Raw genomic sequence first — 72089 nt, 5'->3', positions numbered from 1 at the left:
TAATGGCTGAGTTTCCCAACAAAGAAGCTTCTTAAGAGTTAAGAAGCTTCTTAAGGAGTTAAGAAGGCTCCAAAGAAGTGTTTCCCAAACGCCTTCTTAACAGTCTTCTTAACACATCGCTAAAGAAGGCTCTTAAGAAGCATCTTAACTGGAGCTGTCCACCATCTTGATGTGAGAGGTCCTCTGCGGCCCACTAGATGGCACTCTGAGCCCACCAGTGGGCCACGACCCAGTGGTTGAGAAACACTTTTGTAGAATCACCTAATCGTGGTCATGTTAAACAAGAACTTCTATTAAACATGATTTATTTCAGACATGGACTGCAGTTCAAATTGCTTTATATACACAGCATACAACAAAATTGCGAGAAACACTACAGAATTTAAGCAACCTTGGGTTCTGTGAAAGGTGCTATATAAATCCATAACATTCTTATTATAAAAGGAATCCATTCTGATTAGAGGAATATAGCCTACGGTAAAACATTTAAAACACAAGTAACCATACATACAGGGGAGATTTTCAAGTGTTCCCCAATTGTAAACACTAAAGGGTGCATGAAAGAAAGGAAAAAGGGAAAAACACAAGAGGAACAGTGGACACAAGTATCTCCTTTTGCCTGACGCGGCTGGATCTGCCAGTGTTTCGTCATTAAGGTGTTAAGAATGCCCCAGACCCTTCTTACAAAACCTTCTTAACGAAAGATCATCTTGGCGCTAAGAAGCTTTTGGGAAACGCATGCCTTCGTAACGAAAGATCATCTTAGGCTAAGAAGCAATTGGGAAACGTGTTTGCTTCTTAAGGGGGCCGCAGGAAACGCAGCCAATGAGGGTTTCCAACTTTCAATCCATTTGGGTCTTCCAGTGCCGGGTCCATAATTAAAGTCTTGCTTGCACCTGTGTTACTTCCTGCCTTTTAGACACAAAATGGGTGAATTGGGTGGGAGGTGAAATGAATAGAGTAATGGACAAGATACTTGTGAAATGAAACACAAAATCCACTCCTATGATATATACACTGTATTATAAAATGATGCTTCTTTTTTACTCAGCCTTAAATTGGGTCCTCGTAGAATACATTCCCTTATGAATCATGATTCATAATGTTTATTACTTGTGTTTGATAGGCGGGGTCGGCGATTCCTACGGTGAAACTCTTTGTTGTTGATACGACAGATCCGCCACGCAGCACACTGGTGCCGACCCCCAGCTCCATCGCATCAGGGTCTGTACCCCTCATCATCACCTAAAAAATATGCTACAGTCACAGCAGAGGCAAACATGGTCGGCCGTAACACGACACGTCCGTTTAAAAAAACGTGTCACTCTCTTGTTCTGACTCAGCGATCACTTCTTGAGCTCGGTGACCTGGGTGACAGATGAGCGTGTGGCTGTGCAGTGGCTCACCAGGAAACAGAACCGTGTGCTCGCACAGATCTATGACTTTGATGGAAGCAGCTGGAAGGAAAAGCAGGTACGGGAGCTGTGACTTCTCTGCTTCAGACATTGTGATTGGTGGGCAGAGACCCGGGTTCAATTCCCGGCAGAGGCACTTCCGGGGCTTGGTCAGACGCTCCTACAGACACAATTGGCCGTGTCTGCGGGTGGGAAGCCGGTGGGGTATCTGTTCGCTCCACTGACTAGCGCCTCCTCTGGTCAGTCAGGGCGGGGAGGGGAACTAGGGGGAATAGCGCAGTCCTCCCACACAATGCGTCCGGGCTGGTTAAACACCTCACTATCAGGTGAAAAGAAGCGTCTGGCACATGTATCGGAGGAAGCATGTGCTGGTCTAGTCTACAGCAGGGGAAATTGGCCAAGTACAATTGGGGAGAAAATGGGAGAGAAATTTGAGAAAAAAATTATGAAAAATCAAAAAGAAATCGTGATTGGAAATCAAATAGTTTGAGCTTTGCTTACTGTATGAACAATCCAATGACGATTAATGCTACTTAATGACAATAAATGTCTCTTTATAGAAATTTGAGCAAACGAGCAAGACAGGCTGGGTCGGCCGTGTAAGTTCTACTAATCTACTACATTAAGACCACCTTCAACATGATTCATCATTATTCTACATTTCTAAATAACATATTCATATTTGTTTTAGTTTGCTCCCTTACCCCTGTTCTTTGCTGAGGATAAACTCAGCTTCTACAAAGTCATGAGTGACATTCATGGCTACAAACATATTCATTATGTGAAAGATGTAAGTATTTCCAAGCATCTTTATGTCAAATATCAAATCTATATAGGTCAAATACATGCATACAATACTCACAGCGGGTCTTTTCTCAAGGGCAAGGCAACACCTATCACCTCAGGCAAGTGGGAAGTGATCTACATATCCCAATTAACAAAAGATTGCTTGTAAGTAATGATTCAGTTCATCTGAGAGAATTGCTTGTTACATATCATATCCGTTAAAGAATATTAAAAAAAACTCTATCAAGTAAAGCTCTTGTAATTCATTTGTCACACAGATATTATATAAGTAATGAGCACCAAGGAAGTCCCGGACAGAGACATCTTTACAAGTAAGGAGGGCTTCTAATCTGTTTTATGTCTCAACATGGAGCAAAGAACTCAAATGTGCAGTACATGGAGAGGTGAATATTTTTGTCGAAATGATGCCAGCTGACATGATGTGCTGGTTGTTTGTTTATCAGGCTTATGATTGGAAGCAGCTCCTCTGCCCCCCAGTGTCTCACCTGTGGCCAGTATGAGGACAGGTGTCAGTACAACAGAGCTTCCTTCAGCTATGATACCTCCTACTACCGGATGAGCTGCTATGGTCCGTTAGTTACTCCTCCACCGACCACCACACCACATCTCCTCTTGACCAAATAACTCGTACATGGCCAATGTTGTTTTTTTTATTTTTATTTATTTAACCTTTATTTACCCAGGCACGCAATTAAGAACAGATTCTATTCGTATATACAAAAGCAGCCTGTCAAAAAGCAAAAGGCCTTTTGAGGGAAGGGGGTGGGAGGCTGAAATAAAAACAAGGTTATATACATACGAGTAAAAATGACAGTAATAAAGGAGAGCATGCAAAGCACAAATTACAGCAATAATAAGAGAGAGGGAAAGAGGGAGGGAGAAAGAGAGAGAGAGAGACAGAAGGAGAGAGAGAGAAGGAGGGGGGAGAGAGAAGGGGCATGGCGGGGAGGAGAGAGGGGGCTGGAGGGTATGTGTGCGAGTGAGAGGCAGTCAACAGGTGCAACAGTCGACTACGATCTGTTGCAGGTTTTGTTTGAAAGCAGTGAGTGATGAGAGGACAGTGAGTTTGAGCGTGTTTTGTAAAGTGTTCCAGTAGCATGCTGCAGCAAATCAGAAGGCGGAAGGAATGTACAGTATAGCGTTTGTGTGATGGGGAGGGTGTGATGTGAATGATCAATCCTGTGTCCAAACAGATCTGACCCCAGGTCAGTCACTGTTAGCCATACAAATAGCTTTCTGTGTAATAAACATTTGATACATTTTCTATTTGTGCTTTTACCAGGACCTGGATTGCCCCTCTTTACACTCCGCGACAACAGGGGCTCAGGTGCAGGTATATTCTCAGGTTTCACTTAACTGTACTGTGCACTTACCTTATCTTACTGTAAGGTGCACTTACCTTATCTTACTGTACTGTGCACTTACCTTATCTTACTGTACTGTGCACTTACCTTATCTTACTGTACTGTGCACTTACCTTATCTTACTGTACTGTGCACTTACCTTATCTTACTGTACTGTGCACTTACCTTATCTTACTGTACTGTGCACTTACCCTATCTTACTGTACTGTGCACTTACCCTATCTTACTGTACTGTGCACTTACCTTATCTTACTGTATTGTGCACTTACCTTATCTTACTGTACTGTGCACTTACCCTATCTTACTGTACTGTGCACTTACCTTATCTTACTGTACTGTGCACTTACCTTATCTTACTGTACTGTGCACTTACCTTATCTTACTGTACTGTGCACTTAACTTATCTTACTGTACTGTGCACTTACCTTATATTACTGTACTGTGCACTTACCTTATCTTACTGTACTGTGCACTTACCTTATCTTACTGTACTGTGCACTTACCTTATCTTACTGTACTGTGCACTTACGTTATCTTGCTGTACTGTGCACTTACCTTATCTTACTGTACTGTGCACTTACCTTATCTTACTGTACTGTGCACTTAACTTATCTTACTGTACTGTGCACTTACCTTATCTTACTGTACTGTGCACTTAACTTATCTTACTGTACTGTGCACTTACCTTATCTTACTGTACTGTGCACTTACCTTATCTTACTGTACTGTGCACTTAACTTATCTTACTGTACTGTGCACTTACCTTATCTTACTGTACTGTGCACTTACCTTATCTTACTGTACTGTGCACTTACCTTATCTTACTGTACTGTGCACTTAACTTATCTTACTGTACTGTGCACTTAACTTATCTTACTGTACTGTGCACTTACCTTATCTTGCTGTACTGTGCACTTACCTTATCTTACTGTACTGTGCACTTAACTTATCTTACTGTACTGTGCACTTACCTTATCTTACTGTACTGTGCACTTAACTTATCTTACTGTACTGTGCACTTACCTTATCTTACTGTACTGTGCACTTACCTTATCTTACTGTACTGTGCACTTACCTTATCTTACTGTACTGTGCACTTACCTTATCTTACTGTACTGTGCACTTACATTATCTTACTGTACTGTGCACTTACCTTATCTTACTGTACTGTGCACTTACCTTATCTTACTGTACTGTGCACTTACCTTATATTACTGTACTGTGCACTTACCTTATCTTACTGTACTGTGCACTTACCTTATCTTACTGTACTGTGCACTTACCTTATCTTACTGTATTGTGCACTTAACTTATCTTACTGTACTGTGCACTTACCTTATCTTACTGTACTGTGCACTTACCTTATCTTACTGTATTGTGCACTTACCTTAACTTACTGTACTGTGCACTTACCTTATCTTACTGTACTGTGCACTTACCTTATCTTACTGTACTGTGCACTTACGTTATCTTGCTGTACTGTGCACTTACCTTATCTTGCTGTACTGTGCACTTACCTTATCTTACTGTACTGTGCACTTAACTTATCTTACTGTACTGTGCACTTACCTTATCTTACTGTACTGTGCACTTAACTTATCTTACTGTACTGTGCACTTACCTTATCTTACTGTACTGTGCACTTACCTTATATTACTGTACTGTGCACTTACCTTATCTTACTGTACTGTGCACTTACCTTATCTTACTGTACTGTGCACTTACCTTATCTTACTGTACTGTGCACTTACATTATCTTACTGTACTGTGCACTTAACTTATCTTACTGTACTGTGCACTTAACCTATCTTACTGTACTGTGCACTTACCTTATCTTACTGTACTATGTGCTCTTACATGATCTTACAAAGTGCTCAATCAGTTCAATAATACATTGTATGAAAATAACAAGCTGCAATTATGTAAAAAAAATAATTTATTGCAATGTATTTTATACATTCACCATATTTGCTACACTATTATCTTTTTCAGAGCTCACCATTCTTGAAGACAACAAGGAGCTAGAAAATATTTTAACGCAATTCCATATGCCAACGATGCAGCGCGGCACCATCAGGGTTGCCGGTCTTGGTGAGGAAATGTGTCAAATGAGACTTTTTTGCTTTTAGTCATTTGTGTGTTTTACATGTCGTCCCTTTTATTTTTGCCAACAGATCTTTGGTATCAAATGATGTTACCACCAAATTTCAAGAAATCTAAGAAATATCCTCTTCTTATTGATGTGTAAGTAAACAACAGAGCATCTTGCTCCATCTCATCCCAACACAATGCAATTCAATAGAGAGCCAAAATCACGCCCCCCTTTTAGGCCAAGGCATTTCATCCGCCATTCTTTTTTCCATAGACATTTCGTAAAGCTGCTTATGAAAAAAAAAATTACAAACCAAGTGATTCAGCTATATTTAGAATCAGGAAAGATCATAGAACAGTTCACCCAGACCAAAAATAAAAACAAAACATCTAAATAATAATAATAAATATAGCCGCAAGCGGCGATGCGGGGTCCAAGCTTCCGGTGACTTGGGGGGTGTATGTCTCAGATACAATAGGGATCCACGCACTTCGTGCTTGGACCCCTAGATTTAAGCTGTGGTGATGGGGGCTTTATATAGTACCAGGAGAAGGGCATTTATGATGTCATTTATGATGTAATTTATGATGTCATTTATGATGTCATTTATGATGTCATAACTGACGTCGTCATAGAGAAGGTGACAGTCTTGTGACATCACTGATGATGTCATCTATGATGTCATCTATGATGTCATCTATGATGTCATCTATGATGACATAGTGTCAAAGTTTAAACATTTATCATTTCAAGACGGTTTCACGTATCCAAATTCTTTATACAACTTTAGATCAGGGAAGTCCAGAGATGACACAGAAAAAGTTTGGGCTCATTCGGGCAAATGGCCTAGGACGAGTTCGTTTTTTTTTTTGGAAAATCTAGCAGGCTTAAATGGGTGTGAGTTATGGGTCAATACGCAAAAGGGTCTGTTATAGCGCCACCATCTGGCCAATATGGCTAATTTTTTGTCTCTGAGCAGTGGGGCACATTTCCAACCTATGTGCAAGGTCTGGCTACTGTAGCCCTTACGGTTTTTGACGTGCATGCTGTTTTAGGGCAGAATAATAATAATAATAAATATAGCCGCAAGCGGCGATGCGGGGTCCAAGCTTCTGCTTCAAAGCTTCAAGCTTTATATAGTACCAGGAGAAGGGCATTTATGATGTCATTTATGATGTCATTTATGATGTCATTTATGATGTCATAACTGGCGTCGTCATAGAGAAGGTGACAGTCTTGTGACATCACTGATGATGTCATCTATGATGTCATCTATGATGTCATAACTGACGTCGTCATAGAGAAGGTGACAGTCTTGTGACATCACTGATGATGTCATCTATGATGTCATCTATGATGTCATCTATGATGTCATCTATGATGACATAGTGTCAAAGTTTAAACATTTATCATTTCAAGACGGTTTCACGTATCCAAATTCTTTATACAACTTTAGATCAGGGAAGTCCAGAGATGACACAGAAAAAGTTTGGGCTCATTCGGGCAAATGGCCTAGGACGAGTTCGTTTTTTTTTTTGGAAAATCTAGCAGGCTTAAATGGGTGTGAGTTATGGGTCAATACGCAAAAGGGTCTGTTATAGCGCCACCATCTGGCCAATATGGCTAATTTTTTGTCTCTGAGCAGTGGGGCACATTTCCAACCTATCTGCAAGGTCTGGCTACTGTAGCCCTTACGGTTTTTGACGTGCATGCTGTTTTAGGGCAGAATAATAATAATAATAATAATAAACGGAACAGATACAATAGGGATCCACGCACTTCGTGCTTGGACCCCTAATAAACGGAACAGATACAATAGGGATCCACGCACTTCGTGCTTGGACCCCTAATAATACAAAATTCTTTAAGTTTTTGTGTGAGTATATGGTCTCTCCTGATTCTAAATATAGCTAAATCGCTTGATTTGACCAAATAAATCTATTTTTATGATAGATAGATAGATAGATACTTTATTAGTACTAGTAGTATTAGTACTTTATTAATCCCCTGGGGGAAATTCTTGTGTTACAGCATGTCAGTACATATTTTCAGTAAAAAATAAATAAATAAAGCATTTTACAAATGTCTATGGAAAAAAGAATGGCAGATGACATCCCTTGGTTCGTATGCCTAAGGGGGTGTGACTTCATATATATATGTATACATATATATGTATATATATATATATATATTTATATATATATATAATATATATATATATATATACATATACACACACACACACACACACACACACATACTTACATACACTGCTGTCCTGTGTAGGTATGGTGGACCCGGCAGTCAGCAGACAGACTATCGTTTCCGACTGAACACCTGGGGGACCTACCTCTGCAGCTCACTCAACATCATTTATGCCAGTTTTGACGGAAGGGGAAGCGGTTACCAAGGTGACACAATCATGCACGCAATCTACAAGCGCCTGGGCACGTATGAAGTGGAAGATCAAATCACAGCGGTGAGGTAAAGTGCGTGTTTGAACTCCAATGCCGATCACCTGTGTGTCATAAGATGTGTAAGATTTAATACAATGTGTAGGCTGCATCATGTGATAAGCAAACTTGATGTCATATTGGTGTCAAATAAAATAACTCATAATTAAGGTATCTATCAAATGTTTCTGAGGTTTTCATAGGAAATTAAAAGTCCTTTGTTGTTTTGTTTTTGCTAGGAAATTCATTGACATGGGTTTTATAGACAAAGACAGAATCGCCATATGGGGCTGGGTAAGTTTGTTTTCATCTTATTTCATTACTTTATATTTATCATACACTACCAGGAAAAAGTTTGGACAGAAGTGTTTTTCTTTATGTTTATTTTTCACATTGTAGAAGAATAGTAAAGACATCAAAGCTATGAATATATATATATATATATATATATATATATATATATATATATATATATATATATATATATATATATATATATATAATTATATAACTTTTGTGGTAGTGTATGCGTTTCTTTTTAGCACATAAAAATATATTATTTTTGTGTTCACTAAAATTCTATTATGTAATATGTACACTGTATCTACTCATGGTTTTCAGTCATATGGTGGTTATGTCGCCTCAATGGCCTTGGGTGCTGGAACCGGTCTCTTCAAGTGTGGGATAGCAGTTGCTCCTGTATCCAAGTGGGAATATTATGGTAGGTGCACATGCATGCCACATCTATCTATCTAAAAGGGAGCATGTGGGCAATGTTTGTTTCAATTTTTGTCCCACTGTTGATGTCATAGGAGGCATTGTGACATCACTGTCAGTGATGTCATAAGACTCAGTGATGATGTCATAGGCACTGATGTAAACCTAAGGAACACACACACACCCATAAACTTGTGAGTAACACACACATACACACACCTGCGAGCGCGCGCCGAGCAGGTGAGGCCACGCAGCAGCCGAGCTGTGGGCGGGGCCAAGCTGTGGGCGGGGCCGCGCAGCACCTGAGCTGCGTAAGCAAGCTGCAGGGCTCGACGAGCTACAATGTGGGCTCGCCCAAAGGAATCAACCTAGTTTTTCTGTTTACTTTTCATACAGTGCTATCAGCCACAAATACTTAAAGGGACAGCTCACAGTAAAATCCAAAATACATATTTTTCCTCTCGCCTGTAGTGCTATTTATCCATCTATAATGTTTTGAGATAGTTGCCTGAGTTTTGGAGATATCAGCCACAGAGATGTCTGCCTTCTCTTGAATACAATGGAACTGGATGGCACTCGGCTTGCAGTGCTCGAAGCACCAAAAAAATACATTTGAAAAACTCAACAGCATTGTCTCTCTTTCCGCCGGTTACTCAAGATAATGCACAGACTTTGTTGTGAGCAGTTTCATGTAGGAACTAGCTAGCAGCTAGCGGGTGTAGTTCGGTCAAAAGGAAATAGTTCCGCCACACTTTTTTCTTGGACCTGAAGCCGAAAATGTTGTCATTTCATGTTGAGATAGGGCAAATGGAATACAAAAAAACAGTGACCTAAGCAAAACAAAAAGAATCGCCGTTTATAGCCCACTCCTATGTAGTATCAGGGGAAAAGAAGCGGCTGGTGACTGCACATGTATCGGAGGAAGCATGTGCTAGTCTAGGGCTCTCCTGACTTTTTTGATTTTTTTTGAGAAAAACGACCAGTAAAAAATAAATAAATCTTAAAACATTTTCTTTCCACATGTTGAATAATTGTGACTCATTTTAATGGTGTTTTGCAGATGCCGTGTACACTGAACGCTACATGGACAAGCCCACAGAGAATTCTGACTCTTATAAGGTAAACATGAGGAGACACTTGGTTCCAACACAAAGAAGATGCAGAAAAAATAAATAAGACAGCTCTATTAAAATATACTTTTCAAACTACGATGCATTTATGGATTGACACAATTGTTCTAACAGTGAGAATGCTCTTTTACTCAATAGAATTCCACTGTGACACGCAGAGCCAAAAACTTCAAATCAGTGAAGTATCTGTTGATTCATGGCACAGCTGATGGTATGTTATGTCATTTCATTCAAATATTCAAGTCAGTCTTTGATATGCATTGAACATGTGGTAGTCCTATTCAAAATGGCAGGCAACACAGTCACAGTCACACCCTGTGCAAATGAACTGTTGGCTGGCTTCTTGGAAACCTTTGATGCTCACTCAGGTAGTAAAAACACCTTTTCTTTCCTGTAGACAATGTTCATTTCCAGCAAGCAGCGCAACTTTCCAGAGCTCTGGTTGACGAGCAAGTGGACTTCGAGGCGATGGTAAATATTAGTTCAGGGAAGAGGCCTAATATTGACCTTGATGGGGTTGATTGAATGAGGGGTGCAAATAGATCCTGTTAAAAAGCACCTTGTATTTCCCCCCATAACTGTTCTTAATCTAAAATATGCATAATATGGTAATTGGATGCTAACCTTTCAACGGTCATCTTACCTACACGTTTTCCTCTTCCGCATTACAAACCATAAAGCAGGGATGGGCAACTTTGATGATAGAGAGGGCCACAAAAAAATGTGCTCGCTACCAGAGGGTCAGATGTTGCTGAGGGCCGGGGGCCGAACGGTGCCGGCGCGGAAAATTTTGGGGCATTTGAAGTCAGGTTTAGAGGAATAACTCGTTTTAAATTAACAGTTGTGATGTCATTATTCAGTCTTAACCACCAATATTTGATCCTTTTCTCACTCACTCCTATGTCACCACCTGCTCTCCCTGCACGGCTTGAAATTAACGTTTTTGACCACCTGTCAGACAATTAGAATTTCCACTAGCCAAAATGTTTTTCTTGAAATAAACCAGAATATGAGTGGGTTAATTTAAGCATAAGTATCAGTAAGTGGCCCAGGATTCTCAACGCCTGTGTTGAGGGTCACACAAGAACAAAAATGCACTCTTGAAGCTAAATAAATCCCCCCAAAAAGAATTAATTATTTAAATTTGTACTTCAATGTAGAACAGTCATTTCTTACACATGAGATTACTTTTAGCCTTTTAGTCATAAAGATTATTGAAAGATATTCCATATTCCAGACTGAAATGTTATAACAGAAGTGGAGTATTAGTCCAGAATGACATAAACATTTGGACACTTATTCAGCAGGTATCTTGCATGTTGCGTTCAGGTGCACTGTAAAAAAAAAATTGTGTTGCAATTCCAGCGCGGGCCACATCGCCGCATCGCGGGCCGCCAGTTGCCGACCCCTGCCATAAAGATATCACTGGGAAAGGATTGTGGAGTGTTTGGACACTAATCTGATTTATTGGGTTCATTTCAGTGGTACACCGACAAGGACCACGGTCTGGGAGGGTCAGCCTACCGACATCTTTACACCTACATGAGTCGCTTTCTACACAAATGCCTCGTCAAACCCGAATAGATGTGAATATGACAGCATTTATACTGTATACTGCCACTATACAAACTTTGTTTATGTCGTGTACTCTCATCTCGTTGATATTCTGCAGGACTGGTTCAGGTTGAAGTCTGTACATTTTGTGGATCGCTCGTACAAGTGAGCATTTGTATGTTATGTGAAATAAACAATGGAACTTTTGGTCAAATATGTGACATTTAAAAGCTAGTAAAAGCCATTGCATGCAATGCATGTATGCTGGAACACGTGTGAACAATACAACTGATACGGTACATAGTATTCCACTGAATTGGTTGTGAAATGTTATAATTCGTGGTGCAAACATAGTATAATGAAATTACAATATAGATTGTTTTGAAATGTTTACAAATACTTTTTATTGTCATTATGTGTTCCTTTTTTGTACAGGTACCATCACATTGTGTTACTAGTCAAATAAATGGGATCTTTTTTGTGTGCAAATGAGTTTCCACATGTGCTTTCTGTATAATACACATTACAGTAGTATTGATTAGGCTACATAACATATTCCCTTTATTTATTTATTTTATTTTTATTTTTTTAGTACAGGGGGAGTCTCACTGAGAGCAATGCTCTCTTTTTCAGGAGTGCCCTGTTCACATTCATACCTGGAAGCTGACCAGTACAACCACGGTCTGATCTGCTGGCCACTGATCAGCTCCACTGGAGCGGTTGGGGTTAAGGGCCTTGCTCAAGGGCAAGTGCTGCCTTTTCACTTTCCCCACCCAGATTTATCCTGCCAGTCCCGGGGATTGAACCGACGACCTTCTGGTCACAAGCTCGCTTCTCTAACCGTTGGGCCCCCACTGCCCCCCTTAAAAAAAAGACTATGAAACATTCACATTCCAATGTGTTTTGTCAGTGCTAGTTGTATGATAAAAGTGGTTAAATCAGGAGTAACAGTCTCATCATAAACCTTGCTCATACTGAGCGTAGAGTGTAACCCCTAGCTAAAAGCCACTTCCATCACTGTGAGAAAGTACTATGAATATACGCTGTGTTTCAGTTATAGGTTGATTCATGATTTACATGATCGTAAAGTTCAAACTCAAGTGCAACATACAAATACAAGCACATTGGTCAGAGGTGCAGTGAATATCATCCTTTTAGGGATGTGAAGGGATGGCCTTTAAATTACATACCATTAATGACACAGTGATGACCGAAAATAACCAAGCAATAGTAAAATAGGTGTAATAACGAGGCTATCCTGGCCAGCTCATCTCTCCATTCTTTGAATCCAGTTGTATGTTTGGACTTCCGGTGCCGTAGCACTATGGTGCTTCCGTTATGAGAGCTCATTTCACCCAAGAGCCCTCTTGTGAGGAGAAGTTGGGTCTCTCCATTGTAATTTGGTAGAATACCCAATATGCATAATGCTGGCTCTTCAATTAACTCCCATGTCAGTATGTTATTGATACAGGGAACAATAGATATCCAAAGGTCATGTACAGTAGGGTTGTCAAATGTATTGATAGTATCGAAGGTATCAATACTGAAAATTTGAATCGGATACAATACTCATTTGCAACAGGTATCGATAGTATCAATAAGTATCAATACAAAAGAATGTAAACGGATACAATACTTATTTGCAACAGTTTTGATACATCAGTGCTTTATTTGAATGAAAAATCACTGATTCTCCCCTCCCTATCATTGGTGGTCCCCATCTGTTGCTTCAACAAGCTAAACGTGTTCTGATGGCTAGAGCAGCAGGGCTAATCTGCTGTCTAAATTCAAAGTTTGATCAGGTCTAGATTATGGAGAAGTGTGCGTCTGTCCGTCCATCTGTCTAACTTTATTTTTATGCCTCTTGATGCCCCCTTCCCGTGGTATCGAAAATGGTATTGACTATGGACATTTTCCTGGGTATCGGTATCGAAGTAGAAATGATAGTATCATCTCTAATGTACAGTACCATTTTATAGTGCCTTTTTCTTTGTTGCATCTGCAAAAGCTATCTTCCTCTCTGCGCCCCAGTCCAAACCTGTTTGCTGGAGCCCAGTAGCTCCTGTTCATTATTTGAAATGAAATTCAACGTGTGTCTCGGGCTATGAAATACCATGACTGTATCGTTTCCTTCCATGCTTCTGAATAGAGGTTGCAGTCTTTTTCCCATAGTTTGGAGATTGATGTTTTCTAAGCATGTTATACAACCTGGATGGCCCCCCCTTCTAAAGTCTCCAATCACCAGTCATTCTAAGGTGTTGCATCTCTTTTACTTGGAGATGATTTAGTTACTTCAAGTCATTACTATGAAAATAATGGCCTGTAAATTAAACGGTTACCCTATTCTCTACTGCTCCACATGGGTAGTTTAACATTTAAATAGATGTAACCACCTATCCAGAAAGACAGACGCACGCAGTCTGTTCATCTCAACGCAGATGGGAGCGAGTATTTGGACGTGTTTGTCAGGGTCGAGGTCATGTTTGTTTTCGACACCTAAAGTAACAGCTTTTACACTACACACACATACATAGGATTTGTTCCCCCTCGCCAAGACAAATAGATCCAGTGGACTGAGATGGAAGCTGACTAATGGATTGAGAGTAAGAGAGGGTATACAGGTCTCTGGGGGGAGGAGGAGGGGGGGGGGGGTTGACATCTGGGAGACTGCCACCAAGCTCAACTATATAAGACTCAGCAGACCAAGAAGGGACCGTGAAACAGCTCCAGAAAGCCAGAGAGGAGACGCACCGCACAACAAGAACCCCTCGCACTTTACCATCCCTCTCACAGACGCTCGCCAGAAAGGAGCACAGGTGAGAATCTTATCTGACCATCTTCCTTACAAACATCCACACATTCTGGCTAAGATTTCATTCACCTGAGAGTGACACTTAAGGGAAACTGTCTCACTTTGTTCATTTTTCAGAAGCCCAAACAATGAAAGTCGCCCACTCTTTGGCTGGACTCCTGCTCCTGATCATCATTCAAAGCAGTTGGCAGGTTCCTGACCAGGGCACAGAGGGAAACCCTATGTAAGATCTCCTCTCGGGCCATTCACATGCAGCCTTCTCATCTGTGTAAACGGCATCTTCTGAACGATCAAACTGTGTGTCTGTGTAGCTTATTGACAGAAAACCCCGTGTTCAACGAAGCCAGCGAGCTCCCAAACATGAAGAGACATTCGGAGGGAACGTTCTCCAACGACTACAGTAAATACCTGGAGACGAGGAGAGCACAAGATTTTGTCCAGTGGCTAAAGAACTCGAAAAGAAACGGGTGAGTGTCACTTTTCTGACTGAATCTCTTGAATTTATTCGATGAATTATTTCTAATATGACTCAACTCTGTAAATATAGTGAACGGATTGCTCGTGAAACGACAATGAAAATGCTTTTTATTTAATTGAGTTGCTATAACATGCAGCTACTGGATCATCAGAACAATCATTCTGACTACTGTATTTCAGAATAATGTGGATTTCAGTGTTACTTTACCATGCCACAGGAAATGTATACAGGTATTTGTAAAGTTGCCTATACTTCTGAAAATCGTTGCTTCCTGTTCAAGTGGACAGTTGTTGTTTTTTTTAACTTATATCATCTGTCTGACTTCACAGCAGTCCCATTAGGCGACATGCGGACGGGACCTACACCAGTGATGTGAGCTCCTACCTGCAGGACCAGGCAGCCAGGGAGTTTGTGTCCTGGCTGAAGAATGGCCGAGGCAGGAGAGAGTAGACAGAACCTGAGGGCCACCGTCTCTCGACACTCCGGGAAATAACACAACATCATCGTCATCAGACTTTACACTGACTCTGTGCCTTTATATGTTTTACAACCTGTACTACCCTTCTCCTTGGTCACGCTATTAAATTCCCCTCATACAAAGCTCTTTGTTGCTCCTCAATGGTTTAAGAAAGTTCTGTTGTCCTTGTTTGAAATGTGTATCCCCTATCACTTATTATCAAGCATGGGCGTTATGACTCCATTTTGAGTTTGTGTTTTTACATTTCTTGCCATTTTCATCTTCCTTTTCACATTAATATGCAACTCACCATAATGATCTGTATCTGAATTGCAACTAATCACTTCGGTAGATTGTCCTAATATATTTCTTATTATTCATATAAAGTCAGATTTAGTTTTCACTAAAGAAATGTGTACAATCTATGAGTTCTTAAAACTTATTAAATATTGGTTTACACTGGGATGTTGGCAACAAAGCATCAGCCCAATCAACCTCATGAATTGAGGTTGATCCACATAAGAAGCACCACTCAATATACACTCCAATTGTGTTACATTACAAATCAAATATAACAGCTAGAGAGAGAACATGGCCATTTTCATTTAAATCAATATCAGTTTCAAAAACGAAAGTGTGTGTGTGTGTGTGTGTGCGTGCGTGCGTGCGCGCGCGTGCGTTTAAGAACCCATTTCTAAATCAGGATATAAAATCAAATGTCTCATCATGAAAGTTGATTGTTTTGTTTTTTTATCCTATACTGATCCTACGATCAGAGTCTGAGCTGAGAAACAGCTGGGCCCCTAATTGTGTGCCACTGGTTTGTTTGATCTGCCATCTATCTGTCTATGTATCATGCCTTGTCACAATCGCTCTGTTCATAGAGGCGGAGCACAAATCAATAAACATGTCACTCTCCACGGGAAAATACTCGTTGGGATTTCTATCAGGCAACAGAATGGTGTCTCTCACCTGTCAGGTGTACACTGGAAAAAGATTTCCCAATGAAGCTCTGACAGCGCGCCGAGCGGAGAGCTACGCTAAATGAAAGAAGGGAGAAATCAGGGTTCAGCGATTGGGTCAACACTGTTCAGTTGTTCCCTGGCATGGAGACAAAACAATCATTCACATGAGCCAGCCACTTGACATGCTTTGGGATGTGCTGCCTCTCTTAGCTGTCATTCATAGCCACTCAAACCATCTGTTGATTACAACAAAAAAAACCTGCCCACTCAAATCTATTTATAGGCCAAATCTCTGAGGGTCATATGTTGGGCATCTATCCTGAGCAAGTCTAGTATCTACAGTAGGCTGATATCCTTTGAGCAGCTGCTGTTATGACCATGTACGTATGATCCAACGAGGGAAACAGAAGTGCTTGTCGAAATTTATTAGGGTAAATTCACATTCGCAAGTTATACGTACAGTTCATAATGTTTAAAAAGAGGTTTGAAACACACACACACACCCCACCCGCCTTCTTTTAAACCCCCACTAAACGTCCATTGCACATCTCAAAGATCAGCAACAACAGAAATATGTTTGTTTTGGTCAAATGTATTTAGAACGGAACTTCTTAAATGTTTATGACTTACTAAAGTCACGTTCGGTACGTTCGTACCGACATTAAAAAAAGTATGAGACCATAAAACTTATAATTTAACATTAACAAGTGATTTTACAAGCGTTACAATGACATCCAAAATAAGTACCTCTTATAGACTACAAGGCATCCTGTAGAAAATAAAATCTGAGGAACATTTATTTATTTATTTTATTTAACAACATAGCTAAATAATTTCTCATATAAACAAACTATTGACATTCTAGTAAAAAGTGCTACTGCATTTGGTTCTTAAGCAAAAGGGCCCAAATTCTTTCCTATGAAGGGCCAAAAATAATTACTGGATAGAGGGCCGTGGGCCAAAGATAAATGTTGATAATGTGTGAAATTACATCACATTACATTTTATAGACAATTTCCATTCTAAATCTAAAATAAATGATGATGTTGATTTGGTAGAGTTCTTTTTCAGCACAATCCATGCTGCTCCTCATAGTAGCTCTGGAAAGTTGGGCAAAAATGAATGCAGGGTCACTGGGGTCACGCTCCTGTAGGTACCAGCTGACTGAAGCTCACTGACATGTACTTTGTGTGACTGTGTGTGTGTGTGTGTGTGTGTGTGTGTGTGTGTGTGTGTGTGTGTGACTGTGGATGAAACTTTAGTGAGCCTCTGTCAGCTTGTACAGTACATGCAGGAGGAGCGTGACCCCATTGACTTTGCATTAGTTTTTGGCTCTCTCGTTTTAGACTTTAAAAAAATGTGAACTATCCCTTTAACGATAACAAGTTGTCAGTATCAACACAATCATTTGTAAAAGCACGATACATGTAGGTTTCATTGGTTCATGTAGAGACAGAATATTTCATCACATCAAATAATCAAATAATTATGGTTATGCACTTGTGCACGTAGATTTACAAGACTAAACTTGAAGGGGTTGACAAATTGCAGGATGCAATATTGGTTTATGAACACAATGAAAGGGACAATGACAAAGACTCACTACCCTGTCCATACTGTCCTCCATCTTATCCGCCTGGCTTCTCATCCTGCACTTCAGTGCTGTTGGGGAAAACGGTGGATATGAAAGCCGATTGTCAGTATCAAGACAGAATGTCATGTACTGTAAATCATGTCGATTTACATACTGTGCATGTTATACAACTGTGTGAAGTAGCCCTGCTCGCACACATGGCTGTGTTCCGATCAGCTAGTAGTTCCCCTTTGAAGTGGACTGCACAGGGTATTTAGCCATGTTAAGTAATAAGGGCCTGTGTCCACCTAGCGTCTTTTCCTCAGGTCCAGCGTTTTTTTCCAGTTGTTTCCAATGGGGGGAGAGCATATGCGGGGCAGCTTTAGCTCAGGAGGTAGAGCGGGTCGGCCAATGACGCAAGGGTTGGCGATTCGATCCCCGCTCCCTCCCAGCTGCTGTCGCTGTGTCCTTGGGCAAGACACTTAACCCTCCTTGCTCCCGATGGTGTGTAGGTACCCTGCGTGGCAGCCTGCCGCCATCGGTGTATGAATGGGTGAATGTAGACTATCTACTGATTGTAAAGCGCTTTGGATAAAAGCGCTATATAAATGCAGGCCATTTACCATTTACGTATGCGGGCGCACACGGACGTCTAGAGAAAGTGCGCTGCGCCCAGCGTCTATTTTCAGAGCGCTCCGGCGTTTTTGTGCGCCCAACTCCCAGCGCTTCCAGCTGAAAATATTTTAACTTTTCAGAAAGACGCATGGTGTCGGGTGCTCCTTTTCTGGCAACTAATCATATGGAGAAACTATCGCAACAGAGACAGAAAGGCTCAATTGTGCGATCGGATTGGCTAGACACTTAAAGTCCCTGGAAACCAAAATCCACAAAAACCTTCTAACTACTAGCCGATCGGAATGCAGCCCATGTTTTCTAGAGTGGGAATCATGTCGCATTTCATGTTCTGACAGCGAAGTGGTGTTCCAGGTCATGATGGGTCAAGAATGATACAGTAGTTGCGCATTATAACTCTGGTTCTAGTTGCTCAAAGTAACTTGGGCGAGAGGCAGAAGCCGGCGGGTCTTTATACCCTCAGCTTTGTGTAGGCTCCTCCTGATTGGCTGAGGTGCATGCTAATTTAATGTGCGAATCCCTTTGTGTGAGCAGCATAGGAACCCTGCCAAGGGGCTCCGCTTGTGATCATAGAACTAGAGTTACAATCCATAACTATTGATTTAAGTGGGTATATTTTCAGTGTTGGTGAATAAAGGCTTCAAAGCAGACTAGCTGGGGAGCTATCAGCACGCACACTCACCGGATAAAAAGTTTTAGGTGCAAGGCACAGGAGTTTCCATAGAGCAGTAGAGAAGGAGCCAGCACTCAAAAATGTCCTTTTGAGGGTTTTTATTCCTGTTTCAAACAACAACGTACGCGTTTCAGCAAGAAGCCTCACAACGCTGACGAAGGCTTCTTGCTGAAACGCGTACGTTGTTGTTTGAAACAGGAACAAAAACCCTCAAAAGGACATTTTTGAGTGCTGAATAAAGGCTTACCATCATTTTGTAGGACTTGTTTTTGTCTTAGCCATTAGCGTTCCAAGTATTCCCAAAAGAACCTTTGAGCATTTCATCTGTGATGTTGATGCTGGGCGTCACTCCTCTGTGGAAAGAGCAGGAAGTAACAAGCCGCACTTTCATCCTAATGTGACAAATGAGTATAGACAGGAAATATCACTTGTAACATTTCACAAGTATAATAACACTGTATAACATAACTTACTTGTAACCTTCTAATGGCACTTGCACTACTCCCTCATCTTCTGCCAGCATACTCTGCTCCTCCTCCTGATGATTGTATGATAAACAGTTGAATTGCGTGAGGAAAACGTGTGCCGATTGACAAGAACATCAGCCGACATGCGCATCTCACTACTGCTTTCCAGAATGTGTCCCTTTTTCTAGAGTTAACGTGACCTCTTCAGTGGTATCCAAGTTCCTTCTTATGATGTTATTCAACTTGATACATGAATGAGACGACTAAATACCTCTTCAACAGAATCCTCCAGCTTCTTCTTCCTGCTTTCTGGCATGAGGTCATCCAGCCAGCTCATCTCTCTCTTGGTGAAGATACAGTCCATTAACTTCCTGATGAACACCAGAGCCAACACCTGCAGGGTTGACACGCTGCATTTGATTCTGCACCATATTCACACCATGCGCTTGGCGTTATACTATTAGAGACACACACTATAACAGTGTGACTTCACTATTAGAGACACACACTATAACAGTGTGACTTCACTATTAGAAACACACACTATAACAGTGTGACTTCAACCTGCTCTCAACACTTCACTATCAAGCTACTGGTAACAACAACAGTGGATTAATGGAATGTCTGACCTTGCTTACATAATTGTACCAATAGCTGAGTACCCACTCCTGCAACCATATCTATGACAGGTATATATACATACATACATACATACATAGGGCTTCAAATTTGCAGCGGGATTGCGAGAATCGCGCATATTTTTGCCAATTCCCGCAGATTTGTTCGGCAAAGCCTTCCTTTAAGATTAATCTGTGTCTTAATCTCACAAAAATGTCCCAACACAACACCTCAAATGGTGGTGATGATGGCCCTATACATGGCTGTTCACATACCATCATGGGAAACACAACAGCAGCCTTGGAAGTCTTGATGACCAAACAGCTGAGCTGGATGATGGTGAAGAGGTGGACCTTCCTCAGGGGCACGTGACGCAGGTAGATGAAGTCTGGCTGGTGCTTGCCGGGCATAGCAAACAGCTTCAGACGGTCAAAGAACTGGAGAGGAAAAACGATCAACTCTGCTTTACAGTTTTGGTCCAAAAATGATATTTCAACTATGTGAGGAAAGACACATCGCCTACTCTTACAGAATTATTAATAGCAGTAAGCTTCTGGAAGAATGCTAAGTGTGGTAGAAAAATCAATGCATGTCTACCACGACGTTATGTTGTGTCTGTGCTAACTCCAAGTCAAGACATAATAATAGGTGTGTAGGCTGTTCCCACAGGGACGTTATCGTGTCTGCACTTCCTATGTCCTTGGAAGACACTGTAAATGCCTTGTTCAGTGAATACCTCTCTGAAGAAGTGTATGTAGCCATGCTGTGTGCATCTCTTCCTCTTACAAGAATCTCCTTTAATAACTATATACTCAAATAAGACGGACCTCTCACTCCATCAACTTGTATTCAACTTTACGTATGGTCAGTGTTTGACAAAATTACAGCACTTCAATAGACTGGATCACCTATCATTTATAGTATGATGAATCCAGAGCCGTATAATAGAAGAGTTCCGACATCTCCATTCACTCCAATGCACCAGTTTTTTTCCAGGAAGTAGAAAGTGGAACTCTTGAGTAAAAGAAGCAGCACTGTCGAGTTGCAGCAAAATAGACAGTTTGTGTTGTACTTTGAAAGGGTTTTTCATCCCTTGAATCAAATAGTACATTATCAGCTTTATTTTACCATGCAAAAGTAGCGCGAGACCCATTCCTGGCTGTTCATTGGCTAATGAGTCTCACATTTTGGTCCTCCGCTGACGCCACTCTCTCTCTAGAGGACACTAGATGAATCCATTGTTTTGTGTGTGATGCAATGGTTAGGACTTTGAAAGTCTTCTAGTCTGTGTCCTCAGGCTGAGACAGAAAGACTGACAACTGCAGAGCGTAATCACATCAAAGGATAAATGAGACCAGTGCATACTCATACACTGAATGTAATGTCAGCTAAAGGAAGTGGCTGAAAAACAAGGACGCTGAATCAGAGTTTACCTGTATGCCTCTGAGGGAAGATGCTCCCATGTAAAGGAATACTCCATACAGCACAGGCATGGGGATGAACTAAAGGACGATGGAAACATCATTCAGTCACACTTCACATTTTTGGAGACAAAAACCAGTAGAAAACATTTGCAATATTATTGCAAATGTTATGTATGTGTCATATAATAATATGTAATATAAGACTACAATTAAAACCTACTGTACTCAAAACTCAACTTCAGAACAGCAGATTGAGAAATGTATGATATGTTAGGATATCATTACAGAGTTGCATACACTGTTTATAACATAATTACAAAGGGACACTGAATGTTGCATACACTGTTTATAACAAAATTACAGAGGGCACTGAACGTTTCATACACGGTTCATAACATTGTCTTAAAATATGGGAGGGAGAGAAAGCTGCACAAAGATCAGAACGGACAAATGAGCAAACATACCTTAAGTACAGACGTCATGAAGACAGAACAGCCCATGAGGGTGAAGATCATGAGGCCAGTGAAGCGCTGCTCTCTGATGCCGAGGAACCTGGGCTGCTCCCCGGGAGCCGAGCACTCTGACTCCAGCTTCAGGCTGTTGACGTGGGAGATGGAGAGGACGGTGGCTGCTACGAACCAGGGCAGGCCCATCACAGAGCACACACCCAGCATCACCGCCACCATGAACAGATCCAGGTGGTACCCACAGCCTTTCTGAAGGGGGAGACAAAAGTTGAATAATCTTGATCTTTTCCCCCCGGATTTTCTCATGTTTTTCGTGCTTTTTTGTACTTGGCCTTGCTGTCCCGGTTGTTGCCCCCCCCCCTCCTTCCTGATCTGGGGAGAGACTAGCACATGCTTCTTCCAATACATGTGCAGTCGCCAACTGCTTCTTTTCACCGGCAGGACGCAGTGTGTGGCAGGATCAAGCTATTCCCCCCAGTTCCCCTCCCCCCCAAACAGTCACCCCGATGGACTAGTGCAGCGACCAGGACTCATAACCCCCAGCTTCCCACCTGCAGACACGGCTAATCGTGTTTGTAGGAACGTCTGACCAAGCTGGAAGTACCGCTGCTGGAAATTTAACCCGGGTCTCCGCGGTAGTAGGCGAGTGATTTTGACCTCTACACACTACCCAGATGCCCAAAGTGGAATAATTTTGATCATGACTTGAAATCAAGATGCTTCCATGATGCAGTACAAGCCATCTAATAATGGAGTCAGACCCAACCCATTCCAACTTGGGCCTGGAAAACTACCTTCAGTTTGTGCTCCTTCCTGTTGATGATGACAGCAGTGATCTGCTGGTCCATGAAGATGAGGATGGTGCAAAGCAGAGCCGGGACGAGCGATATGACTGCTGTCCACCAGGGGTTGGGGCCCAACGGGTTGATGAACCAACCACGGTCATCTCTGGTTGGCTGATAAAGAGATGATTGTTGTTGCTTGTTTGTTGAAAAAATGTTGAATACATTATTTTGCAGGCTGTTGATAATTTGTTGAATAATTTAATTTGCAGCCACTCACCTTAAATACACTGGGAACCTGTAGTTTTGGAGATGGGACCCCTAAGGCATAGTCTATCATGACCATGGTAAAGATGGTGATGAAAACGGCAAAAGCACTGATGAGGGACCTCACCTGAGAGAGAGGAGGACTTGTAAAAAAATAATTCTAAATAACCTTGAATCATTCGGTTTTATTAAAATAATAATTATCCGATGCAAATACACAAAAACAAAGATTATTGGAAAAATTACTTTAAGTTCTCCAATCCTCCCCCCCTACATTCACACAGTACCTACATATGACCACTAGAGTGCCCCACTGCACTATGCTATGTGTAACAGAGACAGTAGTTATGATGCATGATGTGTAATACCTTTGTAGGAAAGTAATTGCTGAACTTGAACTCCTTGAGGAACGCAGACATGAAGACAGTTGAGAAGAAGAGAATGACACACCAGAAGAGAACATCAGGAACGTAGGGTCCATGAGGGCCACAAGCGCTGCCCACAAACTCCCCTCGCTTCTCAATGCAAGCCTGCAACGACAGGTAGAGAGGGCAGAGCTAAGTGCACCAAACTCACCACTGACTACCACCGGTGCCAAGTTGCCAACAGACTATAGCAGGGGTGCCCAACGTTTTCTTCCGCTCAAGATCTACTTTTACATTTTTCAACAGCACAAGATCTACCTGTCTGCCAGACACTGACAATACAAAGTTACACCCATTATCCAAAAATGATTTTGGAATCTACCGGTAAGCACCCTGGGATCTGCCAGTAGATGCTGATCTACTGGTTGGGCACCACTGGACTATAGTGTGCGACAGACAGGGTTTAAGAGCATCCCTGTCCAGAGACATCTAATGTAATCCAGCCCACATGTCCTTAATCTCTTCCCTTGGGCCTACTCAATCTGGGAGAGCATGCCACTTTCAGGAGAACAACCCAAGTATCAATTCAGTCTGTCTGCCTTTGCGCTGTGATGTGCATAGGAAGCTTTTGTGTTGGTACCTTGACCTCCAGTGCCTCCCAGTAGATCTCTGAGGCAGTCACATTGTTGATTTCCCAATACCTCAGGGTGCCATTGGTGGGCTCAGAAGGCTCAATACACGAACATCTGTGGGAGCACATGAACATCTTGGCCACTAACTAATCGCTCATCTGTCAAGGATTTTCCTCCAACAAATGTATTAATAAATAATTTATAATTTCTTTCATTATTTTATAGTTTCCTTTGCGAAAATGAGCAAACGCATCTTGTCATAATTTGTTTGTGAAGATAAGTGTCCACACATACGAGTAGAGGGAGATCTTCTCCAGGTTGTTGTTCTTGTTGAAGGGATAATGTTCCCCCAAGTGGATGAGCTTCTCCAAGGCCTCGTAGATGAAGATGATGCAGATGAGTGAAGCGAAGGCCTCCTCTGTAAAACGTGTGATGTAACAAACCAGGGAACTGGCATCTGTGGCCACCAGTGTAATGCAAAGGAATGCTGTCCACAGCCCAATACATGCTCTCAGTGAGAGGTAGGACAAGCCATACTCCCTATGTGAGGAAGAGCAAAAACATAGCCATATTCAATATGAAAGCACATCACGTGTGGATTATTTACAATTTGTAATGCTGTGGATTGGAAGAAGTCATTATCACAATGAAATGCTATTCCCCCCCCCCCCCGTCCATATATTCAGAACATTAAATAGTCTATATAGGAAGCCGGATGTTGGAGAGACGATACACACACACTTCCACAGAGCTTCTCCCAGAGCTCAAGCCGATAAGTATCAGACAATGTAATCACAATTACAAATACAGATGAAATGCATTGCATGCCCGTAGCAGTCTGGCCTACATGCCATGTGTTTTAATGAGCTGTATGCCATGTGGCATTGGAATTCATAAAGCCTGTGCCTGTGCTCAGTATACATAAATATATACATATACTTATACAGTGATACATATACATATATATATATATATATATATATATATATATATACAGTGTGACCAAAGAAAGAAAACATACTTGCAGAATTTGAACAATATCTTTTCAAATACAAGCACTGGCCCTGTGCTGCCCAGAATGGTAAGGGGCTGCCCAGCAAACAGGGAATAGGCGATTCCTGTCATTGAGGCTCCAAACAGCGACTCTATTGCACTCTGGGGGATGAGAAAGGAGACAGACATAAATATTGATTATTGAAGGTTACTCCAAGAGCTAGCATTGTCTGGTTGCAAGTACTGAATAGTAGGGCATTCAGGACTACTCTCCCCAAAAGGTAGTCGAATAGTCGAATATCTTTTTTTCCCCAGCTAATAAAAATGATCAATTCTTGTAAAAAAAAAAAAAAAAGGTCTCAAAAACAGCTAGTAATGGGTTAACTAATGTAGGTTGGACCAACTTGGGGGTATGTGAAATAGCAGAGTCCCGATTGGCTCTGAGAGGCTGTTAATACCGACTTAGTGTCCTCTAGAGAGCGAGTGGCGTCAGCGCGAGGACCAAAATGCGAGACTCATTAGCCAATGAACAGCCAGGAATGGGTCTCGCGCTACTTTTGCATGCTAAAATAAAGCTGATAATGTACAATTTGATTCAAGGGGGGAAAAACCCTTTCAGAGTACAACAACACAAGCTGTCTATTTTGCTGCAACTCGACAGTGCTGCTTAATCCAGGACCTTACTTCCTGGAACTCTTGAGAGTAAAAAAAACTGGTCCATTGGAGTGAATGGAGCTGTCGCGACTCTTCTATCTACACAGCTCTGTACCGACTGTTTGACTGCAGTAACAACATAGACGGGAGTCTTTCCCTCTCTAAATACCTTCAAAAAATGTTGATTTGACATGACATCATACAGAAAATGATTGTTCAAACAAAGCTGTTCAATTTATTGATATGGTTTATTCCTAAAAGTCGACTATGAAGCACAGTGTCGACTAGTGATTTTGAGAGTGAACGGTTGATACAGTCTTGAGGCAAATTACATGTCTGAGGGGCAAAAAAAACAGTGTAAAATAGTATTGGCAGCATTGTGAACAGTGAGAGGAAAGGACTGGTGCCTTACTATGCGTCCTTCCGTTGCCTCGCCCAGTAGTCCTCCAAAGGTGATGACAGGGGACATGCAGGCGCAGTAGAGGAACAAGAACGAGGCCAGACACTGTAAACTAAAACCATCGAGGAAGTCGGACAGGTAGTTTATTGTTGTTGTTTATTGTTTAAAAGGATCCCCATTAGCTGCCGCCAAAGTGACAAGCTAGTCTTCCTGGGGTCCACAGAGAAAGACAACACAAAATACAAAACATAGCAATACTCGAGATACATATGAAAAACACAATTCACTTAACAATGATAATCTAAGAGCAGTAAAACATTATAGACATCATTATATACATCATCAGAAATTTTTCAGAAAAAGTGGTAGGGGTAGGTATTCATTATTACATTCATACATTAGGTTTTTCCACTCACAAACGTGAACAGTATTTGCTCACATATTTAAGTAGTGTGTTCTTAGATGGTACTTGAAAGATACCTTGCTATTTAAATTACGTATATTCTGGGGACAATTATTCCAGTGATTGATGGCACGATAAACAACTGTCCTCTTTAAAGCATTTGATTTTGGGTGTGGTAACATAATCTGTCCATCATCTGCTGACCTGGTGAAATGAGAATGAACCTGACTGCATTTGACAATTTGTCTGTATAAGAAAACAGGTTGAGAAGAAAAGACAGTGTTCCTGAAAAATTTAACCGTGTTGAAAACCAGCCTATTCTCTACCGTTAACCATGAGAGTTGACAGTGCATACTGATAATGTTTGTTCTTATGGAACAATGTAAGACTAACCTGGCAGCTCTGTTCTGGGCAGTTTGCAATTTCTTTAGTTGACCTTTGGATGCAGAAGCCCATACAGGTGCACAATAATCCAGGTGACATAAAATTAAGGATTTAGCCACCTGTCCCACAATGTATGTAGGGACATAAGAAAGACATTTCCTCACCATGGAGATACCACTACCCATCTTCTTCACCATGGTGTCAATGTGTTCTGCCCATGACAGCTGGCTATCAATTATTGTGCCCAGTAATTTTACTTTGTTTACCTGTTCTATAGGTTCCCCAGACAAGTTCAAACTCATTTTTGGTGCAGGTGACAGTCTATGACTCGATCCAAAGATAATTGATTTGGTTTTAGAGATGTTCAGTACCAACTTATTCCTTTTTATCCAGTCAGAAACCATATTTAACTCAGCTGATAAAACATTGTCCAGTTCACTGACAGTTTTTGCAGCATAATACAGTGTGGAATCATCGGCATACATTTGTACAGTTGCTTTACACAAAACTGATGGTAAGTCATTTGTGAAAATGGCGTATAGGAGTGGCCCAAGGCAACTCCCTTGCGGGACCCCGCAGTCCAAGACCTTAGAGTGAGACCAGCTGCCAGTGTAATATACCTTTTGTGTCCTACTTGTGAGATAACTCTTCATAAATACGATAGCGGTTGGACTAAATCCATAGCATTTTAGTTTACCGATCAGCAGTTCATGATCTATGACATCGAATGCTGCACTAAAATCAAGTAATACCGCACCAGTCATCTTTGAGTTATCCATTTCCTTGAGCCAGTCATCTGTCATTACTGTAAGGGCGGAGCAAGTTGAATGGTTAAGTCTGTAAGCATGTTGAAAACTTGTGTTTAAGCCATTACAGTCAAAGTATTCCTGTATTTGTGAGTGGACTATTCTCTCCATCAATTTACTGAGAACTGGGAGAATAGTGATAGGTCTACTGTTCTTCCCAGTGAGTGCTAGTCTGCCATCTTTAGGTAAGGGAATAATTTTACCCTCTTTCCATATAGTGGGATAAACACCTTTCATTAAGCATGCATTTAATATATGACATATCGGACCATAAACATAGTCAGCTGCCAGACCAAGTACCTTACTGTCCAGCAAGTCAGTGCCTACTGAGCTGTGTTCAGGGAGAGACTTCAACAGCTTCCTTACTTCCCGCTCATCTACACTGTTAAACTGAAAAGTGCAACTCTTATCTAACATCACATGATTTTTTATGAGCTTTAGATAATCAGAATCAGTATTGTCCATATTCTGTCTTAGTGCATAGACCTTATTTATGAAGAAATCATTAAAATAATTCGCTATATCAGATGGTTTGGTCAGAAACATGCCTTCTGACTCCACAAAGGAAGCCCCGCCAGTTTTTCTTCTCCCCATTATTTCATTGAGGGTTTTCCAGAGCTCTCTACCATCTTGCTTTACAGTGTTTATTCTTTGCATGTAATATTCCTTCTTCATTGATCTATTCAGTTTTGTAACCTGGTTTCTCAGTTGACAATACTTGAATTTATCCTCCACTAATCCAGACTTTACTAATGTAGATTTGGCGTCGTCTCTTTCCTTCATGAGGCTCTTTAGAGTCTCATTCAGCCATGGAGCTGGTCTAGCTTTCACAATACACTTTCTCATAGGGGCATGCTTATCAACAATCTTCATGAAGCTGTCCATAAAGATATTTAAGGAGACCTCAGGCTCATCAGCAGCATACACATCAGTCCAGTCAATATCACCAACATCTGCCAAAAAACAGTCAGGAATGAATTTCTTGAACATCCTTTTATGTATTATATTGACCTTGCATTTAGGAATTTTAGTTTTCCTGGTAATTGCTATAATATTATGGTCACTAAAACCCACAGATCGAGAAACTGGTTTAGTGCAGCATTCAGGAATATTTGTGTAAATATGGTCTATGCAAGTGGCAGAAATATGGCCAGCACTGTTAGTAAAGACTCTGGTTGGTTGAGAGATCATCTGAGACATATTACAAGCATTGATTAATGATACCATCTTTTGTTTCATTGGACAGTGATTCGCGAACCAGTCTATGTTCATATCCCCAAGTAAAAAAATATCACCACTCACATCTGTAACTCTGTCAATTAACACACATAAATCATGCAGGTATTGCATATCAGCCCCAGGAGGTCTATAGCAGCAGCCGATTAGCACCGGCTTTAGGTGAGGAAGATGCACTTTGACCCATAGACATTCTAAACTATCTGACATGAACTCAGAGCACAGTGTTGCCGGAAAGTGATTTCTGATATATAATGCTATGCCACCCCCATGTTTATTCCTGTCCCTTCTAAAAAGATTATAGCCATCAATGGAAACCTCTATGTCAAAAACAGTAGCATCCAGATGGGTCTCTGATACGGCCAAGATATGAATGGAGTTTTCTGTAATCAGAGAGTTAAGTTCATGTACCTTATTTCTGATGCTGCAGACATTCAAATGGGCCATAACAAGACCCTTTGAAAAAGGAAGAAGATGCATATCATCAGTGGGCCTACTATCCATAAAAAAAATAAAAATGCAGTTCAGTTCAGTCCAATGAGCTCAAGTTAAGGAAACCAGAGAGCTAGTCTCTAGCTCCTGCTCCTGGCTTTTGGAAAGGGGGATGGACAATAAGCTTGTCATGTCGGATGTAGGCAATGTCGCCTCGTTCTCTGGCAGCTTTCATGGCTGGAATGAGCTCTCTACGCTTTTGCCTGACAGCTTCAGTGTAGTCCTCATTTATGAAGATTTTTGTACCTTTGAGGTTCTTAGCCCTCTGGAGTACAGCAGCTCTGTCTTTATATCTTGCAAACTTCACCAGAATGGGTCTGAGTCTTTCACCCACTGCAGGTCCTCCTGTGCGGGGACCTCCTGTGCGATGGGCCCTCTCCACTTCTATCTCTCTCTGCAGCTGCAGTTTCTCCACAAAGATCCTTTTCACCTTCTCCTCTGAATCAGCCCAGGTTTCCCCGGGAGATTCCGCTATACCCTCTATAACTAAATTATTTCTCCTTGATTGACCTTCTAGGTATTCCAGTTTATCTGTCATAGCAAGTAAACTGTCACATATTTTCAAAATATCTGACTGCATGGCTGCACCATGGTCAGATTGCTTCGTGTAATTGATTTTAATTTCGTCCACTTCCTTCTGGGTAAACTGAATACTGGTTTTAATTTCTTGGACTTCTCTTGTTATCAAGTCATGTCTGTTATTGGTGGATTCCATGATCACTTTAACAAAACTTTGAAAGTTTTCCTGCTGCTGTTGCAGTAGAGCTGTAAACATTTCTTTCTGTTTAGACAGTAGATCATTTACCTGCTCGAGTGAGACATACTCATCTTCAGCTTTAGGCTCGGGTGGATTTTTCTTTGGAGGCATTATCTGGCTGCTATAGCCTGGAGCTGGCCTGGTGGTAGCTGGGCTGCTGTAGCCTGGGGCCGGCCTGGAGGTAACTGGGCTGCTGTAGCCTGGAGCTGGCCTGGAGGTAGCTGGGCTGCTGTAGCCTGGGGCTGGCCTGGAGGTAGCTGGGCTGCTGTAGCCTGGAGCTGGCCTGGTGGTATCTGGGCTGCTGTAGCCTGGGGCTGGCCTGGAGGTAGCTGGGCTGCTGTAGCCTGGAGCTGGCCTGGTGGTAGCTGGGCTGCTGTAGCCTAGAGCTGGCCTGGTGGTAGCTGAGCTGCTGTAGCCTGGGGCTGGCCTGGAGGTAGCTGGGCTGCTGTAGCCTGGGGCCGGTCTGGAGGTAGCTGGGCTGCTGTAGCCTGGGGCCGGCCTGGTGGTAACTGGGCTGCTGTAGCCTGGAGCCGGCCTGGTGGTAGCTGGGCTGCTGTAGCCTGGGGCTGGCCTGGAGGTAGCTGGGCTGCTGTAGCCTGGAGCCGGCCTGGTGGTAGCTGGGCTGCTGTAGCCTGGGGCTGGCCTGGAGGTAGCTGGGCTGCTGTAGCCTGGAGCTGGCCTGGTGGTAGCTTGGCTGCTGTATCCTGGGGCCGGCCTGGTGGTAGCTGGGCTGCTGTAGCCTGGAGCTGGCCTGGTGGTAGCTGGGCTGCTGTAGCCTGGGGCTGGCCTGGAGGTAGCTGGGCTGCTGTAGCCTGGAGCTGGCCTGATGGTAGCTGGGCTGCTGGAGCCTGGGGCCGGCCTGGAGGTAGCTGGGCTACTGTAGCCTGGAGCTGGCCTGATGTTAGCTGGGCTGCTGGAGCCAGGGGCCGGCCTGGTGTTAGCTGGGTTGCTGTAGCCTGGCCTGGCAATGAGTTGGAATTTCTGGAGCGTAGATCTGGTTTTACTCACAGATATTACTTCAGTGTGGTAAAAAGAGACTTTAAACCACTCGTGGAGCTTTTGCTGGGAGAAATATTTGAGGATTAAGATGATTTTCGGCAGATTGATCTCAAGAGGTTTCACAGTGCAGCAGCACTGGCATCCATTTTGAGTAGTGAGGGGTCTTGCGCTTGATGTCTCGGAAGAGACCACCAAACAGCCTGGGAATCAGGGGGGAAAAAATCATACTCGTCATACAAAGTCAGCCATTCAGGCTCAAACTAAATCAACCATTGCAGTCATTTTCAGAAAATTAACGATACTGCGTATACAATATACTGTACAAGACATTTTGAGATGGTAGATTTCAAAGTGAAGGCATGGCGTTTCCAAAAACAGTTCACACATTTTACTAATGCGGTTACAGATTTCAGTCTGACAGATTCATTATTTTTTTATATATATATTTTATTTTCAGTTTTTCAGTTTTGTGTTCATACATGGACAGTGTGAGACAAAGAAGAAAAGGGAAAAAAAAAAAAATTACACATGGAAATGAAACAACAATAACAACCAGATCAATCAAAACAAAAATAAAAGGGGAGGCTACCAGACATGTGTATGGGTTTTTTTCTCCTTCAAATAAACAAAGATGATATCGTACATATTTATGGCTTCTACAGGGATATATATCATTGTTTCACAAGGGGGGTCTATCGGAGACCAGCCGGTACGAGTCACCCATCGCCCCTAACCTCGTGGAGGTGGGCGAGAAACGGGTCCCAAACAACTAAAAATCTCCCGAGTGAGTTGGTCCTCAGGAACCTGAGTCTCTCCATCCATATAACAGATGCCATGTCCGCCAGCCACAGCTGAAAAGAGGGTGGAGAGGGGGACTTCCACTCCTGCAGGATGAGTTTCTTGGCAACGATCGTCCCCTGAGTCAGAGACTGTTGCACAGCCGTAGGGAAGTCCAAAGAGGACTCCGAGCAGCCGAAGATAGCGAGTCCTGCCTCCGGCTGAAGCGTTATTTTGTAGGCCTTAGAGCAGGGGTTCCCAACCTTTTTTGTGCCAAGGACCGGTAGATAGATGGGGACAAAAGTCGCGGACCGGTTGTCAAATTTAATAATATACTATTAAACCACTGCCTTAGAGTAGCAGTCAAATACCCTGGCCCAGAATGTGGTCAGTGAGGGACAGCAGCAAAAAGCATGAGACAAGAGTGCTCTCTGACACATGACACCCGGCACATAGTGGAGAGACTGATGGAAAAATCCCAAGCAAGCAATGACAGATTCATTCTTGAAGACTTTGCAGGACTACCTGTCCGACTTCCTTGATGGTTTTAGTTTACAGTGTCTGGCCTCGTTCCTGTTCCTCTACAGGATTTAACTTGACTTCCTCGATGGTTTTAGTTTACAGTGTCTGGCCTCGTTCCTGTTCCTCTACAGGATTTAACTTGACTTCCTCGATGGTTTTAGTTTACAGTGTCTGGCCTCGTTCCTGTTCCTCTACAGGATTTAACTTGACTTCCTCGATGGTTTTAGTTTACAGTGTCTGGCCTGGTTCCTGTTCCTCTACAGGATTTAACTTGACTTCCTCGATGGTTTTAGTTTACAGTGTCTGGCCTGGTTCCTGTTCCTCTACAGGATTTAACTGGAGTTCCTCGATGGTTTTAGTTTAGTGTCTGGCCTGGTTCCTGTTCCTCTACAGCATACATGGGCAACATACGGCCCGCGGGCCGTATGCGGCCCGCGGGCGCCCCCTGTGTGGCCCGCGATAGAATTGCAAAAAAAAAGTTTTTTTTTTTTTTTTTTTTTTTTTTTTTTTTTACACTGCACCTGAACGCAACATGCAAGATACCCGCTGAATAAGTGTCCAAATGTTCATGTCATTCTGGCCAATACTCTTCTGTTATAGCATTTCAGTTGGAATATGGAATATCTTTCAATAATATTTATGACTAAAAGGCTAAAAGTAATCTCATGTGTAAGAAATGACTGTTCTACATTGAAGTAGAAATTTAAATAATTAACTTGTTGGTTTTGGATTTATTTAGCTTCAAGAGTGCATTTTTGTTTTGTTTTGTTTGAGAATCCCGGGCCACTTACTGATACTTAAATGCTTAAATTAACCCACTCATATTCTGGTTTATTTCAAGAAAAACATTTCGGCTAGTGGAAATTCGAATTGGCTGGTAACTTTAAAATCTAGCAGCCATATTGGCAGGTGGTGAAAAAGTTAATTTCAAGCCCTGCAGGGAGAGCAGGTGGTGACATAGGAGTGAGTGAGAAAAGGATCAAATATTGGTGGTTAAGACTGAATAATGACATGACAACTGTTGATTTAAAATTAGTTATTCCTCTAAACCTGGCTTCAAATGCCAAAAAAAATTCGCGCTGGCGCCGTTCAGCCCTCAGCAAAAACTGGTAGCGAGGACATTTTTTTGTGGCCCTCTCTATCATCAAAGTTGCCCTCATGTGGCCCCCCATGAAAAATAGTTGCCCACCCCTGCTCTACAGGATTTAACTTGACTTCCTCGATGGTTTTAGTTTACAGTGTCTGGCCTGGTTCCTGTTCCTCTACAGGATTTAACTGGAGTTCCTCGATGGTTTTAGTTTACAGTGTCTGGCCTGGTTCCTGTTCCTCTACAGGATTTAACTTGACTTCCTCGATGGTTTTATGCTGCCTTCCAGACACCTGGGACGTGGGTGTTTCCCAGTGGAAAAGTCCCACCCCCCACCTTCAAAGCATTCCAGAGCACAAAGGCAAAACGCAACCAAGAAACATGGCGGACCGTGACAAACTTTTTTTTGTTTAGCAAATAGCAAGACAGCTTAACAACGAGTAGAGCACCATCCTTACATATTTAAATGAAAATGAGGAGCAGCAATGACACATAATGTAACAGACTCTATTAGACATTTTATTAAGGCACTTAATACTTTGGACTACATACTCCATGTTGCGGCCATTGTTGTGTGACGTCAGACAACTGGTTCCCAGCCTAGTGGGGGTAGATTTTTTTCTCCCAGTTTTCAAGTGGGAGCTCCCACTTTGAGTGCCGTTCCAGCGCACTTTTCCTAATAGGAGGCCAGAAAATCTGAAGGTCCCAGTTGTCTGGAAGGCAGCATTAGTTTACAGTGTCTGGCCTGGTTCCTGTTCCTCTACAGGATTTAACTGGAGTTCCTCGATGGTTTTAGTTTACAGTGTCTGGCCTGGTTCCTGTTCCTCTACAGGATTTAACTTGACTTCCTCGATGGTTTTAGTTTACAGTGTCTGGCCTCGTTCCTGTTCCTCTACAGGATTTAACTTGACTTCCTCGATGGTTTTAGTTTACAGTGTCTGGCCTGGTTCCTGTTCCTCTACAGGATTTAACTTGACTTCCTCGATGGTTTTAGTTTACAGTGTCTGGCCTGGTTCCTGTTCCTCTACAGGATTTAACTTGACTTCCTCGATGGTTTTAGTTTACAGTGTCTGGCCTGGTTCCTGTTCCTCTACAGGATTTAACTGGAGTTCCTCGATGGTTTTAGTTTACAGTGTCTGGCCTGGTTCCTGTTCCTCTACAGGATTTAACTTGACTTCCTCGATGGTTTTAGTTTACAGTGTCTGGCCTGGTTCCTGTTCCTCTACAGGATTTAACTGGAGTTCCTCGATGGTTTTAGTTTACAGTGTCTGGCCTGGTTCCTGTTCCTCTACAGGATTTAACTGGAGTATGACAGAGTGAGATATCCCTGTGATCGAAAAGGCCGGCTACAAAATGCAAAGAGAGAGCTCACTGGAGTGGGTTGCCGTGGAAACCACTTTATGGCTACTTACCAGGGCTGAAACAGACTAAGTTGAACCAGAAATAGACGGGGCACATTATTATTCTTTTGAAGTATACATTTTTCGAATCACTTTTTTTTGTTGAGAATTTTTTTTCCCCCATTTTAGAACACTAGTATTTTGGCATCAATTGGTGTCTAAGAAATGTAATGTATTTTCTCAAATGCAATCTTAAAGGATTCTCATGGTAACAGCGATTTTTATTTGAACCTACAGTACCGGTCCGGTACATTATGTCTGTGAGCTGTATTTCAAGGCTTTTAGCTCACAATTGGAGCCAATTACTGTATTTCAAGATTGACAGCTAAGAACGGTATGTGGGAATTCAGAAAAGCAACAGGAGCAGAGCAAACGCAGTGTTGATTTTGTTATTTTCATAGGATTAGTTGAGGTTAAGCGATCCATTCTAAACACCAGCCTTGTCCTTTAAAAGACTGTTTTCATTGAATACTCAAACACTACTGATTTACTTCTCATAATTCATCCACATGGCCTGTATCTTCCCTATACAGTATAATGCTGTCCTGTGCTGTGCTTTAATTATTCCCTCCACAAACAAACAACGTTTTGCCCAGCAGGTTTACAGGATGTTGCTCCAATCTCTCTGGCTCCTGCAGTCTATGGGATGGAGAGTATTAGATCATAATCCTGTATTAAAATACCACATATTATTTTAAAGAAAAAACAAGATACACCCAAAAAAGAAAACAAATATATAGCATTAAAGTTAAAAATATCAATCTTTGATATTAGACCTTTTCTCTAAATAAATATAGTGCCTCGTAAAAATATTCAGATTATCATAGGCTACATATATATCTGTATATTTCTATGCTATTACCGTTCTGATGTTTCGTGTCCCTGAAAATGATTGATATTTTTAACTTTAATACTTAAGCAATATCACACGAGAGGGAGTGCGGTTGTTGGCTAATATCGGCACTGCTGTGATTCGGTGCGGCCTCGTGCCGAAGATAATCACAGCAGTGCCGATATTAGACAACAACAGCACGACCTCGAGTGTGATATTGCTTTTATACAACAGTTCTATTAAACAAAGCTGATTAAAAAAATGACAAAAAGCTGAGAAAATATATGATTTCTCTATTTATTCCTCCGCCAACAAAAATAGTTCCCTCAGCTTTCTGCTTTGCCGAAAATGTAGCCTAATCAGCCTAATTAACTGCAGGCTGTCTACTTTACTACTGTCTACTCTACAGCTGTGAAGCATTTTGTTGATTAGAGCAGCTGTGAAGCGGAGTGATCTACACACAGTGAAGCGCCAGTGCGTTATCATGAAATATTGGCACTGGTAGGATCCCTCTTGTCCAATCAAATTGCCCGGCCGGAACTAACTGTTGTATAATATATATTTTCTTTTTTGGGTGTATCTTGTTTTTTCTTTAAAATAATATGTGGTATTTTAATACAGGATTATGATCTAATACTCTCCATCCCATAGACCACAGGAGCCAGAGAGATTCCAATGGATCCTGATTGACCTACACCTTCACTGCTTGTGGGCACTTCACTGATTGCCTGACTGATTGGGTGGGGGTGTATATAAAGGCTGGGTGGAGCAACATCCTGTAAACCTGACGGAGCCCTTGCTGGGCGAAACGTTGTTTGTTTGTGGAGGGAATAATTAAAGCATGGGACAGCACTATACTGCATGCAGACTTTTCTTTTCTTTAAATCTTAAGTGTTTTGTGATCCAGCACCAGTTTTTTTTAGGAGTCCGGAGGATGTGCATATTTTTTCTTATCTGTATCTTCCCTATACCTGCATGACTTGTTTTTGTGAGAAAACAGAAGACACTTGAGGAACAACGCTTGGCACTGAGAACGCACACGTCCATCTTCTGAATGGGACTACAGGTGGAAACTAGCCCTTGGGCTATAACCTGGCATGTTTACTGTACGGCTGTACTGTTCATTAATGTGCAATGTCCCATTCTTTAAATAAATGAATCTGAATCTGAATCTGAATCACACTGCATTTAAAGAAGCACGCTTCTATTCTCCATCACATAGCTCCATATTCACTCTGTAACTGTCCTGCCGTGTCCACCCACTTCTTTTTTTAAATACCATAAAATAGATCAACCCTTGGTGGCTTAAAAGTGAACAAACATCCAATTCTAAATGGCTTCAGTACGGAAGCCGGAGTGCGCGAGTGGGCTGCTTGCTGTAGTGCCTCAGAGCTACATATCCACGGCTACACATCAGGCCGTCAGGCTTCATACAGCCCTTCACTGAAATACTGGCTGATCAGAATTCACTGTGACCATGACCAAAAGCAATGCCAGTGTTTCCCTACCATTCTACAGGCCCGCCAGGCCAGAAAATATATAAAAATATATATATATATATAGATATAGATATAGATATATATATACTTTTTTTTTTTTTTCTGCTCTCCCCAAAATTTCAATAAACCTTTATGGCATATTATTATAATACAACAATACTAGTGTTGACAGGAATAGAAGATGCCAAATCATTCAAAACAATAAGCATTTTGCTTTTAGGAGCATCGTGCCAGCGTGCGCCGCTGTTCCAAAACATGTCAACGTGTGTTGCCTGGGAAACGCAGATCCCATAATACAACTGTTCGCATCGCATCCCATAATAGTATGATGATACTTGGGATGCCATTGGGAACATAGATGCGAACAGGTTAGATAAAAGTTTAGCGTCGCCAGCGAGGGCCCCCACCGTTGCGGTCGGGGTACGTTTCCAAATCTCTCCAGGCCTGAAAATGTTTCTAGGGGAAACACTGAATGCTGTCTTTTTGCCGGAGGGGCTTACTGACTCACTCACTCACTGACTGACTGAGTCACAGTGGCTCCCCGTTGTTGAAACACCTGTAATCAACTAGTTGAACCTGTGTCAGCCAAACTCCACAGAGTAGAGTGGGAATAGTTTGGCCTTAAGTCAAATGAGAGAGGAGAGTCAATTAACCTTCCAATTAACCAATTAACATTTAACCTGGACAAGCTGGTATGGACTTTAAAAACAGTGGCAATGAAAAGTGGCAAAACAACTAAAGCTAATCTAAAACATAACCATCCCATCTAGTTTTCCAAACTGGGAAAAAAGCAGTTGGAGATATTCACACATCAGGTTTTTATGGATGATCAGTGATTTATAATAATTGCGGTGATCATCTGCAATATTGGTGATTCTATTAAAAAATAATAGCTCAGAGCAGCTCATAAAAATACAAATAAAATTACGGTGTACTGTTAATTCTTTGGGACTGTGAACTTAGTTCAAGATTGAAAATTGTGAACTATGAACGTGAACTAGTTAATTTTAAGCTATGTGAACTGAACCTTGAGCTAGCTCTGATGTCAACTTGTAGTTGAACACTGAATTGAATGGCAGCAGTCCGGGTCTGGCTTAACTAGGCTTGCCTAGTCTTGTTTCTTTTCTGACTTCCTCACCTTCCAGTGCGCTGCAGCTCAGGACCCCCATGGCCGCCATGCTCCTCTTCCTCTGCGTCATCTGCTAACCTGTTAGCTAAACCGCTGCTTTTCTTCCGCTTCTCCTGTTCAACAAACATTGAACAGCACTTGGGTTCTTCTTTAAGTGGAAATCCAATTAGGACAGTCACATGAGTTTAGGAAACCTGATACATTTCATGATACATTTTAAAGATGAAATGATACATTTCATCTTTAAAAAAAAGTGTTGCCATCAGAAAGAAAGATGAGTTCAAACTAACCTGAGAAGGTACATTTTTGGGTGGCTCTATCCGTATGGACGGGTCCCATTCCCCTGGAGGCAGGACTGTCACTTGATCAAGGAACTCATCAATCCCAGCAATCAGATCATTTCGGTCCTTAGCTTTGTAAGCAACATCATGGAAAACCTGGAAATGAGGAAAAATTATTGACTGAATTCAGTCCTGTTTGAATATATTACGGTAGTATGTACTGTATGTTACGGTAAATGTAGAGAAACGAGAAATCTGTATCTTGCCTTTCACACGGGAGGGCCGGATTCATGTCCCGCATGTGGACACACCGTGTCTGACGTGTTCAATTCTTTAACCCTAACTCAAACCATAACCCTAGCCAAGTTGTTTGACTTGCCTAACCTATCCATGGAAACGCAGTACCGTTTTCAACCAGGAAACCGTGTCACAACACCAGGCACCAGTCTTTTTGTCAGTGATGATAGAGATCGCAGCCTGAGTCGCTGACAAAAAGGAGGAAGTGACTTATCCACTAATTTTTTTTTATTTATTTATTTTTTATTTAGCCTTTATTTATACAGGGAAGCACTTGAGAGCGAGCTCTCATTTCCAAGAGCGCCCTGTTACAAAAGAACATATACAGAAGTTACAGACAGACAAGATTACAATATTCACACTCAAAAACACGAGCATTCCTCCTGCAGAGTGCTCTGTGAGAGCGCTTTGAAGGCTTCAAAGGAGACAAAGTGGTCCAATTTCAATGTGTTCTGAAGACTGTTCCATTTGTCTGGGGCATAATAAGAAAAGGCAGTCTTGCCTTGCTCCGACCTCACAGTAAACAGTCTGATGTGAGAACGTGAGCGTGTTTGATGACTTATATTGATATGGGTGAGGAGTGAGGACAGGTACAAGGGGAGCTTTCCGGTTAGAGCTTTATAGATGAACAATAAGCAGTGTTGCTCTCTTCAAACCGTCAGGGAGGGCCAACCCACCTTATTATATAAAGTGCAATGATGTGTACGAAAGCCGTCACCTGTGATGAAACGCAGAGCACTATGATATACTGCGTCTAGCGGCTTCAAAATGGAGGGGGAGGCGTGCATATATAAGATGTCTCCATAATCGAAAACCGACATTATTAGTGACTGTACTAAAGATTTTCTAGTAGAAAGTGAGAAACAGGATTTGTTCCTATACAGAAAACCTATTTTTATTCTTAGCTTTTTTGTAAGGTATTCTATATGAGTGTGAAAGGAGAGTTTTGAGTCCAGCCAGATGCCGAGGTATTTATAGGAATTAACTTGATCTATCTGTTCGCCCTGAAGTGTACGGATGTAAATGTTGTTGCTGGGAATAGGGGATCTTGAGAATGACATCCATTTTGTTTTCTTTGAATTTAGGACTAGTTTGAGGTCAAGCAGAGACCGTTGGAAGGTGTCAAAAGCAGTCTGTAGACTTGCAGCGGCCTGTGCAGGAGTGGGCCCGAAGCAATATAGAATTGTATCGTCGGCGTAATAATGGACAAAACTATGACCGGAGGGGGAGTAAATACTATTTATGTATAGGGTAAAAAGGATTGGGCCGGAGATAGATCGTTGCGGGACGCCATTGTCAATTAAGAGAGGACTGGATTTGTTATTACCGACAACAACAGCCTGCTTTCTCCCAGAGAGGTAGCTGGAGAACCACCTGATGGAAAGATCGTCCAGGCCGATGGAGGACAGTTTATTTAATAAAATTCCATGGTTCACTGTGTCAAAGGCTTTGGAGAGGTCAATGAATAGGGCAGCGCAATGCTGGCGGCTGTCGAGGCAATTAAGAATATTGTTTATAACTAATGATGTGGCGGTAATGGTGCTATGACCGGGTCTAAACCCTGATTGATGGGGATGAAGGATATTATATGTGTCTAAGTAGTCCCGAAGTTGTTGATTCGCCAAGGTTTCCAGAACCTTGGCTAAGCAGCACAGCCTAGAAATGGGACGATAGTTATCCAGGTCACTGGGGTCACCTCCTTTAAGCAGGGGTGTGACCTGAGCAGTTTTCCAGATAGATGGAATTTCACCGGAAGTGAATGTCAAGTTGAAGATGTGGGCAAGCGGAGCGGAGATCAACTGAGCACTAAGGCGTAGGAGAGATGGGGCTATGTCATCCTCGCCTTTAGATTTCTTAATGTTCAGATGTGAGAGGGTTTTGAGGACTTCTAATTGTCTAAATGAGAAACTATCAATGAGGGTGAAGGGGGGTGGTGTGATCGCGTGCATTCCCGTTTGGTCATGGGTATGAGTCACGGGAGCAGAACTGGCAGAATGCCTATCAAATAAATGACTAGCAGATGCAAAATGTTGATTAAATGTATCACATATCTGCGATTTGTCCGAGATGACTCCATTCTCACCGTTGATCTGAGGAGGGAGAGCGGAGGTGGGCGTGGTTTTCATTGATTTAATGGTTTTCCAAAAACTGGCTGTATTTCCTTGAGCGTTAGTGAGGGAGGTTAAGTAATAATTGGATTTGGCTTTCCTGATTGTACTGATGCAATTGTTCCGTAGCTTCCTAAAATATGACCAATCTGTCGGGGTGCCGGTGGATCTGGCAATGGACCAGGCGGAATCTCGGAGTCGCAAGGCAGATGAAACTTCATCTGTGAACCAGGGACTTGTGCGATTTTTTACTCTAAAGTTTTTATAGGGGGCGTGTTTATCAGTGATAGTGGTGAAAATATGAGAAAAATGTTTCAAAGCTAATTCTGGGTCGGGGATTAAGGATAATCGATTTAGGTCTGAGTGAAATAGATCATGTACAAAACCCTGTTCCGAGAAGTCTTTGAAATTGCGTTTTTTGGTGACATGGCCTTTGGGTATGGACATTTTTGATATCCTGACACAGGCTATGGGGCAGTGATCACTGATGCTCTGGGGGAAAACGCCGCTCTGGGGGTATTTGAGGGGTCTGTTGGTTAATATGATATCAATCAAAGTAGATTTCGAAGGGTTTTTTACGTTTGGTCGTGTGGGGTGATGAATGAGTTGAGAGAGGTTTAATTCCAGGCAAAGCTGTTTTAAACTGGTGGAGGTCTCTGAGATCCAGTCCAGATTCAAGTCACCCAAGACTACTAATTCAGAGGAGACGAAGTTAGACAACATATTCCCAAGGTCGATTAGAGCTGATTTTGGTGCAGAGGGTGGGCGGTAAACGCCAGTGACAACGATATGGGCGTCGCCTCCTACACAGATATCCAGTACTATGCACTCAAAACATTTTGGGATGGAGGAGGCTGAGAGAGCGCAGGTGACTAAGTGTTCTCGAGTATAAATAATGACCCCGCCCCCTTTGGCCCTCCTATCAATTCTGAAGAGATTGAAACCGGATAAGGCAACATCAGAATCCAGAACTTTGCTACTCAACCATGTTTCTGAGATGACAAGAATGTCTGGGGTGGTGTCATTAACCAAAACAGAAATTAAGTCCATTTTGGGGAGAAGGCTCCTGATATTTAAATGTAAGAGCTTCAAGCCACAAGAAGCCCGAAACTCCTGTGGCGAATTCAAGTCATGTAACATGTCAGGCCTGGGTGCACAGGGAGCAGGATTTGCCGGGATGAGTCTCAGATTATCCTCTGTAACGCCCCTTGGTCTCGAAACATGTCGAGGAAGACGCATAACACTGGGGGATAAGACAACGATAGCATGGAAGTCGGGATCATGAACACAAGGACCTGAGGTATGCTGTGAAATGGCTACAGATTGGAGGGAGAGATGAGCTGTAGGCTGTGGTACCGGGGGTGGGCAATAGGGGGAGCTGGTGCAGGGGATGGGCACAATACTGACCGGGTATGAGGCAGGTGAGGAAGAATGCTGGAGGTGCTCTGAATACAGTCATGCGCGTGGGAGAGAGTGAACCGCATGCTGGACGTTGCAAAGCAGCATTTGGCTGCCACGTTTGTTCGGATGAATCCCGTCTCTGCCAAACAGAGAAGCACGATCCCAGAATAGATTGAAATTATCAATGAAAGACAATTTGCGCGATCCGCATTCGGATTTGAGCCAGGTGTGCAGCTGGAGGATGCGGCTGAAACGCTCACATCCGCGGCCAAAACAGGGGATGGGGCCACTAACAAAGATGGACTTTTCGCTGCCTTTTAAGAGATTAAGTAGGAGGTTGAAATCGTTTTCGGTGCGGACAGACTCACGACGGGATGCATCGTTTGACCCCACGTGGACGATTATGGATGTTATGGAGGCTGGGAGAGAGGGCAAGAGGACTCGGAGTTTGTCTGTGATGACGGGGACTGTAGCACCAGGGAGGGTGTGTGTGACTGCGTTAAAAAAGCGCATATCCCTTGTTATTGAATCGCCAATGATTAACGTAGTGGGGGGGAAGAGAGGACATGGAGGTGAGGATTTTGGTCTGGTAATCTGGACAGGAGGGTGATTAGATGAGGAGGTACTGGTGACTTGCTTGGGAGGGGGCTCAATTGAATGGTGCTGAGGAAGCCCCCCAGACCGGCTGATGACCGCTAACCTCAACGTTTTGCGGCGGGCGGAGGACGACGATGCCCGTCGCTTCCCCCCCTGACCAGAGGTGGATTTAGCAGCCGCTTGGGTGATGCTGGCGCCAGGTGGAGAGTTGGCAGCGGCATCAGTCACCCCAGTAGGAGAAATGGGGGCAGGATGGGGGGTGAAATTAATGATAGTGGAACCAATCCGCGAGGAGGGGGGACATTGTTGAAAGCGATGCTCTGCATCCGAGGCGGTCAGATTGGAAATGGCTGGGGGGGGGGGAGTAATTGGCGATTTCGGAGATACAGGCGGAGTATTGTGATGCAGTGAGGGGAACTCCTGCATATCCAGGATGGAGAATTTATTGCTGGTGGTGACCTGAGGGGCGGGGGATGGGTTGGAGCAAGGACGGGGGTTCCGGCTATGTTTTTCCTGACCGACCCGCGACCAAGGCGCCCGCTGGGCAGGAGTGGAACTAACCGGGGGCGGAGCCTTACGCTTTTCCCCCAGTTTGGCCCGGTGGTCAGCAGCCTCCAGGGACGGGAGCTCGTCAGCAGCTGAGATGGCGGAACCGATGGCCGCCGGAATCATTGAGTCTGTTGAATCATCCCCGGGGCCAGGACGGGCGGAGAACAGGGAGTCGAGGGCCAGCTCTTCATCTCTGAGCTGGTACAACACGGAGATTCTTCCTTCCAACACAGACACTTTGTGGATCAGGTGGAGACAGCTGTCGCAGTCAGATGATGAGGTATGTGATGTCATGGTGGTGGTGGATGCTGGGGATGAAAAGAGCTATGGCCAGTAAAAGGAACTTATGACGGGACTAGCGTTAGATAAGACTGGGTTTGTTGTGGTATTAGCAAGCAGGCAGCGGCACCGGGAGACACTTACTCGCGAGGGCTACACAACGGTAGCCCACAGCGGAAGGTAGAGATTGCGAGTACACACGCACACACGTAGACACGTAGGTCCTGTTCAGGTCGGGACTTACCGGCACAGGCCCAAAGACTGGGCCTGCTGCGGTGGATCAACCTCCCGGTAAGCAGAATAGGTGGATTCCTCTCGATGGATGATTGTTGTTGTGAGTTATGGCTAATGCCACCGCTAACGCGGCTAGCTAAGGAGCTAGAGGCTGGCGCCAACTGAACCAGGCCAGGACAGGTAGACTAAAAACACTTAAAAACTTACGATCGAAGCATCCGATCGTTAAAACACGATTATTATATTAAAATAGACAGATGAATCTACCTGAATCTAAAAGATAGAGTAAAAATGTGGTTTAGAAATTGATAAAAAAGAGTTAGGTTTGAGGAGCTGCTATCACAGAGCTGCCAGGTCGGCCATCGTAGAATGTCAATTTTGATCCAAAAGTACTGTATGTTAAAGCCTTGAGTTGAAGTGTTCCGTCACTTCAGGAATTTAAGCTAAGAAGTGATGCAACCTGCGAGAATCTGAATATGACATCTGGTTGACATTCAGACGAACGCACGTGCTCTTTTCCAAAACATGAATTAATAAATAAACACTGACAGCATGTTTACCTATTAACAATGTGTTGATGATAGTTATATTTGTAATAGATTTGTACCTCATCTGTCATAAGTGTTGCGATGGACCTTCCAATCTCATGATACTGAGGCCCTCTGCCCATCGGCCCTAACAGGATGAACAGGAACCTGAAGGCAAAAAGAAGTCAGTGAAGAAGACAGTAGGGGTGGGAATCACCAGATGCCCACGATACGATACTAAAACGATACTTGAGTCACGATACGATAGTATTGTGATATTGCGATATCGCCGATATTGCGATATATTATAAGTCTCAAGTCCATGTCAAGTCGATGTCATTAAGGTCAAGTTTCAAGTCTAAATTTAGAACAGTCAAGTTGGGCGGAAACCTCTTATCTCCAAATGTGTCAATTTTCTTCTTTTTTTCCATAAATGGATTTAGTGGGTACCCAAAAATAACCTGTAACCTTAGGTACTTTGGACCAGCAAAATATGTTATTTTACTGGTTATTAATGTTGTTATTACTATTACACTATGTTAAATTGGGAATGTTTTTTTTCTTCCTTGTGAAAAATAGCTTTTTTTTGGCTATATTGCGGGTCATGATCCTCATGTTTTCGTACATTGTTGACAATCAAAATGGAATCACAACCGATTCAGTTGTAGCTGTAAGTCAGATATGGTTCAAAGCAGCGATACGAAGAGACATTTGTCAAATGTTGAGTGTGTTTGGTTGGAATAAGGTCAAGTTGTGCAGTAACCTTGTGGCGATGGGGACCTCAGCCAGTCCGCTGAGCAGGACCGCAGGGGAGAGGCGGACAAACGCCACCACTGGCTTGTTTAGAAACTCCAGCTCTCCCACCAACACATTACATGCCTCTGCCCCCAGTGGGATCTTCTTCATGAAATGAAGGTCTATCTGAAAAAGGACACAAAATAAATTACATTTATTTCAGTTAAATCCCTGACAAACACACCCGATAATCGGCAATGTCTGGGCCGTCGGTGAGCTTCTGTCGCCCCCTAGTCTTTGCGGTGTGTCCTGCACCGTTGGTTCTAGTCGGCCTTGTTGGCGCCTTTTTCGGGCGATACATGTTGATTGGCTAGTCAGCTGGTAGCGAAGCAGTGAATAGGTTGTTTCCACCCACGTGATTCCGATAACGCCGAAAGATGACGTTGCTGGGTGGCAGCTCTCCCAGAGCTACTATGGAGAATGGAGAAAAGCGAGTATGCAAGAGGGTTGGTTTGCAAACAAGCCAATGGTGAATGGTCTCACCCCGGTCATCCATCTTGACGTGACGTCACATGAAAACAACCTATGAGAAGAGAGGGCACGCACAAAACGTTCTGGTTTGTATCCGCAGTCCTAGGGTCTCACGCAGGTGCAAGTATGTGTTAGTTGACCGTCGGCTGTAGTCTTTGTGGTTTGTTCTAGTGCAACTTAGGCCATGTTCAGACTAGGAGAGCAAATCTGATTTGTGAACTTTAGTGACCTATTAATTACTTTATCCAGATTGGTTTTTATGAGTCTGGACGCTCCAAGTCTGATTTGTGTCACTTGTCCCAAACCACATATGGAGGTAGTTTCCAATCTGCTTTTGACTGATGTGACTTCAGTGCGGACGCGCAGATCCACCAAATCTGATTTGAACGTCACTCGCAACTCGTCATCAAATACTTCTGCGCAGGAAAACCACGTCACCAACGTACGTATTTACTGACGCCCACGTCGTTACCATAGCAACCCATGCAGATAGGCTGTTTAGGTCTGGACACACAGATCCGACTTGAGAATCAGATTTGTGGCAGTGCGGACACACTCCCAAATCAGATTTGGGAAACGATTCAAGATAATGATGATTAATGACTTTATCAGCAAATCAGATTTGCCTGTAATGTGAACATGGCCTTATTGTCCCCAACGAAGGCGGGCAATGCAATAGTCTGCCTTCGTTGCCGCAACTTCTTTGCTGTTGCCCCAGTGTGTAGCCGGCTTTAAGCGTTTAGGCCATGTTCACATTATGTACAACTCCACATGAGCACAATCAATTGGGAGGCATTGTGCGTGCTCTATACCTACCTTGCTGACGTCCACAGCACTGTTGTCTCTACCGACGTCCCCTTTTCCATCTGGAGCCGCTGACTGACACTGGGAGAACATCGTCTGACCTGGATAATTCACAGAAGAGAGCGATGATCAACTTATATATAAAACTGTCCTAAAAACTATGCATTTAGGCAAGAACAACTCTAACTTCAAACTCCAATTTCCATAACTGTGTGTGATCTACTGTGTCCTCATGTATTCACAGAGCACTGAAGGACTAATAAGTGCGTATGGCTAGAGAGGACAGAAGTGTGAAGATGACATCGCTGATTATAATGGAAGATGTTGTGAATGTGAATGAAGCTTGTCCACCAGGAATTTCATCAACGTTGTTGTCTCAAAAAGCCCAGGCAGATAAAACATGATTGCTCGTCCCAAGCTGCCTGACAGGATTGCAGCCAGGGATTCAGTTTCTGTATCCGTTGAACAGAGAGTCAAGAAATAATACTAATTACAGTGTTTAATATGTTGAAAAAGCATGAAGTGGAGCTTATCAGTGATTGCTGCTTTGAAATTAACTTGTGGTTTTCCACACTGGGAACTTAACATGCCCATGCTGTGTCGCTCATGAATCTAGTATAGCAGGAAATGATTCACTAAAGAGTGTTTGATTGCATTCTGTGTGCACTTCTTTTGTCATGTGATGCATTCTGTGTGTGCACTTCTTTTGTCATGTGATGCATTCTGTGTGCACTTTTGTCATGTGATGCATTCTGTGTGTGCACTTCTTTTGTCATGTGATGCATTCTGTGTGCACTTTTGTCATGTGATGCATTCTGTGTGTGCACTTCTTTTGTCATGTGATGCATTCTGTGTGCACTTCCTTTGTCATGTGATGCATTCTGTGTGCACTTTTGTCATGTGATGCATTCTGTGTGCACTTTTGTCATGTGATGCATTCTGTGTGCACTTTTGTCATGTGATGCATTCTGTGTGTGCACTTCTTTTGTCATGTGATGCATTCTGTGTGTGCACTTCTTTTGTCATGTGATGCATTCTGTGTGCACTTTTGTCATGTGATGCATTCTGTGTGCACTTCTTTTGTCATGTGATGCATTCTGTGTGCACTTCTTTTGTCATGTGATGCATTCTGTGTGCACTTCTTTTGTCATGTGATGCATTCTGTGTGCACTTATCTGTGTGCACTTCTTTTGTCATGTGGAAAGCTGGCAAACTTGAAGCTTATGAAATATGTTTGGCAATGTAAAAGGCAATTAATGTTTCCAATTATGAGCATGGTCGTGGTTGAACTAAATTTAGCCCAGAATCCAACCAAACCGTTTAATTTAAAGGTAAAAAGAAATGCTGTGAAAATCAACAGTGAATATATTCACATATTTATAGACTGTACTTTTGAACATGAATATTTTTTATTTTAAACTCATCCTCCTAGTCCAAGCTGTTCAAACGATGACATGTCTAAGCCCTTTAAGTGATCCTGGAAATGTATTTGGAGTCTTTTTATAAATAGACCGTTCCTTCATCAAGTAGAGCTGAGAGACATGTTCTGTGTTGGTGTGAGAGCTGGAGTAGAAGAAGTCAGACTGCTGCACGAGGGCTGTTTCAACCAACACACTACACTTCACTATATGCAACGATTCTCGCATCTCACACTGCGACAAGTAGAGAAAACTTGTAGAGATAATAGTGTTCTTGTTCACTACAGTTTGCCTGTCTGCAGCAACCACCAGGTCAAATACCTGTCAAATTGGATTCACAAATACATTTCTGCTTCCAACGTAACTTCCAGAAACATCTTCCTGTGTAGCTGAATGTGTGGCTCCTCTACAAGTAATTTATCCTTTTCATTATCGACAACGGTACAACTTCTTGACCAGAAACTTGAGGTACAAAAACCTTTTTTTCAGTTGCTATTCACATGTATTGACACAACTGATACCCTCTCCAACAGTTTTACAGTGTATTGGTTGGCAAAAACAAGATACTTTATACATTTCTTTCTTGTTCCTTCTTCTCCAGCGGCTGAATATCGCAGATAATCAGCAGGTGTTGGCTGTGACAAGGGGGCAGCAGAGGGCTTGGAGGTGGATGGCGTCAAGAATGAAGAAGAGATGGGAGGAACAGGACTGGCAAGAGGGGTGTGATGCAGCTGATTCTCACTCTTAGACCCAGCTGCCATGAACGGGCCCCAAAGGGAGGGCATGAGGCTAGAACAGAGAGATGGGTAACCTGCCTACACATGAGCATACGCACAAATAAACACAACACATACACACACCTATGTGGACGCACATAAACACACAAGCAGCACACACAAATGCAAAGATATAAAGATACACAAGCACATTCACACAGAACCAGACATGGCGTGAGGAGATGAGAAGATAGGACATTAACCTTGTAATGTTCAATGAAGTTAAGACAGTGGGTGAATAAGACAGACACACATCACCATCAACACGATCACAGATGCAATAAGGAGTCCAAGAGGGTTGTGTATCAAAGTCCTCCACTTCCCTCACCGTTCTTGTCCAGGTGGAGCTCGGACGCCCGTCGGCTCATGTCAGTGAAGGAGCGTACGACGATGTCAGCCAGCTTCGTCTGGTTCTGGTGATGGTGCTGCTTCAGCAGTGTTTCGCGCACTTTCTTCCTGAGCTCATCCCCCAGTGGAGAGTACAACTCCTGCTGGTCCAACACCATGTCTGAGGAAGACGCAGACAAGATGTTTGCATCCACATTTCAGGACTCTAGCTTTTATCCAGACTGACTTAGAATGACTTGCGAATGAAGAATACGCTTAAATTCCAAGATTGACAGCTACAAGCAACCAAGAGCATAAGACCTCTGTGTCTCCACTAGAGTATTTACCTCTGTGTCTCCACTATAGTATTTACCTGTCTCCACTAGAGTATTTACCTCTGTGTCTCCACTAGAGTATTTACCTGTGTCTCCACTAGAGTATTTACCTGTGTCTCCACTAGAGTATTTACCTCTGTGTCTCCACTAGAGTATTTACCTGTGTCTCCACTATAGTATTTACCTCTGTGTCTCCACTAGAGTATTTACCTCTGTGTCTCCACTAGAGTATTTACCTGTGTCTCCACTAGAGTATTTAATGTACCTCTGTCTCCACTAGAGTATTTACCTCTGTGTCTCCACTAGAGTATCTACCTCTGTGTCTCCACTAGAGTATTTACCTGTGTCTCCACTAGAGTATTTACCTGTGTCTCCACTAGAGTATTTACCTGTGTCTCCACTGGAGTATTTACCTGTGTCTCCACTACAGTATTTACCTGTGTCTCCACTAGAGTATTTACCTGTGTCTCCACTAGAGTATTTACCTGTGTCTCCACTAGAGTATTTACCTCTGTGTCTCCACTAGAGTATTTACCTGTGTCTCCACTAGAGTATTTACCTGTGTCTCCACTAGAGTATTTACCTGTGTCTCCACTAGAGTATTTACCTGTGTCTCCACTAGAGTATTTACCTCTGTGTCTCCACTAGAGTATTTACCTGTGTCTCCACTAGAGTATTTACCTCTGTTTCTCCACTAGAGTATTTACCTCTGTGTCTACACTAGAGTATTTACCTCTGTGTCTCCACTAGAGTATTTACCTGTGTCTCCACTAGAGTATTTACCTGTGTCTCCACTAGAGTATTTACCTCTGTGTCACCACTAGAGTATTTACCTATGTGTCTCCACTAGAGTATTTACCTCTGTGTCTCCACTAGAGTATTTACCTCTGTGTCTCCACTAGAGTATTTACCCCTGTGTCTCCACTAGAGTATTTACCTCTGTGTCTCCACTAGAGTATTTACCTCTGTCTCCACTAGAGTATTTACCTCTGTGTCTCCAATAGAGTATTTACCTGTGTCTCCACTATATTATTTACCTGTGTCTCCACTAGAGTATTTACCTGTGTCTCCACTAGAGTATTTACCTGTGTCTCCACTAGAGTATTTATCTCTGTGTCTCCACTAGAGTATTTACCTGTGTCTCCACTAGAGTATTTACCTGCCATCTCTTCAATGGAATTAGCCCTCATGTCCAACAGCACAGTGCTGTTCATAATGCAGCTGCGGAGTTCAAACAGGCTGTGTAGAGACAGGGTGGCTACGTAGGGCTTGCTCCAGCGCTCCCCTCCATCCTCCACATCCTCCTCAAACTTCAGCCACCTGCAGCGGGGGTATGAGTCCCACAGTGACAACAGAGCAACAGACAGGAGAGAGGTTTGAGTCCCACAGTCACAACAGAGCAACAGACAGGAGAGAGGTTTGAGTCCCACAGTCACAACAGAGCAACAGACAGGAGAGAGGTTTGAGTCCCACAGTCACAACAGACAGGAGAGGAGAGAGGTTTGAGTCCCAGTCACAACAGACAGGAGAGAGGTTTGAGTCCCACAGTCACAACAGACAGGAGAGAGGTTTTGAGTCCCACAGTCACAACAGACAGGAGAGGAGAGAGGTTTGAGTCCCACAGTCAAGGATACAAGGTTTCCGCCTGACAGCGATGATAAGTAAGATGCTCCAGCAATTACAACAATGACATAACTTAACACAACACAACACAACAACATAACTTAGCATAATTGCAAACATTTGAGCACGTCTACGCCTCTAACCAGCATAAGTGGGCGTGGTGGGCCCATTCAATCAAAGCTTTCAGTAATGTCACTGGGTGAAGATCATGACGGCCTCTAGCACCTGGCGGTTTCCCTCCAGTCAGAGTCCTCTCCATCCCTCAGGCAGATCTCATCCAGCTCTGTGAAGAGGTCATGAGGAAGGTGCTCCTCATCATCATCCTCTGTCCCCAGCAGGAACTGCACTCTCTGGGAGGGAGTGTCTGGGAACACAGTGGTCAAAATCCAATGGGTCAAATACAGTAGAAGTCAGTGGTTCTCTCACAAGTTAAACACTTTCCCTTTTCAGGTGGTTTCATTTGATTTATTATCAGAGGAGGCTGAAAGGCTGAAAACAGTTCACTATTTCACCAGGGGGGGGGGGTCAAAATGAGAGAGAAATTTAAAAGAGAAAAAATAGACATACATACACATACATTTTTATAGTAGAAATATGCTTTTTTTTTCTTTTTTTTCCATAAACAGACTTGTGACCCCCTGAGGGGCAGCTTGTGACCCGCAGGTTGACCCCACGAGTCTCCCCTTTACAGATAAAGGTAGCATTTTTCACAGCCTTGGCAGGTATGCATTTACATTTAAAAAAGTTTAGAATTTTCAATTTTGTAATTACATTTTAAATTAATTTTAAATTTAAATTACCATGGGGCGGCTGTAGCTCAGCAGGTAGAGCGGGTCGTCCACTAATCACTTTGGATAAAAGAGGTCGGTGGTTTGATTCGCACCTCCTCCAGTCTGCATGTCGAAGTGTCCTTGGGCAAGACACTGAACCCCAAATTGCTCCTGATGGTGTGCCAGCACCCTGCGTGGTAGCCTGCCGCCATCGGTGTATGAATGGATGAATGTACCTACTGATTGTAAAGCGCTATATAAATGCAGGCCATTTACCATTTACCATGGAATATTTATGAATAAATATTTGACTTTAAAAAGTAATCAGACCCAATAAAACAAAGCAATGGGATTTAAATATTCTTCATTTAACATAATGTCAAATGTCTGTGCATGGAGACATTTATGTAAATAGCATTATTAGCTTGTGGATTGATTTTTTTTTTCCTGTTGCTCATGCTCATCACAGTTTGTCTCAATAAATATCTCATATGCACCCAAATACGCCTACTTCTGGGGGAAGAAAATATTGGCAATCTGGCTTTTGGGTATTTTGCTTCAACTTTTCTATGTGGATGGATTATTAATTTGCACTGCATTGCCGTATGCCCACGTTCACATGTTCTGTTTGTGAAATACAAAATATATAGGGAAATACTTCATCGTGTGTTGATCAGAGTTTGATGAATGGGTTGAGTGCGATGTTCAGATTTCAAAGTGGGCCGTTGGCATTCTTAAATTTGGGAATGGCTGGATTAGGAGATTGTGGCCAATACCATAAACAGGAGACTCGCTCCTTTCCACCAAGGCCAGGTCCCGCCCCCTGCTCTTCTTCCTGTGTTTGTGCCCATGATGACGATGCGTGCGGTGCCTGCTGCTGCGGTGCCTGCTGTTGCCCAATGGGACATGGACCCCGATGTAGAGGGTCCTGTGGCCTGGGGACACATCCCATAGAGAAAAGAGGATGGTCAAATCCTGTGTGTGTGTGCGTGCGTGTGTGTGCGTGTGTGTGTGTGCGTGTGTGTGTGTGTGTGTGTGTGTGTGTGTGTGTGTGTGTGTGTGTGTGTGTGTGTGTGTGTGTGTGTGTGTGCGTGTGCGTGTGTGTGTTTCAAAAGCTTTACAGACAATCATTATGATTCTAATCATGGTTATCCATTACTGTCCTGCACTACTCCATTAAGCTTTCCATTATATTCCATGGATTTGTGCTAGCTAGAGCGAGACCATTTTTAACAGCGACGAAGTGCATTGCTCATACAGATAATATATAAGAACATAATGCTTACTGATGCTGTTATGGTTGTGCAATAAAAGATGATCAAGATTGTGTACACTACATAAAAATAAGGCTTTTTAGTTATGAAGTTTGATTCTGTTGTCTTTTCAACAACAACGTTCACTCAGAAAGATTGACAAAGGAGGGAGAGTTAGCAGCTTATAACATGGTGCTATCAGCCGCATAAGGGTGCCTATGTGGGATCCCACACAAGGGGCCCACGAGACACCAGCCGAGTACTCCCACCCATCCCTAATAACAGAGACCATGTCCATCATCAGCCACACCTGAAAATAAGGTGAAGAGGAGGACTTCCATTCCTTCAGAATGAGTCTTTTGGCGACAGTTGTGACACCTTTTTAACTATGCTTCAGTGTGAAGCATAGGAGTGGCTATTAATTACTCATATAACCGTGTGAACTGTGTGGATGAGATTCAGGAAGTGTAAATAAATTAGCCTAAAAGTGACTGTACTATAACTTTCATTAAGACAGAAATGACCAATTTTACATTATTTGTTGGGTCTTTTTTGCCATTAGCCCTAGAGAGCAATTGCAAAGAGGAACCTAAGTACAGTATAAATTGATGGGCATTGTGTTTTCACACAGCCTTGATACTTTGGCCTTCCATTAGTCAAATAATGTTTTGTTTTATTGCACCTTATAAATGCAGCTATTCTAACTGTCATCTAATGTCGTCAGGCAAGTTCTCAAGTCTTGCAGAACTATTAGCCAAGGCAAGCATGCAACAGACACTATAGTCTGAAAGATCCTGAATAGCCACACTAAACTGTGCATACAGTCACAAGCTAGCATGCTAGTTTGGCTAGCTGAACACACTATAGTGGCTTTCGATTCCTTTAACGCTAAAGAAGACATCTATACTATGCATACTGTGTCCATGCAGAAGTACAGAAAGCAGCTGTCTGTAGTAAAGCTGTGCAACATGTGCACATATTTCAATCATATGTTTGGATCCACGGTTTGTATGTCCCTGTTTTACAGCGATTATGAAATGACTGATGCAGAAGCAGCTCACCCACAGTTTCTACCTCCCACTCTGCTCTTCTCTTGTGGGACATATTGGAGAAAAGCTGTGAAGACGAAGCCGTCTTGCTGAGGGCAGCATAGGTGGGCTCTGCCGCAGCAAACAACTTTCATTGCTAGAACTGACATTGTAGTCTCAACGCCAGACCCATGAGAGTTCTTCTTACGCTGATACACTACGTTATGCATGCATGCTGCAGATCTCTCTCTGGGTCTGGGACACTGTGCCCACTGTCCCCCAAATCTTGCGTTCAATCCTCTTTGGCCACAGTATAGCCTCGCTTTGCAAGCCCTTCCTACTGTACATTCTAATGATCAGTGTCTGTCTGTCTGTCCGCATACCTTCAAGATCTTCCTGCTCAAAGTTGGTTTTCAGCTGGGAGCGGGCCCCCCCTCTGTCCAGCACCGCCTCGTCCTCGTTCCTCTGTGGAACACATAGACAGACAGGTGGGCGCGCACACACATGCACACAGACGCACAAACACACACACACACACACACACACACACACACACACACACACACACACACACACACACACACACACACAGAGTGTTGGAACTTGGTAGAGTAAATCAGAATTTGCTCACCTTTGCCTTTAGAAAAAGACTATTCAAGTGCGCAGTCATAACAACACGTACATGTACAACATGTACCTCCTCCTTGTGTATCTATGTATTCTTCGTCTTCTGTGAAAGCACAGGCATGCTGAACAGTGCTCGTTGACCTGGTGCTCCCTCACAGGAGTGGGCTTTATGAACAAACACATTATCCAACTGAATAACACAGTTTCCATGGAAACTAATTGCCCAAGTCCCATCATCTCGGAGAGGAAACAGGATCATCTTAGTCAACACGGAAAGCTTTTCATAACGGGGCGACAACGCAACTTTCTAAGGCTGAACGCCAGTTTCACTTTCAGTCTTGTGCTGTTTGTTAACAACAGGACTTTGCATGCATGAAATCATAAACGGCGATTCGGCGAATGACTACTTGAAAATCTTTTAACTCATTGAGTGCCAGCCACTTTTGGAGAACGGACGCTCCCAGTGCCAGAGTTTCAGAGCGTTTTCAGTGATTTCTCGAGGCCCACAGAATATTGTGTGATATTACTATGTAAACACTGAACACGCACAAAGAACGATGAGACTCTATTCTATCATCTGCAAAAAAAAGTTTATTGATCCCATTTTCCGTTCTTTAGTTATGAGCCGGAGAAGGTAGCTTGATTCATCCAAAAAAAGCAATTTTTTTCTAGAAGCTGAGATAATTGGCCTTTTGTGAAATTAATCATTTCAAGCACATCACTGACTCTGAAGCTAATCTTTTCTAATGTAGTCACACCTCAAAAATAATTTCCTTCAATAAAACAGTTTAGGCCAGGGAATTTTGTTTGGCAGAATAATATTTTTAGCTACAACCAGCAGCGCTGGCCCCTGCGTGCGCTGCTGGTTGCAGCTTCTTGCTGGTTTTGATTTGCTGCTGGTGGGTATCGGATATTCTGGCTTGCGTTTGTCAATCCTGTCCTGCTGCCTGGGTCTGTCTGGGTGTTGCGTGCTGCTCTGCGTGCCCCCCCCCCCCCCCCCCCCCCCGCCCCGCCCCGCCCCGCCTCGCCTCAACTGCACACTCCTCCTCCTGTCTGTGGTGGCTCTCTGCTGAGTTTGCTGTGCGCACAGTGAAGGGTGCGGAACAGCCAGGCTTTTTTACAGCGTTCCGCGTGTGTTTGTCACCGGCAACGATGCTTCCAGTTGAGAATAATAACAACTCCACGGTGTGGATGTGCAGATGTGCTGTCGCAACCGACACGGAGCGGCTCAATTGTGGGAGCAGATTGGCTGCTGCAGGCACAGCTGCAGTAACGTGCTTCAGCATATCGATGCATACGGATGCGATGCGATTTCCGTTTCCATAACGACTTCTTCTTTGTTTTTTCCTTGCCTTTCTGTTATGTGGAGAGCACTGTCGCCACCTAAGGGTTCTGTAAAATAGGTTAGACACATCCAATAGCTATAATATTTGTACATCAGAGGCAGAAGGCTTTGATCGACGCCCCACCGTCAAAAAACGCAATTGACGAACATGTCCGTCCTTGGCACTCTACGTTACTATTTGAAATGACGAACATGTCCGTCCTTGGCATTCAATGAGTTAATAAAAACAAGACTAGGCAAGCCTAGTTAAGCCAGACCCAGACTGCTGCCGCTGGTGCTCAACACTCACTCGCCAAGTGTTTCAACAATGGGAAGTCAGTCGGTCAGCCCCGAGACGTTTCTTCGCCGGGACGTTCCAAGTGTGGTTGAGAGAGTAAAGTAATGTAGCCCCTCCTTAACAATGTAACATTTACCCCATTATGTTGCTTTTGTGGGCAAATATTACCCCAAGTGGGCATATACCTGATGAAATGTAATAAACTACTAATCATAAAAATATTGAATCAGTGATTTGTCTTTCTTCCTACCATCCACAATGCTTTTCCAAGGTTACAATATTACACTTGCTATAAAGTGGAGGATTAGATTAGGCCATGATTCCACATTGGTGGATTTCATTAATGATGATCAGCTGCTATATGACGTTACTTATTGTGATTATAATGTAGCTCTACTCCACCTGAAGTTCAGACAAACATGTGATTATAATGTAGCTCTACTCCACCTGAAGTTCAGACAAACATGTGATTATAATGTAGCTCAGCTCCACCTGACGTTCAGACAAACATGTGATTATAATGTGGCTCTACTCCACCTGAAATTCAGACAAACATGTGATTATAATGTAGCTCTACTCCACCTGAAGTTCAGACAAACATGTGATTATAATGTAGCTCTACTCCACCTGAAGTTCAGACAAACATGTGATTATAATGTAGCTCTACTCCACCTGACGTTCAGACAAACATGTGATTATAATGTAGCTCTACTCCACCTGAAGTTCAGACAAACATGTGATTATAATGTAGCTCAGCTCCACCTGACGTTCAGACAAACATGTGATTATAATGTGGCTCTACTCCACCTGAAATTCAGACAAACATGTGATTATAATGTGGCTCTACTCCACCTGAAGTTCAGACAAACATGTGATTATAATGTGGCTCTACTCCACCTGAAGTTCAGACAAACATGTGATTATAATGTGGCTCTACTCCACCTGAAGTTCAGACAAACATGTGATTATAATGTGGCTCTACTCCACCTGAAGTTCAGACAAACATGTGATTATAATGTAGCTCTACTCCACCTGAAGTTCAGACAAACATGTGATTATAATGTAGCTCTACTCCACCTGAAGTTCAGACAAACATGTGATTATAATGTAGCTCTACTCCACCTGAAGTTCAGACAAACATGTGATTATAATGTAGCTCTACTCCACCTGACGTTCAGACAAACATGTGATTATAATGTAGCTCTACTCCACCTGACGTTCAGACAAACATGTGATTATAATGTAGCTCTACTTCACCTGAAGTTCACACAAACATGTGATTATAATGTAGCTCTACTCCACCTGAAGTTCAGACAAACATGTGATTATAATGTAGCTCTACTCCACCTGAAGTTCAGACAAACATGTGATTATAATGTGGCTCTACTCCACCTGAAATTCAGACAAACATGTGATTATAATGTGGCTCTACTCCACCTGAAGTTCAGACAAACATGTGATTATAATGTAGCTCTACTCCACCTGAAGTTCAGACAAACATGTGATTATAATGTAGCTCTACTCCACCTGAAGTTCAGACAAACATGTGATTAGAATGTAGCTCTACTCCACCTGATGTTCAGACAAACATGTGATTATAATGTAGCTCTACTCCACCTGAAGTTCAGACAAACATGTGATTATAATGTAGCTCTACTCCACCTGACGTTCAGACAAACATGTGATTATAATGTAGCTCTACTCCACCTGAAGTTCAGACAAACATGTGATTAGAATGTAGCTCTACTCCACCTGAAGTTCAGACAAACATGTGATTAGAATGTAGCTCTACTCCACCTGAAGTTCAGACAAACATGTGATTATAATGTAGCTCTACTCCACCTGACGTTCAGACAAACATCGGATTATAATGTAGCTCTACTCCACCTGAAGTTCAGACAAACATGGGATTATAATGTGTGTGAGTTTCATGCTGTCACAAGGTCACATGGGCATTTAAACAAGGAAGCGCCACAAAGCAAATATTGCAAAAATAACATAATCCTAAACGCAGAGCTTTTGTCAGATTACAAACGACCTCAGAACATGTCATTAAGGCTGTCTGATCAGTCACTGTCGTTTTTTTTCTAATCATAATAATGCTAATTAAGGTATACGTTAGTGAGGAATCCATAACAGATTGTGAAACCTATAGTGACAACGTCACCACCACAGACTGTATGGGTTGTTGCTGCTGCGGTAGTGGGCCAATCACATGGTGCATTAAATCGAAGAACGCTTGCGCTGATTGGAGCAAAACCATAGAAATAGTCATTTCTTCTAGATCTGTGTAGTAAAAGGATCAAATTTGTATATACTGTAGTTTGGCTGGAGAAGTTTCAATACTACTTGGTACTGGGTTATTTTAGCGATACCCAGCCCTACACTGCAGTTACCAGAACCAGTTCAAATGTTTGACACCTCAACACAGAGATGCAGCAGGAGTGTGTGAATAGTGGGCCTTGGTATTGTAGCTGGATATGCACTGTAATCCTTAAATGTTGCTGCTATAAACTAGAGGACACATTAGTCCCACAGTCAATTGTCAGAGCTGCTATTTTTTTTTCAATAATATTTTTATTCAATTTAAAATTTTACAAGACAAGACAACGACAAAGACAAAAAACAAAAACAAAAAGACAGGGCAGCTCAGACACTTCACAAGTTAGCAAAGACATAGATGTGGACAACAGTAAAGGAAAGGATGGACAAATGAATGAGAATACAATAAAATAAATTAAATTAAATGAGATGTACAAGGCAAAAGGCAATAATCAGGTGGCAATATCACTTCGGTTGAGGTATCCAATAGTCAGTGTCTCTGCTAGGTTAGGTTCCCACACTTTATAAAAGACATCGGTTGTTGAGTGCAGCATACATGTCATGAACTCCAGAGGCATAAGTTGCATAATTATCTGGTGCCAGTTCCTCTTTGTTGGAGGTTTGTCTTTGATCCAAAATAAAATAATATTTTTTCTAGCAGCAAAAGTTAATAAATTAAATAGCCGTTTGTGATGTTTATAAACGAGTTTCTTATGGGGAAGACCAAGAATAAGGCTGACAGGGTCCGGGTCCAACTCCACACCAAAAATGACACCCAACTGCTGCACTATGTCTGACCAGTATCGTTCTATCTTAGGACATGACCATATGCAGTGAGTGTAATCTCCCACCTCTATCTTACAAGAGCTGCTATTTAAGGAGGTTTGCACTGCAGCCTCGAGTCCTCATTTTGGCAGAAGTCATGTCTGCAGCATCCAAGAGCTTTTATCAAACTCTCATCGAGCTGTTATGCTCATTTGGGACACTCAGAAAGAAGGTTCACTATTCACAACATGTTCTGAAATGATGACCTGTGTAGGCCTGTATCAGCTCTCTGTATCAGGGGTTTTCAAAGTGGTTGGCGGGCCTCCCCAGGGGGGCTCCAAACAGTTTCAGGGGAGGCTCAGGGAAGGGAAGTGAAAAAAATACTACATTAGTTATTACATAAGTTATCAAAAGAACATCACATAGAATAATAATAGTGATAGTTTTGGGGAATTTTATCGTTTTTTTCCCCCACTTTTGGAGTCAGAAAGAAATACATGCCTTCAGGTAGACCTTTTCTATGTATTTGGTGTAGTCTGACGTATTATGTCAACAGTAATATCAGACAATCTTGGTTCAATTGTTGAGTATTTTTTTTTGGGGGGGGGGGGGGCACAGCCTCAGACTTTGAAAAACCCTGCTCTATATCAACCACACAGCAATTTGAAAATGGAAATGCAAAGGAAGTACTTTCCATCAGCAGTGCAGTTAAACCAACATGACAAAGCCTTGAATCAGGCATATTGCAATAATGAAAGGCCTGGTCCTCCATGTTGAGTCAGAGTGCAGCTGGTGGAGTCTGGAAGCTGAGCTGTGGGTGCAGTCAGGACAGGCACTGTGCAAAGTCCTCTCCCCTCCTTCACAGCACGCCTGCCTGGGGGAAGCATTAGCGTTCTCCTGCTGTTGTTTCAAACAGCTACGATGTGTGAATGAGCATCTACACACACCTGGCACACGTGACAGTACAACAGTGCCTGGCTTCTTATCAAAGACCAAAAGCTGCCTCTGTCACCATGAAGGGATGGGGAGTAACTAAGTACAAATATTTAAAACGATTTAAAACGATTTTCAGACGGCAGCCCGTCTTTATTGTCACACAACACACTACAACACATGCATGCGGCCACAACACACACTCATGCTGACGGTGGCCGGTGAAATATGTCCTCTGCATTTGACCCATCCAGGCTTGTCCTTTCCTCCAGGGGGCAGGCCAGGAGCAGTGGTCGCTTTCTCGTACAGCGCCCGGGGACCAACTTTGGATGTTGTCGTCACTGGTCGGATGACGATGACGATCTGATCTTCTGCATGTTTTTAGTGGGGGGGTTATATACGGAGGAACCCCCTGGGGGAGCACGGGGAGAACATGCAAACTCCACACAGACAGAAAGGCCCTTACGACGAGATACCCCACCTGGGCAGTAGGCAGGGGGGAACACAACCACAGCGCCCACAGTGTCCCAGGTGAGAATCGAACTCAGGACCTTCTGACTGTGAGGCGACAGCTCTACCACTGAGCCACCGTGCCCCTCAATATGTTACTGTACTTAGTGTATCTGTACTTTACTGGGTGTTGATTTTCTGAACAACTTTTTACTTTTACTCCCTACATTTTAACACAGATATCTGTACTTTCTACTCCTTACATTTTCAAAACAGGCTATTACTTTAGTTTGAATGCACGACAGACAAAAACAATGTAATGTTGTTTGTCTCTTGTCTCGCGCGCTCCCAGCTTCCACGCATTACGCACACTTTTTGCGTGGAAAAACCATATCACACAAATTATTAATCAAAGTATAGTCTTGTCAGTTTCAGTTAGCTTTGCCCAGAAATAGCCAGTAGAAATACTTTTTTACTTTGATACTTTATTACATTTCAGAGCCTGTACTTTTTTTTTTAACTTTTGCTTGAGTAAACAAGTTGAACCAATAGTTCTGCTTTTACCAGTCTTTTTTACACAAGTAACTGTACAAGTACTGTACTGTAAAGTGACTTGTCCTATCACTATACTGCCTTATTGCTTGTTGTGTCTTTTGTTGTTTTTGCACTCATATGCCCTGTTATATTTGTACTATGTTGTAAACGGAGTCCACAGCACAAGAATTTCACACGTGATACTTGTACCATGGAGTGACAATAAAAAATCTTGAATCTTGAATCTTGAACTTCTACTTAAGTAAAGAACATTTCCCCATGTCTGTCACTAAAAGCTTGTCATCACCATGGTCTATATACTGCATCAAATCCCCTTCAGCACTCTGGAGGTATTTCCAGTTAGTAGCTGCAGCTTGACCATTGAGTCTGCTTAAACCCTGATCCCCCGCACTCTTTAGAACTGGATCTAAGAAAAATGTATCATCTTGATCCACTTTCAGTAAGTTGAGCCTAACAGATTGCGGGTTTTACTGTGGTCATACAAGCCGTAAAATCCAGGTAATATCAAACAACTCACCAAACCTCTATGCCCAGATGAGAAAGGAAGGCGGACCTGAAAGACAAATAAATTACCACTTTAGTTGAACAGCCTGGTAAACGGGTTCATGAGTATTTCTGCATCCAGTGTACTCTGTACAGTATTGTGAACTTCCAACACAATTCAAAACATTTCCTAAGAAAGCCTTGCTGAGATTCCAAAGTTTTTCTTCTAGTTCAGATGAAAACTTCTGAGGTGTTATTCAATTGGCCGAGGTCATGGTCAGGACAATAGTTCAATAGACCCTTTTCACGGGGGCCATTTTGTGTCGAAAAGGCAGAATAAACAGAGGTGCAAGCGAAACAATAATGAGGGTTTCCAAATTCCAATCATGGAAGTCGTAAACCCTCATTAGTGATTTTTGCTTGCACCTGTGTTTACCCTGCCTTTTCGACACAAAATGGCCCCCGTGAGAAGGGTCTATTCACAACCATGAAAAGCAGGCTGATTGAACCAAAGTGAAGTGTCTATCTCTCTTCCACTCCATTTCAGCACCGCGGACAGTGCCACACGGCCCTATGCAAACAGCCTCAACGCATCTGTTTCTGTCTGTCTGTCTGTCTGTCTGCCATGCAGCCAAAGCAACAGAAAAATAAATCAGCTAAATTATCTTACCATACTCAGTAGAGTTGCAGCCTCCTCCTTCAACTGATCAAACTTAAAGTGAGGGGGCAGAAAATTGAACTGAGGGGGGAAAGACCTACCACGACCCGGGGGAAAGACCTACCACGCCCCGGGGGAAAGCCCTACCACGCCCCAGGGGGAAGACCTACCACGCCCCGGGGGAAAGCCCTACCACGCCCTGGGGGAAAGCCCTACCACGCCCCGGGGGAAAGACTTACCACGACCCGGGGGAAAGCCCTACCACGCCCGGGGGGAAAGACCTACCACGCCCCGGGGGAAAGACCTACCACGCCCCGGGGGAAAGACCTACCACGCCCCGGGGGAAAGACTTACCACGACCCGGGGGAAAGCCCTACCACGCCCCGGGGGAAAGACCTACCACGCCCCGGGCGAAATCCCATCCCTTTCCGCTCCCTGCAAGCTCCGAAACAACAACACATAGCTAGCAAGCTAGCAACCTACACGCTGAAAATGTGTTCATAAAATGCTTGTAAAAAATAGTTTTACTTGGTCAAACCGAACGGTTCAGCTATATTTAGAATCGAGAGAGACCATAGAACATTTCACTCGGACCAAAACTTTTATAAGCATTTTATGAAATGTCTATGAGAAAATAAATGGCGGATGAAAATCTCTGGTACAGTGCTGCTGAAGCAAGAAATGACTGTTCACTTGGGCTCTCAATTGATAGTATTCTGTTACATCACCAAACAGCCATCTTGGTAGGAAAATAACAGGTGGTTGTAATCAATTAACATGTGATTACAATCAAATGACACAAACAGCCAATGAGTCTACTGTAGCGTCATCTCATATTGGTAGGAAAATGCTTATGACATCATGGGAATACTATGAAGGGGGGGGGCATAATTTGTTGTCCCCCAGAACTTCAGAAATGCACAGGCCGGCCCTGCCCCCCCCCCCCCCCCCCCCCCCCCCCCTCATCCCTACCCCACATCAACTGATGACACGTGGCGTGCAGCATTTTACTGAAACAAGATAGAAGAAGAACAAGACGAAGAAAGCCTTCTGGTCATATAGCCTAGCCTATGTTTCACTTCATTTTAGCCAATTTACCTTCGTGAGTGTCCAGACATTCACACTATACGATTACGTGCATTAGCTTACTTTTTGTTGAGGAGACAAGCCATTGTGTCACTAAAGAGCTCTACAGGTGAGTTAGTAAAACTGCTCAAAGCTATTTGTCACATTGGAAAGATGACCTGTCCTCACCTCAGACTGTATCGCCATTTTAAACACCGTTTTCCACACATAATAATGTTACCTGTTGATTAGTTAGTCTCTGTCTATCAAGCCTGACTACTGCATTCTGTGAATGCACCATATAGTAGGCGGAAGCGTTTGAAAATTGCGGCAGCTAAACGCGTTTGTTTTAAGAGACTTCCTGTTGATATAAGTTTGGAGTCTGGAACTGCGCCTCGAAAAATGATCTACCCGATATTAACTATACCGTATTGTAAATAACACGGAGTGCTCTTTACCGTTGGCAGCAGCGGCTCTATCCGAGCACCTTGGTCCTTCGTGTCCATCTTCAGCGGGTCAGACTGGGTCAGACTCCAGTGTGTGCAGGCAGGCAGCGGGTCCTCAGGTGCAGCAGTCACTGTCTGATGGTGGCGCGAGCATGTTTATGTGGTCGCTGCTAGCGACCCTCTTCTGATAAACCCACGCGCGTCTCCTCTGATGTTGACGCGGCACACTTCAAATCCCAGCCAGGGGCGTTTCTAGCGGGTGGCCAGGGGTGGCCAATCCTGTGCCTTTTAGAATCAGCTTCATTGGCCAAATACACAGAAGGAATTGACTCCGGTTTTGCTTTGCTTTAAAAGCTTAAAGAGCGTGGTGCAGGTAAAAAAAAAAAATAATTTACAGTTAAGATTCTTATGAAAATACCCCCCAAAAAACTAAAACTAAATTAAAACATGCCCCCAGGGCAGAAATATGGAGAAAAAGGTGGCATAGCATATGCACATGTTCAAAACGACACTTGGGCTACTGTAGCCTACTTACTGTAATACTAATAATATACAGTCAATGAGTGCGTTTACATGCAGACAATAAACAGTTTATTAGCGGATTTCTAGAGTTACCTGATTATTCAAGTGGTCATGTAAACAGCATAAACTGATAAGCTTTATCCGTTTATGGTCATAAACGGGTTATGAGAAAACAGATTAACACACCTAGGTTTTTGGCCAATAACCTGTCTTTTGAGTGCATGTATACAGCGTATCAGGTTTCTTGTGGGTTTATACATTTGCGCATGTACAAGTTGCATGTAAAAAGTTGAATTACCGCTGCCTTCTGGAGAGAAATCCGACTAATTGACTGAATCATGTAAACCCGGGTTTTTCCTATTGTTGGATTATTAAAGTGCATGTAAACGCAGTAATCAGATTATTGCCATAAACTGATTACTCACAGTTATCAGTTTATTGGTGTGCATGTAAACGCACTCAATGTGTACAGCAGAAAACTTTCCAAAACACCAGACGATAATTATCATATTTGTATGATAATTTACCTCCAACAATGATCATTTTGACCCTCTGGTACGATAATTCAACACTGCCCAGAATGCATTTCGGCACTGAAGGAGCTGAGACAACTCCGCCCTGCCATTTCCGCCCCCCAAGGCAACTATTTATTTTCTGTTTGTTTGGGCTATATACTGTCTGGCACTTTATGAAGTTGTAATAGTTTCGGTAGTCAAATGTAACTAGTTGACCCCCAATATGCAATCGGTTTTTCAAAATAATGCCTATTTGGGAATATCATTTTGGAGAGCACAGCGGACCAACCATCTCAGCAGAATTGTCTCAGGTGAATAACTTTATCGTCTGAGACGGACGCAAGTGCCACTCGCTGGAGCTCAGGAGAGCAGTTTCAGCTCCAGAGGGGTGGAGAACTTTTAGCTGCAGAGTGGAGATGATGTACTACAGCGAGCCGCCTCTCGATGGACGGACAGACTGGGACAGACGCTGGAGTACGGAGGTAATGATCCGAGGGAACATTTATTGATTATTGTGTATTAAAATCGTCACAGGTGTTATTGCTAGATTTGCGGGTTTTTATGTGCGCGTGCCAGATGCTTCACAAAAACCAGTCTAGATGCAGCTAAGTGTGGGGGGGAAACAAAAGAGTTTCCTAATTGCTACATAAAAGTCCAACATATTAATGCAAAGTAGTGTCTAACCTGCACCATGCTCTTTAAGTACTCACATAGCCTACTAGTGGTGTCATTGCGTGTGATTCCGTGACCGCGGAGAGCAGAGGTTCGTTTCTCAGTGGATTTGTTTTCTATAAAGTTTTTTTTTTAAGCTCTCGCACCTTTCGCGAAAATGTGGGCAACTTTTTGAGAGCCCTAAATCCAAAATGGCTACCATCAGCTATGTTGGAATTTAACTTTTCAATGGTTTGGCCTACAAGGCTGCAAAGTACATGATTTCTGGGACTTTTGGGTTGAAGGATTCATAGTTGATGTCATTTTGATGAGTTGACCTATTTTTGACCTTCAAATCCAAGATGGGTGCCAATTTGCAGCTCAAAAAGTTTGATTTTTCACAATTGTAGTAGAGCCTTCATATTATAGGCTCTAATGAAAGCTCTGCTTAGGCTGAGTTGAGTTATAAACAGTAAAACAGCATGTAAGTACACAGAGGTCATCTCAGAGGTCAAAAAGGTCAACATTTGTGGTTCATGAGAAACAAACCTTTGCTCTCTTTGGTCAGTAATTTCTCAGGTCAGAAATGTCTGAATGAATCCACAATTTAATTAATTGATAAAGGTGTTTATTGATCACTTGTACATCAATATCCATTTTATGGCAGTACAAGGTATTTAACAATGTAACAAGGGTAACAAGGAATTTAACATGGATCTAAACTGAATTTGCACCTTTACATTGATTAAGGCCGCTACTCTTCATCTGAATCTGTTGATTCTCCACATTCATTCGCACCGGTCTACTTTCACCCATGTGTCCAACCTAGTGCCAACCATTTAAATGTCCAACCATAATGCTGCTCATCAGAGCCTACTTTGCCAACCTAGTGCCAACGTTGGCGCAACCATTTATGTCCAACCATTTATACAACTCATTTAAAAAAACATTTAAAACACAAGTGACCATATTACAGAGGAGAGATTTTCAAGTGTTCCCCAATTTTAAACACTAAAAGGTGCATGAAAGAAAGGAAAAGGGGAAAAACCCTAACCCTAACCCTAACCCCTAACCCTATATTGGCTGGGTTTCCCAAAAGCTTCTTAGCGCTAAGAAGCTTCTTTAACCCTTCTTAAGGCCCCCTTAAGAAGCAAACGCGTTTCCCAATTGCTTCTTAGCGTAAGATGATCTTTCGTTACGAAGTCATGCGTTTCCCAAAAGCTTCTTAGCGCTAAGAAGCTTCTTTAACCCTTCTTAAGGCTCCTGTAAGAAGCCAACGCGTTTCCCAATTGCTTCTTAGCGTAAGATGATCTTTCCTTACGAAGGCATGCGTTTCCCAAAAGCTTCTTAGCGCTAAGGGGACCTTAAGAAGGTTAAAATGAGCTTCTTAGCGCTAAGAAGCTTTTGAGAAACCCAGCCATTGTCAGTTTGGGAGACAAGTGCCCACACCTGCTGCAGGCAATTACCATGCACCTTATCAATCACAGTCCAACTGGGACACCCCTCCAATCCAACCATCAATGGTCAATGCCAATTACCACATAAATGAGCCTGATTATTAATTGAACCGGGAAATTGCATGCAGGAGTGTGGCAGTCACTGGTTAGGTCAGTCATTCTATCATCTTCCTATAGTAGCCTAGTGACTGCTTTACAGACAACCTCTTGTGCTGCTTATGGCCCTGATGTTGACTTGAAATGAATGCAGCAGCTGTGTTTACCAGATGCATTAGGCCTCAATCTCGCCCCATTCCTGTCTGGATAAACACTCTGTGAAACTCAGCGAGCGCAAAAAGCTGGAGCTCAAGGATTACAGACTGTAAAGGCATGAGCTAACCGAGTCAGATCACTTTGAGGCTGTATTGCCTATAAGGTCTCTATCGCCATCTTGCGTTTATCTTTGAGAAGGTCATACTGACTGAGAATTTAAGCTGCACACAAGCTTGCACACACATGCCATGCATGCACATTCGCAAAGCGTACACACGCGCACGAACACACACACCCGGTGATAGGCTAATTAACTACACACCCTGCTTTTACACGCAGTGACAGTCGTGCGCACCTGCACGCACCCCATAGTAAAGGCCACCGGCTACATTTTGTAAGTAGTAGGCTAGTAGTGGTAGATAACCGATTCTGCCCGCGGTGGACGGCGCCGCGGACAGTTCTCAAAACCCGCCGTACACAGGACGTGGTTTCAGCACCTTGGAGAGTAACCAGGCCTGCAGACCTGGCAGCAGCTGGGCAGTTGTAACAATTTATTAGGCTATTTTTTTTTTACTAACAATGTAGCCTATGTAGGAATTAACATGAATACAGCCTGCACCCCTAACCTGTAGCAATTACGTAGAAGGGAATTAACATTGCTTTAGAATAGCCTACAGCCCGCGCCCCGTTACCCTGTAGGATATGTAGCCTATACCCAAAATGAATAATAATAACCAACCAAATTACGAAATTATGTTTTGTGTCGGCCTAGTTTATGTCAGAATTAATCCCTGTATTTTGTTAAGCAGAGGGGTCTTTTTCCGTTTCTTTTATTTTTTTACACAGCCCGGATCAACACTCCAATTTGATAAGATTACATTCATGTTGTTCTTGATAAACGTTTACACTACATGCATGTGGGGAGATTACAGTGGTGAAAAACACGATTCATTACACACATCCTCTAATTGGTATAATTTATGTGAATTTAATTGGGAACTATGTCCAGGACGCCTGGGGATTCCTGGATCCGTTTTTGGAGCGCACTGACCCGCCCTGTTTGAACCATCAGCTGCTGAAGCTGAAGACGCTCCTGTGAGCTGCTTATGAAGAAATGGCCATGCAGTAAAAGTTAAGTCAACAGATGCAAATCATTTCTTCTTATGATATTGAATAACGATATTCTCAGGGCAACGCCCTGATGCTAACATCTTTTATTATGTTTCCATCACATTGATACAGAAGTTGTCACAAACAGCATAGAAGGCTATGAAAAATAACAATAATAATTCAAATAAAAATTATCCTAAAAGTCTACATTATCAACATTGCTCAATTATTTACAAAACATCTATTATAATGAATGGATGTAAAAAATAAATGAATGCATGTTATTACATCAAATCTTACATTTGGGTAGCCTACAACTGTGATAAAATAGCCTACAGTTTTTCACTGACCAAAATTATTAGTATGCTACATGAGGACACAATAGACTCAATATATTTTACTAACATTTTAGGCTAAACAGAAGTCATATAGATCTACTTATCAATTAATTCAGTCCAGTTGTGTAGTACATCCAGTCACTATCATCAAAAGTATTATGTACATTATATTCATAATTACAGAATGTTTTCTGACTAGAAAGTATAGTATGGATCCAAAACCACCACCCAACCCCATTCCAGAATTGATAAATCAATGGAAGAATTTACACTTTGGCCATTATGATGATAGTCCCATTTTTGATAGATAGATAGATAGATAGATAGATAGATAGATAGATAGATAGATAGATAGATAGTTTCACGCCATTTCTTTAACTATGAGGATAGAAACTATAGTAACCAATGTCCTTTGCGCAATTCTTCTCACACTCCCTCGACATCTCAGTTTTGAGCGGGGAAACCGGCGTGGCAGACGGCGAGATTCGTCTCCTTTTGGCTTGTTCAAAGATACCAGAATCGCTGGAATCGATGGACTTGATGGAGGATGGCGTCTCTATCCAGCTCGACTCTGACAGGTCTTTGGGCTTGGTCTCCTCCGAGCCGCCGATCGGGGACCTCTCCGTGGGGGGCAGGGCGTCTCCATCCTCGGCCAGGTAGCTGGTGCCCGCTCTGCCGCCGGCCACGGAGTTCGAAGCGGGCCAGCAGGGAAAGACCGAGCTGGCTTTACTGTTGACACCACAGTACTGCGGCGGCGTGCGTCCTCCCCAGCCCGACGGGTCTGCGTAATAGCCAAGAGGCCGGTTGGAGCAGCCCGCGGCCGGCAGGGGAAGCGCCTTCACTCCCGCAGCTGCGTAGGACAGCAAGGTGGCCGCGTTACCGGCGAAATCGGCGGCGTCGTATGCCGAGGCGGCGAAGTCCAGTCGATTGTTGGCAGGGGTGACGAACCATCGCTGCGGGGGGGAGGCCACAGTGGACTCCTCGACTTGCTGCGGGGAGAGCAAGCTGTTGCCGAGTGGGACGCTGCGCTCCGTGCCAGGGCCGGTCCCCGCGCCAGGGTGAAAGCGAGATTTGGCGTAAGTGCTGACAAATTGGTCCTGCAAGAAAGAGCTGGACATGGCATATCTCGCCCCCGGCATGATCTGTGAGCGCGGGGAGTCACAAGGTGATGGCGTTAGGCGGTCGATGTCGCAACCTGTGTAGACACTGAAATGATGGAGAGAAAACTGAGAATTTGCAAACGTATATGCAGTTCACTAAAAAGGCAAATACAATAGCCCATTTCAATCAGATTCAATCGTGAGATCATTTCCTTGTTGCAAGAATTTCTTAGGGAAATTGTGATTATTTCTTACTTCCACTTTAAATATCGAAAAAGGTGTAGGGCTAATTGTATTGCAAACAAATAATCTCGCTGCATTGACAGATTTTTTTCCATTGTTTTAAAGCAAGCAAAATTCATTATCCAACCCTAAATTAAATGGCTCGTTATAATGGAAATTTCGGCAGATAGCCTATACTGTCAAATAAAAGCAGGAACAGGCCCAAATAATGGAATGCCGTCATCAATTAAACCCTGCAATATGAGTGATAAACAGCTTTGATATTACAATATTCGGCCCATGATGTTATGACAATTTAAAGAAATATCTATAATTTGAATATCCCCTATGTTGTTTATATGAGCCCATACACCTATCTCTATGCCTCCTGAAATTCCCACCTGTTAGGCTATAATGATTATTCAGCAGTGATAAGGGGATGGGGTATTAGGCCTAGTTGTTTTATTAATAAATTAATAAAATAACATGATTTTTACTTTGGGCATTTCAAAAACAGTTTCCTGCTTTAAATTGCCTTATTGAATAATACACATAATATAATTTAGATTAATATCGAAGGAAAGTCCACCAAGAATTATCACAAGATAAACAATCTCTTACGTGTCATAGTTGTCCCGAAATCCTTTAGCAAATGGATTGTGGTCGATTTTCAGTTGCGTAATCTGTGGGAAAAAATAATGTGATTTTAGAGCGAGGTTTGTGTTTGGAGCTCAGCACACTACAGAAAATGACAATCCTGACCATTTGCTATCTATATAGAGTCCTTTATTTTTTATTTTTTATTAAAATGAGTGCTAAATTCTGCAAATGTTTCAAGAATTTTCTCTGTGCCTTTTCCTGTGATCCACACCATTCTGCCAGAAGAGAATGAATGACAATTTTAGATAACTGACACTTATTTCTAGAAAATTGCTGAATTATCTCACCCAATAGGCTGGGATTGTCTCTTGTTCTGAACTTCTGAGACTATTAAGACTGGAGACTATATAGCTACAGGATTTTTTACATTTTCTGCAGTATATGTCAAATGGTAAATGGTCTTACATCGGTATTCTGGTAAGCTGTGACGGCGATGAATTGTGTTTCTGTGAAGGTGTACGTCTGCACTCTTCCTGGCTGGCTCGTGTCCTCTGTCCCATCCTCGTTTACTTCAACCACATGCAGCCTGGGCTGGTACTTGTGGAGAGACTGGAGGACCACCATCTGGGGTGTGTGTGTGTGTGGGGGGGGGGGGGACGCATCTCAGAAATCACATTCAAACTTTGACTTGTGGATGATAAACTAATCCAGGCCAAGCTTTTGTTTTATAAATTATAAAACCAGCACGATCATAATTCTCGGACAACCATATAAATAGTAATGCGTAATCAACAATATAATGGGTGAAATAGGCTTTTTCAGTTTATATTACAAAATATTATCAGAAAATACTATAAACTCTGAGTGAAACATTCGAAATTGTTGTTGCACTATACCTGTCCCGTGTTGTTGGAGGCACCTTTATTGTTTGTAAGCTTCAGCTTTCCAAATGATATTTCTTGACGCATCCAGTGCGCACCGGTATTTGGTGAGTCCGGGTGCATGTAC

General features: G+C 42.8%; 4 protein-coding genes across 4 annotated transcripts in view; 2 read left to right on the top strand and 2 right to left on the bottom strand.

Annotated features, from left to right (window-relative positions):
• Window positions 1-12015, top strand: part of fap (fibroblast activation protein, alpha) — a 17417-nt gene extending 5402 nt beyond the window's left edge. The window contains exons 10-26 of the mRNA XM_083641765.1: window positions 1127-1224; window positions 1344-1473; window positions 1976-2014; window positions 2107-2205; window positions 2296-2366; window positions 2480-2533; window positions 2666-2790; window positions 3505-3555; window positions 5579-5677; window positions 5761-5830; window positions 7965-8162; window positions 8371-8425; window positions 8753-8852; window positions 9909-9967; window positions 10117-10189; window positions 10376-10449; window positions 11461-12015. Of these exons, the coding sequence (XP_083497891.1) occupies window positions 1127-1224; window positions 1344-1473; window positions 1976-2014; window positions 2107-2205; window positions 2296-2366; window positions 2480-2533; window positions 2666-2790; window positions 3505-3555; window positions 5579-5677; window positions 5761-5830; window positions 7965-8162; window positions 8371-8425; window positions 8753-8852; window positions 9909-9967; window positions 10117-10189; window positions 10376-10449; window positions 11461-11562 (1497 nt within the window). The 3' untranslated portion in view covers window positions 11563-12015. The remainder of the gene's footprint in view (window positions 1-1126; window positions 1225-1343; window positions 1474-1975; window positions 2015-2106; window positions 2206-2295; window positions 2367-2479; window positions 2534-2665; window positions 2791-3504; window positions 3556-5578; window positions 5678-5760; window positions 5831-7964; window positions 8163-8370; window positions 8426-8752; window positions 8853-9908; window positions 9968-10116; window positions 10190-10375; window positions 10450-11460) is intronic.
• Window positions 12016-14262: 2247 nt separating this feature from the next.
• On the top strand, window positions 14263-15410 carry gcgb (glucagon b). The gene is made up of 4 exons (XM_083641925.1): window positions 14263-14348; window positions 14462-14567; window positions 14656-14811; window positions 15152-15410. The coding sequence occupies exons 2-4, from the start codon at window positions 14473-14475 to the stop codon at window positions 15270-15272; spliced, it is 372 nt and encodes a 123-aa protein (XP_083498051.1). The 5' UTR covers window positions 14263-14348; window positions 14462-14472; the 3' UTR covers window positions 15273-15410.
• A 3987-nt stretch (window positions 15411-19397) lies between these two features.
• On the bottom strand, window positions 19398-64374 carry slc4a10b (solute carrier family 4 member 10b; the record flags this gene model as incomplete). The annotated part of the gene is made up of 25 exons (XM_083641550.1): window positions 19398-19476; window positions 19597-19661; window positions 19862-19984; window positions 20484-20645; window positions 21642-21710; window positions 22097-22348; window positions 22894-23055; window positions 23162-23275; window positions 23517-23678; window positions 24154-24259; window positions 24440-24685; window positions 25167-25300; window positions 26205-26330; window positions 31421-31469; window positions 38525-38628; window positions 38806-38952; window positions 44869-44956; window positions 45552-45709; window positions 46871-46959; window positions 49381-49560; window positions 50874-51034; window positions 51563-51701; window positions 52884-53042; window positions 54772-54853; window positions 64327-64374. 25 exons carry the CDS (start codon window positions 64372-64374, stop codon window positions 19398-19400), a joined length of 3204 nt encoding a protein of 1067 aa, XP_083497676.1.
• Window positions 64375-69533: 5159 nt separating this feature from the next.
• Window positions 69534-72089, bottom strand: part of tbr1b (T-box brain transcription factor 1b) — a gene marked incomplete at both ends in the record, with an annotated part of 3925 nt that continues 1369 nt past the window's right edge. Inside the window, 4 exons of the mRNA XM_083641779.1 lie at window positions 69534-70365; window positions 71103-71164; window positions 71547-71705; window positions 71978-72089. The exon at window positions 71978-72089 is cut by the window's right edge and continues 10 nt beyond it. Coding sequence (XP_083497905.1) covers window positions 69534-70365; window positions 71103-71164; window positions 71547-71705; window positions 71978-72089 — 1165 coding nt within the window. The remainder of the gene's footprint in view (window positions 70366-71102; window positions 71165-71546; window positions 71706-71977) is intronic.

Source organism: Poromitra crassiceps, assembly GCF_964638095.1.
Source record: "Poromitra crassiceps genome assembly, chromosome: 8".
Classification (NCBI taxonomy): Eukaryota; Metazoa; Chordata; class Actinopteri; order Beryciformes; family Melamphaidae; genus Poromitra; species Poromitra crassiceps.
The sequence above is the reverse complement of the archived record's forward strand: the minus strand, read 5'-3'. Positions and strand labels throughout refer to the sequence as shown.

Bases quoted from the DNA above. Each gene is read 5' to 3' on its own strand.
- gcgb (XM_083641925.1), top strand. From the start codon at position 14,473: ATGAAAGTCGCCCACTCTTTGGCTGGACTCCTGCTCCTGATCATCATT. The intron at 14,568-14,655 runs GTAAGATCTCCT...GTGTCTGTGTAG, and splicing joins GGCACAGAGGGAAACCCTAT to CTTATTGACAGAAAACCCCG. The intron at 14,812-15,151 runs GTGAGTGTCACT...CTGACTTCACAG, and splicing joins AAGAACTCGAAAAGAAACGG to CAGTCCCATTAGGCGACATG.